A 72,089-nucleotide genomic window follows, 5' to 3' on the forward strand; every position below is an offset into this window, starting at 1 on the left:
TGGAAATGCACAAGACAAAAGACTTTTATTTAAGTACAGCGCTTGAGTAAATGGGCTTAGTTGCACACAGACACACAGGGACACACACTGCTCTTCTGCTTTTACTTGCAGAGGAGACAATAAAAAATGTTAGGTATTCAAAGTGATATCAGATTAAGCTAATTGAATTTGAGTAGAAATTGTTGCAGAACATTACAGGCAAACATATATATTGTGTCGACACATTAGCCGTATTATTTTGCTGCTATTTTACTTGTTCTCTTTTTTCCTATCTTCTGTTCCCTGTGCGCCCCAAATACTCATTTTAAAGTATTTAACTGCTTTCCGATGTTCCCAAACAAATAGACTAAATTCATATTTAACATCCAAAACCCTAGGGTCAAACTGGTCCTAAGGTCACTGACTTGGAAGCATTTCAAAATGTACATAACTCTGCATCCTTATGCACAAAATATATTTTTTTTATAACTCAATAAACTTGTTCTGAGGTAACGGCCCTTTTCCTGTAATTGAATAACTAAACAGGATGCTTCAGTGCTACTGCAACAATCTCCACCCAGCCGAGGGCAAGAGGCTCATTTTGATTGGCAGCAAGGGTACTCCCTATCTATTAGTTCAAGACGACCGCCAAGTGGAAAGCTTTGACCTACAAGCAGTAAGTATCAACACACAGGTAACAGTGTTGTAAAGAGCAGCAGTACACGAAGCTGAGAATGTGCACTGAGCTGCACGTCTGCCTCCCACGACCTTCACCTCTTCCCAGGTCTGAAGCTTCCCACAGCTGCAATTAATCAAACCGTAAGCTGTGTCGGGTTAAAAGCACTTGCAGCTATGATCACATCTGCTGCCATGCTTACAGCACGTGGCTGAAGCCCCTTGCATATGTTGTGTTTTGGGTCTGGGGCTGATTTTCATGATTCGGGCTGCAGAGCCCGTTGTGAGTTGATTCAAATCTAGATGCACTTTGGGGCAAACCTTTTTCTGCTTTAACATGACTTGTGCACAAAGCCCTCAATCCCGTCCAACACAATTGGGATGAGCTGGAACGTCGACTGAGGCCGGACTTATCTCCCAGCTCACCTCACTCATGCGCTTGTGGGAATATATGAATGTATGAATGAATGGGAGTAGATCCCCGCAACCACGTTCACAAATATGAAATAGGAAAGCCAGAAGACAATGAGACAAACAACCACATATTAATGCGATATTGGGTGAGACCGAATTGTGTACATACAATTAACTAAAACAGCATTTATAGTGTACAAGCAATGCTGCACACTAAGACTTTCCTGTAGTCTCTCAGCATTATAGTATCTCCTATTCAGCAGAAATAATACATCAGCACTAGAAGCAGCACACACTTTTTGTTTCTATCGCTTTCAGTGGTCATTTCATTTGTATTGACTTTAAACAATTTATATTTGCATTTCGCTCTTTAAACAGATGACTAAGAGACACAAAACTGCAATGTTCTTTTAACTACCTTGAGGAAAACCGGGATGTCTTTGATTTATCGTCCCTATTGCAAACAGGCCACATTTATTCACAGTTTGCCTGTGTGCAGTTTGCAAAGATAAACAGCCTCGGTGTTTAAAAACAAAACAAATTCCCAAACAGACCAGGCCTGCAATTCAAAAAGGCTTGATTAACACATAAGTGGGCTGAACATTTGCAATAACACTACTAATCTATGCAAACTTTCCCGAGCCTTGATGCAACTCTGAATGTCTGACCGGCCTTGCAAAGGCGTATTGTAAAATACACTCTGTAAAAATGTGACAAAGACTGACTTCTCTTCCGGCCTACAAAGGATTCCAAGTTTCGCCATCCTGCCCAGCTGCCTAGAATAGACGACACTGACTCTTTTGTCGGGGTGAGTCAATCTGTGTGGGTGTGAATGCATTAGCCCTTCACAACAGAATTATGCCCCTAGACACCCCCGCTTTGCTTTCAAATATTGTGTGATAGGTTCCCGCGGTCGTGTTTAGATCACTTCCGGGCAATGAATCGCCATAAGAGAAGATGAATGGTGCCCATTGAGATGCTGAATAATTATGCTTGGACCTGCAAGTTGGGGAACACATGACCCTCACAGGGCAACATGACAAACATGTTTTCCGGGGTCCCGGTGACAAAGAGCATGTTTTGATGTGACGGCCCATATTCCCCTGAATTGAGTCATGCGGGCCGGGTTATCGCTGTGGTGCGGGGGGCCTTCGGTCGCTCTGTTTGTCCGGAGCTGCACTTTGCTTTTCACTGTGTGACTAATCGACATACATGTGTGTGTGTGTGCCTGTGCGTGAGCGTGTGTATGTTTGTGTGGGAGTTAATAATGACATGCAAATGCTCATGTGTGGCAGTATAGAGGATGATTGTGTGTGTGTGTGTATGAGTGTGTCACTGCAGCTTGGGGGAGCGGGACGGACCCCAGCAGCAGACGAAGACTCACACAGTGGCAGACCTCTCTGAAGTCATCGTTTCCAACAGCAAGCAGACCACTGGCCATTATCACGCACATGCAGCATCTGTGCAAATGTGAGTTCTCATGAAGGTCCATTGAGTTCTAAACACAATTAATTCGCTGAGAACAGCCAGCAGGACCTAATGATCTGTTCTGTTGTCCAACACAGTCCAGAATCCCTTGGAATTACAGTTTTACTAAATGACTCCGCAGCACACAATTTATATCGATTTAAAAAGAATTCTTGTGTTTGACAACTTGAGCATTTCTATCGTGCTTCAGTTCAACACTTTAGTCATCGTTGTGTTGAAATACGGACTGCAAATGGAAAGATTTATTTTGACTGAGGTAAACAATGTAAAACTCTGCAACAAAATGTTCTCAAAACCTTTTCTCTGAGTCCAAAGTAAATACAGAAAGAAGTCCCGTTGAATTTCTTGAAGCTGCACCCCTTTGGAAAACTATACCGTGGTGCAGAGGTTCTCGCCCCAGTCAGCAACATTCTCGATTCTAGTGATTGAAATTGCATCGTGACCGACGCTCATAGTGGACACAACATGGGGACGTGTGTAGTAAAGTCAAAGTAAGGCAGAGTTGATCACATCACAGTCCTACAATTACCGTTGTCTTCTTCTAACCATAACCACCATCCACCATAAACAGGCTGCCGCTGATTGGTTGTGTGTGAGTAGATCATTTAGAAAACAGTTCTTTTTTTAGCAGCATCACTGAATCTATAGTTCTTAGCATTGACACTTTTAACTTTGATGTCTCGCTTACACACACGGAATGGCCATACTCACTATGCTGTGCACACATCTCTGCATCTCTGCTCATATAGTCTCTCTTAAAGTATAATTGAATTAAATTCATTTGATAATCAGCAGCCCACGATGGAAACTGCATACATTTCTAAACCAGCCCCTCCCCGGCTCAGATACAGACACACACGTCACGCACACATGTACTCTCCCTGCACACAAATGTAGACACACACTTCACAGCTTGGCCCATTAGCGGTGACATGTGACGTTTGGATGGGCCAAATGAAGCCCAACAATTGATGTCAGAGCCTTACAAATTAAACAAATGGGGGAGCGCCATGGTGTATTAGGCGCCCCAAACCCCCCGATGAACACAGCCGAGGCACACGCCAACAGGACAACATCGCCTCGCGCTCCTCTCCTCCCCTAAACCAGGCTCAGAGAACGAGGAGGGCACTGACACACACACACACACGCACACGCAGGCAGTCAATGGACAAAAACTAACCGCCCATTGATTGCCAATTGAGTCCTTTGACGAGCAAATAAACAGCACAGATTCTGGGGATCAATATGATTGACATGTCATGTGGTCTTTGACGCAGCATCTTGCCTTAAGTGAACGTATACAGACTGAGCGCTGCAGGTCAAAGAATAGATGTCAATGAGTGGGTATTGATGGCAGGTAACGGGCTCACCAGTGATACTTAGTCATACTGCTGGGAAACCCACTTTGTATTTGTTTCTTTACGATTTAAGAAATGTCGTTGCATGATTTGTAAAAATAATTAAGCAGGATTCATGAGACTCTTTGAAACTCTTTATGCGTGTGATTGGATTAAATATGCAGTGCCGTGTTGGTGAGGAGGTCACGGTGCTGGACAAACATGGAGATGATCTTGAATGACAAAACTAAAATATTCTATATTTTAGTAATAACAACAACGAGATCATGCAATATTATCAAGATCTTGTGAACAGCATTAATGGACCTCATGTTGAGATTGGACCTTGTGGCGAGATTGTTTACTCAACAATACAGGCAAGAAGTCCTTAAAAAAAGAAGAAATTAAATAATCAGCAATGAAATTTAATTTGGGAAAGTAATGTCATCATCTGAGAGGGTTTTCATCTCTTTATTACATTATATTTCATGTTGAGTCTCCACGGCTTCCTAAATGTTGACAAACCTTCAAACGTATATTAAAACGTTTATAAATAAAGCATTGTATGTACAAAAATATGAACTTTCTGTTGCTCAAATAATTGTGAGTGATGAATGAGGGTGAGGGTGTGTGTGTGTGTACGTGCGTTTGTGTCTGACCATTTGCTAATCCATAGGCAAACACATTGTCCTATCGACAGACCTTCTGAGGGGTGAAGCATCCTGGGAACAGAGGAGAGGAGCTGGGATGAGTCCCGATTAGGATCTCCACGATTCACAGCACCTGCACACACTACATGCCAGACACAATCAGATCAAATCTAGCTCAAGGCCCGCACACACACACACACACACAGATGAACAAAACAGAAAGTGTAAGAGGGGAAAAGGGTGCACAGAGAAGTACAATAAGACCCTTTGGACACACAACAAACAGATACAAGGCTGATAACACACTCCTGTAAAAAAAAAAAAAGTGAAATACAAAGGGGTTCCTGAAACACACAATCACACATGTACAGCGGTGTGGCAGGTGCATTTTGTTTTCACTAACCCCCACGAAGCCCTTCGCCCAATCCCCCGCAAATAGGACTGACGCTGCAGGTCAGATATAGGTGTACAATCTCATGTTTGGCTTTGTGAAAACATGGCGTAATGGCAGCGAGGAATTGTGTTGCGAATAAATGCATCACCTCTGTTTGGGAGAGATGCCGCTTCCTAAGCAATCAGCCTGTATACATGTTTGTGTGAGTGTGTGTGTGTGTGTGTGTTGTGTGTGTGCGCGCGGAGAGGAGGAGAGAGATGGAATATCTAAAAGGGGTTAAGTGCCAGGGTTACCCATCCAAGGCGCATTAAATGAAGGCTCTCACTTTGATGGACACCGGCACCGGGATCCCTGATGTCCCAAAATATTAGGTTTCTCTTCCAATAATGTTGGAAATATTGCCTACTGTCATGATTAATCTGGCTGGCTGCTGGGCCTGATTGCAGGTGACGCGGTCACAGCACAGTGCCCGTGTTAGTTTCCACACACCGTCAGCTTCGCTCCGCGCGGAGCCGCAGCCAGCAGCAGCGCTGATAGCAGCCGTCGCAGCTGCCGCTAATGCAATGTGACAGCGGAGAAGGAAACCTTTATTTTAATTCAAACAACAGACGCCAAACAGCCAAACTTATCTGCGTGCCCAACATTTTCCCTCCAACGGTTCTTTTCCTCTCTTTTCGTCCTCGGTCGTTACCCCTTTTTCATTTTCACCCCTTGTTTTCGTTGGGTGAGGTAAATCTTGATGTAAGCCTTGAGTTCTTGCTTAACAGTCTCTGGCACACGAAGAAAGAGAGGAAGAAGAAGAGGGCACGCGGAGAAGTGGAGGTATTTGCAGAATACGGAGGAAGGCACAAAAACATTTGTTAAATCAAAGGCTTGAATTATTGCACATAGTCGGGTCAGTTTCACATGCCACTTAGAGGTTTCATTGTCCTGATGTCGAACAAGACCCCCTTTATAGGACAGGCTTGAAAAACAACGTTGGACCTCCTCATAATCAAATCTGTAGCTCCCAACAGGCCAGCAGGCCCTGCCACTTGGAATTCTTTGCATTGGCCATGGTCAGGACGTGCCGTTTGGCCTCAACAATGGCAACATTGATCTAAGTGCCATGAGAATTTTGGTTGAGCTGTAAAAACTGGAACCGGAGGGGGGTGGGGGGGGGGACACACACCGATCTTTGCCTTTCCCAGGAGGGTGTGTGTGAAGCTGCGGGGGGAAGGTGAGTCACTCTTAGGCTCCGGGGCTGTGACCCCGTTGGAGCCCCGTCCTAATTTAATCAGTCCAAGCATCATTAGCCTACCATTATCGGACATTATCTCCTAAGCCAGGCGGGACAGTGATCCCGTGCCAGTGTTGAAAAAAAAAATTGCAACACACACACTTCCTGTCCTCACTTTGCTTCCTTTTACACGCCTGTGCGCCACAATTGGAGGCTGATTGTCTCGCCACAATCGGGCCTTGTTTACACGCATCATTTTGAGTGAAGCCGGTGTTTTGGGGAACTGATGTTGCATTGATGTCTCGTTGCTATGGGGCTCGGGCTAAGGCCATGGCACAAAGACGTGACCTTCCTGTTTAGCTGCATAATAACTTACTGAGTTGATACAAATTACTCCGCTTTTCAATGTACCAATTTAGCCGCTGCTTATTCCGCAGGGGTCAAACCGGGACTTTCATGTGGGTTGTCTTTTGAAGTGACTACTGGCTACTGTGAGACTTAAGCACCCAGCGTCTTGATGCAGGGGGAAGGAATGTGAAGGGATGAGAGTCCTGAACAATGGGCACCCTTAGAAAAGCCCCTAAATCTTGGTGGATAACTTCAAAAGAGCCGCTGGTGTCAAAGCCTGTGTTGTGGCTGGAGCTGGACACTCTGTTTCTCCGGATATAAATGTTTTATTAGAGGGCACACCTCCTCGGGCTCACCCTGTCACTGTCAGAGGTAGGAGGAACAAGGGGACACTGTGCGCCCCCGAGAGCGACATCAAACATAATGGGCTTTGCATGCATGGCCACAGCCAACAAAAAGTTATTCATCAAATTGTATTTTACGTTGACTTTTATTTTTTAAGGCTTTGTTCCTTGGCTGTGAGCACGCCCTGCACGGAGAAACTTTCTAAGAGTATCTTGCAGGATTGATGTGATTAAGATTTAAAGTATGTGGAAAATCTAATTTTCTTTATATATATATATATATTTCATTTTAATTTTTTTCACACGTTGAGCAAAATGCCCCCTCAAAAAAAAAAGCTCATTTGCCACATGCTCTCGCTGATGGTTTGGGTATGTCATGTGTTGCATCACGTTGCCAGACAAATATCACAATTTGCTAAAAGTATACATAATTCATCACCAATCAGTCTTGCCTCCCCGTGCCGACTCCTGTGTTATCCCAGAGAAGATAGATGTGGGAGCGAAGCCCTTTGAGATCCAGATGGTACATTCCCAACAATAAGGTTTGGGCTTCCATTGGAAAATGATCCTTTTTCCTGCAAGCGACTCTAATGTATCATCGTCAGCCAGTAATGAGATGACGCCCTCAAATGAAAATCTCAGAAATACATGTTCTTCCTGCCACCGGCATTTCTCAAATGTGTTTGCTCCAACATAATGAGCAGGGGGAAGAATGTGAGGTTTTTGATTATGATTTAAAAAATAATTGAAGTCCTGTCTGTTTGCTGCATTATTGGTTAGTTGATCCGCACCGTCCTTTTCGCCTAAGCTTTGCTAATGTTAATCTGAACCTCACTTGGCTTATTTTCTGCATCCAATCTGCACTTTTATCAATTTATATCACACACGGCCACTCCAAAAATCTCCCTACATACTGCACCTTCACCTACCATCAGCCGCAGTGAATTATGGCAGCCCTTCTACTCAGCAGAATTGTTTGGAAATTTAAGATGTTGCTCTCTTTCTGCGGGGCCTTTTGTGACCCCTATTATCCTTTCTGGACTTACCGTCAAAGATTGAGGAAGAGTTTTAATTTGTTGACGATTGCCACCAATCTCCTTTAAACGTATTTTAATTGATAACGGCAAGAGAGAGCGGTGAACTTTAAATAGACATTCTAATTATCGGCTTTAAGAAGCAGGGGCTTTTTGGGAAATGTTATGGCATTTGGAATGGGATTAATGGGCGAGTGAGGCGCTGGCCACCCCGCAGCTAAATGACATTAAAGAGGGAGATGAGTGGTGCTGCTGAAGGGAGCAAACCCACTAGTCACAGGAGCCAGGGCGCCCACTGCCTTGGGCACACACACCGTGGGGTAACGTGCGGGGGAGGAGGAGGAGGAGGAGGAGGAGGAAGAGGAGGAGGAGGAGGAGGGAGTATTACATTATCTAGTCCTCCTGGACTTCACCCCACACACACACACACAGAACCTCTGATACAGTTTGGCCATACTTTACTCGTGCAGATGAACCAAAGACCTTTGTGAATACAGTCGGACTTTTAATAAATAGAGTTCATGAGGTTTTGTTTTCACTACAAGCATTTTATCACTTGACTAAAAGGATACAAATGGCCATTTTCCAATCGTTAAAATGAAGATTTGGTTTGGGTGAGTGAAAGATTATAGCACCTTCGGACGCATCCACCCCCTCAAAAAGACATCTTACATCGATGTTGAGGCTGTAAAAAAAAGTCTACAATTGCTTTTTTTTAAATGTTCTATTCAGAATTGTATATAATTTTTATTAAATGTAGTTGCCATGCCAATGCTTTAAGTTTCCTGAATTTTACTATGTTTTTCTGTTTGTCATCTTATCCTCATCGTATTTGATCAGAGGACAGTTTGTAATATACTCAACAGAGAAACGCTTTATCAGCAGTCTAACTAGCTTAGTGACGATGCTGCAAAGTGCTGCCTAACCGCTCAGACTCAATAAGGTCTTCGTGCACACCTCAAACACAATAATAGCCCGAACTAATTCAGCGTGCCCGGCCCCTCAGCAGGTCTCGGAGGTATGCTGGGTGTTCCAGACGGAGATCCCAGTCTCCTGTGGTCTGTAGATGCTGGGTGCCAACCGGCGGCTCTGATGGATCAGCTGAGGGCTAACTGCAGGGGATCGAGCCACCGCCCCAGGGTTAGATATGTGAATATGTGGCGTGACGGTAGGATTGACAGTAAGCAATGCAGAATGATTGAGATGAGATCATATGTATATATAAAAGTGTATGTTGGACATTATTCATAGGCCTGCACGCACAGCTGCATGTGTCAATATGCTTAAATGCATTAATAGGAGTGAGTCAATGTGAGATCACTGAGAACAGCGTAGTATCACTTAGACAATTTATACACTAACTTTGTAAAAATATTCAAATAAAAAAATGTTCCATCATATTTAATACTTTAAATATTTAAAGTGGGACTGCTAAAGTCTGATTATCAAAAACAACAATAATAAACAAAATTGCTTTTGCTGAGAGTAAATGTTTGTCCATTGAACGGCATAGATGAAAATGTTTTCTTTCTTTTTTTAGAATTTGATATTCTAACAAAATGTGCCACACGTTTATGGTTTCTAACCAACTTGTCTTGAGGGTTTTGCAAATTCTTAAAGCCAATTATTTTAACCTAAGCACTGTGTATTTTTTTTTAATGTTCAGCTCATATGGATACTTTCATGGAAAATGTAAAGTGTGTATTAATTATCATTTTAGCAGTGTAATCACCCTGCGTGGAAAAAACAAATCAAATTTATATTAAAATACTGAAACTTACATTTTGGGGTTATTAGATAACAATAAAACAAATTTCCTGTGCGGGCATTTAATTTCATGTATTTTTACCATGCACATGCTATGCTATCTTAGATACTAAACGCAACAGATAATGGCACATTTACCGTCTAAAACTACTAGTGAAAAATATATCTGGGGAAGACGAACGTCTCTGAAAATCACACCCCAGATGCACAACAGCAGATTGAAAAAGCCTGACAGACTGATCTCTCCACACTCTGAAACGGAACCAACAGGGGTCATCTCGTCAAGTCAGAGTCACAGGCCAGACTCGGCCTGCGGACGTCACCTCGGCGGGCCCTGGGCTAGAGGATGAGGCCTGGGGAGAGTTGAGATGAGGCTGTCACACTTCCCATAGATCAGTCATTACCACTAATCCAGTCACAGCACTGGGATCAGCACCAGGCCCATTCATCTAGAACCGTCATTAAAGACCTAAATGAGAGCTGCCTCTGCTAATGAGGTAATGAGAATTTCTGTGCTAGTTTGTGTGTGTGTGTGTGTGTGTGTGTGTGTGTGTGTGTGTGTGTGTGTGTGTGTGTGTGTGTGTGTGTGTGCGTGTGTGCGTGTGTGTGTGTGTGTGTGTGTGTGTGTGTGAGAGAGAGAGACAGGGACAGAGAAGGGGAAAGACAGGACAGACAACGTGAAGGCAGAGAGAATTTTAAAATGACTGAAAGAGACCAGTTAAACAGACGCAGAGCAAAAAAGAGGCAGACATCTCTGAATCATCTTGCCGTGTGTGTGAATCAATTTGCAGCTCTCCCACCAGAGGGGCCGTATCACTCACCCGCCTCACCCGGCTCTGTTTACTGCTCTCCCCAGCCATGTAAACAAAAGCCAGGGTTATACTTGTTTGCGATCGCTCTTTAATTCAATGCAGCCTCGAATGCATGTACGCAGCTGTTTTCTTCTGCTAATTGCAATACCACCAGGGTAAACATTATTGTCCTCTCAGTCATACTCCCGCCCAAAACAAAGCACTGCGGAGGCTGTGTGAAGTGGGGATGCCGTGCTTTGCTGTGGGACATAAATCAATTATTTATGCTTATGAAGCTCCAAAATATTTATCTTGCCTGGTGGTATACGCCAGCCGAGGCCTCTGAAAACAAATAGACATTTATATCAAAGGCACGCGGGTGTAAACAGCGGAGTGCAAATACAATGTACGACCACCCGAGGAAGGTGATGAAGTTTGGAGAGAGAGGTTTTGGGAAAAGCCCATTCTTTATTACAAAATGCAAATCCAACGGAGAACACATTTCTGGCGCCGACATCACACAGAGGCAAAACAAACTAGAGTTTTCCTAATGATCATATCTGAAAACCCTTCCTCAGTGATGTGGATATACGATAAAAGTACATAAATTAAATACATTGACAAAATGTGGCCACGGGAGGTCAAAGATACGTGTGGCCACGTTAATGGAAAAGACGCCCTGTGGATTAGCATGTAAACAATGACAACGTGTTGCAAATATCAAGTCATGGAACATACAGGTGGGAGGGTTTATACATATATACATCTGCGTATATATGTATACATGTATTATAAAGAATCCTGGTTAATATTATACTAGTTGATAATGTATGATTATGGCCAAAACCAAGACACTCGGTAGTGTCAATAAAACGTTTGCTACATCAGAAGAAGACAATACTGAGACATGTGACACTACTTCTTGATTTACCTCAACCGTGTAGCGTCATTTGTGCACGATGAACAGCTAATATGAGGTTCACATCCTTGGAAAGCAGAGTTGCTATTCTATTTTATCTTAAACCACAACATTTAAACCGCAGTCACAAATAAACGGATGTCCTGTGAAAGTAATAAACAGAGCACACGTGAGACAAGCAAACGTTTGAAACCGTCGGTCGAAACCCTCAAATGAAACAAGGATTGAGCCTCCAACATCCCCGAGCTTCACTTCCACCTTGTTGAAACACGGAGCGGCACTCACACTCACTGACGCTCTCTGGGGTCTTCTGAGACATGATGCCCCTGGGAATACAAACATGGGCTGCTGCTGCTGGGCTGGTTTATAATTTGGTGTTGAAGTGAGTGGTGTAAGACAAGTGGAGGGTAAACAGAAGGAGTGCGATGATGACAGTGTCTTTCCCCGCGGATCAAAGCCACGCAGCATGATGGTCTCTCTCGGTTATCTCTCTGCAAAGGCCCGATGGGACACGTGGGCACGTACTCATGTCAATAGAGATATGCAAATATGCAATATGGAATACATTGAATACATTGAACACATTTATTTTCAACAGGAATGTTGTGACTTATGACCTGAGAGGAAATGTGGGTTTAAGGCATTTTGTGGGGGTCAGTCTTTGTGTGACACGGTGAAAGGACGGCGTTTTTAGTCAGAGAGTATTCTTTGTCCTTGATGTGAGACATTGTCTGAATTTTAAACTTTGTTACCCATTTAGCTGTAGATTATTTAGATTGTTGTGGCACTTTGAATAGAATAGCTTTAAATAAATCCTTGTTAATGTTGCCACACTACCTTCATGAAATCCTTGTCAAGGACACCATGTTTCTTCTGCAGATTTCTAGCTGTGCTCGTTGCAACTGCAAAGGTATATATTGTTATACAGTCAAAACACACATTATAGGAAATGAATGAAATGTATTACATTTTTCCTGTGAGACGTCAGGTAGCCACAGAACGTTTATGCTAACTTGGTTTCCTCAAGTAAACACGGTGAACGTCAACGACCATGAACCATCATCCCTTCACCTGCATCCCGTCATCACACAGCCGAGGCTGGAGGGGGGACGTGAGCCAGCGCCTCATCACCATGCTAAGTGTTTACAAATTGTTTTGGTCCTCTTCTGGTGGGGGTTGCCGGGAGGTAGCGGGCGGTTTAGGACGGGCCCGTCCCTGCTCAGGCTGTTGATCTCTGCGTGACGCGCCGCCCTTGCGGTGTTGCACATGGCCCTCCATTAGTAAACAAATGAAGGGCTCACCCTGGAGGTCAGGGGAGCTCAGCTGGCCCATTTTCCACCGCCGTCTCTCGGCTCACGCGATCCAAAATGGCCACCCGCCACCTCCGCCTGTCAGACGCCACCTAACCTTGTCTTTGGTGACGGGGAGGAGGGCAGGAGAGGGGAAAAGGGGAAGGGGGGGACGCACAAAAGCGGGGGGGCATGAGTCCCCCCCTTTGCTGATTAGTGTGAGTGACAAAGTGGAGCAGAGAGTCCACTCAGGCCTTCATAATAAATCTATCAGGGAGTAATAGAATTCCATCAATCCTCGCTCCTCAGCCTCCCTGCGCTCCCTCCTGCTCCCCGCCCCTCGGGGGTCACCATGTCGGGGTGTGTGTCTGTGTAGTGGTGGTGGGGGGGGGGGGGGGGGGGGGGGGGGCGTCGAATCCTCTGGGATTGTACAACTGTTATTATTCAATTACGCTCCCTTTTCTTCTCAGTTAAAAGACCATGATATCATTATCACTTAATGAATATATATAATTGGATCTTGGCTGCCGCTTCCCCCTGGTCTGATGAATACCGCTCACTATTCATTCGGCCCCTGCTCATCCTCCTTCACCCGACATCCATTACAGCAGGCTGTGGAGCTGGAGATGGTGACGCTGTCAAGATAGAGAATTTAAAAACATTTAGTTAAACTAAAAGTATGTTAGAAATAAAACTTCTGTTCTGATGCTAACAGTTTAGTATAGATCCATCAATAAACATTTGATAGAGAATGGATTTAGGCTTCTACAACCTACATTTCAATGCAGTTTCTATGTTTTGTTTAATAACCTCGTGGCAATTTACAGTGCAATTGTTTGTGGAAACTCATTAAGTCCACAGATTTTATTTCTTTTTGCTTGACGACTGCACACGAAGAAAATAAAATGCTTTGGAAAATCCTGAAGCATTAAGGCAAAATGAATGGAGGGTGCAGAGATTCCTGCTCCACCATCACATATTGTTCCTGTTTAAATGTGTCTCGTGGTCAGCACGAGCGTGGACAAACTCCCAGAGGACATTAAGAGAAGACGGGAAAAACCTTGATAGCTGCAATCATGACAATCACGGCCATCAATACCCTCTCAATCTGCCAAGAAACAATGAGAGAGGGGGGGATAAAGCTGGTGAGGAGCAACACTAAAAACATTGATTTAGCATTTGTCCACTTCATTTTAGTGAGACAAGGGGGCGACGGGGAAGGGAGGGTCGGGGGCTTTTCTAAGAGGCAAAACCGGGGAGTGTTTAGCCCCCCATTCAGATGTCGCCCTATTCTTGAAAACCAAAAGCAACCGTCCCTCCTCTCCACATTGTTGAGGGTAAATGTGGCATGGCGGGGGTTGATCATGTCTGTGTAAATCAGACACGGTGAGTGTGTGAGGCGGTGGGAGTGTGTGCATGTGTGAGTGAGGCCTGCACGCTCGTGGACGGGTTTGGGGTGTAAATCGTCATTAATCCTACTTAAAGAAGACAGTTGTTGGCAAAGTGGCAGCGCCCCCAATCCAGCTGCTTCCCCCCACAGAGACACTTCAGACACCCTGTCTGACCCCCCCTAACCGCCCCCCCCCCCCCCCCCCACACACACACACACACACACACACACAGCACACACCCTCCTGTCTCCCTACTCCCTTACCCCACCTCCTCACCCCTCCATCCCCATCAACTCAGCCCTCTCACGCCTCAGCCCCAAATTTCCCATCGCTTCCCCACCTCACGCCGCCCAGAACCCAGAACCCCGCTCTCATTCACTCACCCGACCCTGCCATACATCACTCCAAATTAAATTTACATTAGGCCCTCCTCTATCAAGGAAGCCAAAAAAGAGAGGCAGAGAGGGAATGAGATCGAGGGGCTGACATTATTACCCGGCAGCAGAGCACATGACCGTCATCTATTACACCCTTTTATACACATGTCTCAGGATTTTACCAAAGTTCATGCATACCTAAGTGCAAGTTTGTGTTAAAAATTAAAAGCTCTTTTAGGAGGACAAAGGAGTTTCTGAACTGTTGACTTTAAGAGGGGCTTTATTACCCCCAACCATGGATGTCTAGCATCGCTGTGGACAGCCCCCCCGTCCCTTCATCTCTCCCCTTGGTTTTTTCTTTTTCTCCCTACCTCTGGCTCCCGCTGCCTTTTCTCTCATCGTTCGGCAGCTTTGGGTCGACTGTCTGAGTAATAGACTGAATTTTATTAAAATGTTATCTGCTACTTTGCACTGGGGCTTCACTGTGTCGCGTACACCTGGCTGTCCATAATGGGACGGCGTGGCTTTTAATCAGGCCACTGCGCCGCGGTGCGCCATTTTTCTTCTCCGCGTTGCAGTGTTTTGAGTTCACCATTGGATGTATTCTGGAATGCCGTGTGCATATTTGATAATCTGAGATGGCATGAGAGGGCATAGACAATCTTGCTAAACTCATATGGAACTACAGCTCGCATCCTGTATGATTGTGATTGTGAGTTATTCCGAATATTCCATACAGTGAACATGGATTTTGTTCTGTACTGCACTTTTGCAAACTTTGCACCAATAGATGTGTTCCGTGGTACATCGGGCTGCGGCTCAGGGGATGGCGCGGGCCGTCCATTCATTAGAAGAAGGTTCAATCAGCGGCTCCTCCCATCCTCACGCCAAAGTGTCCTTGAGCGAGACACTGAACCTCAAGTCCATCCTGGGGTCTCTTTGCAGCCCCCACTGCTCCTAAATGGTTAAGATGGGTTAAATGCAGAGAGCATATTTCATATAAGCATGTGGTGATTAAAAATAAAGCTTTAAGTAATGCTTCGGCTGTTGGTTTTGTAGCAATGCCATCCCGACACAAAAATATTTTAAGGTAAAATAGATTTCCTTACCATTTGATTCAAAGGATAAGCCTGGCAATGTTTTTTATGATACTCTCTGAAAGAAATGGATTCACCAGCGTGGTGTGAGGCCGGGGATGTATTTCGGGCAGTTGGATGGACACAGATTGTGTCGTACCTGCTCACGTTGCATCATGCTGCAGCGTGTTGTGTTGTGCCCGCTCCTCTCAGTCTACATCGCTGATGCATTAGGACAGAGTGTTACCATCCCCTCACCGTTGGGGATATATTTGCATTGGAGCGTCTGAAAGCAGCTGGAGTGAACCAGCTCAGTAAAGGCACCTGAGTGCTGAGCGCTTACTCTTTAATTGCTTCATTATCGTCTGTGCTAATCCCTCTCCAATTTCGACACTCTCATTTTCCACACTAATTTGTCCCGGTCCCTCTCCGGCTTTCTCCTCTCACAGTCCGCAGCGCTACGGCACCTATTTGCTTTCCAAAGCAATGATAACAATTAATGCAGAAGTCAGCGGCGCTTGTTACATATAAACCTGTTTTAGCCGACTAAACAAGGGGCCGCCGATAAACAGATTCCGGAGCCAAGGCGCAGAGCTGCACAGCACCATTTGTCTCTCTAATTATGCTTTAATTACATTTGTGTATGCTAATACACTAAACATTTGCATAGAACATTCACACAAGTTTCTGATTTCTCTTTAGGAGTGTTGCAGAAGGAGGAGCGATCAATAGCCGCGGTGCTTATCGAAAGAGGCCTCCACTGTGTTAAATTACATATGGGAATTGTTTAGAATTAAAAATGCCACAGTTCCCTCTGACAAACTGTTTATTTTATACTGTTAGGTAACGGCAAACAAAGTCTGAGTGATTTTAGAATTAGTTCGCAATTTATTCCTTAACTGCAAAACATTGTGTTACATTTATAGAATAATGAAAGGGTTTATAAATGCCCATGAGAAAGAAAAGTGGTGATGTTTTCTTGAATTAACTTCACTGCAGAAGTCATGTTCCATCTTTAACATTTGCGAATTTGTTGTAACATCAGTGAACATCGTCTGGGCACACTAATGTACAATTTTCTCTACAAGACAACAGGCGCTTTGTACTTTGTAGTTTTTCAAAGATTTAATTGGACACTCTTACGTCCCTCGTCTCAAACATGTTGCCTCAAATCCTAACTCATTTATGTTCTGATTCAAGTGTACTGAGGTAAGTGTGCTGTTGTTTCCCCTTTGACTTAATAAAAGCCTCCCGATTTGTCTTCACAATCCCAAAACATTCTTCATCTTTTAAACATAAAGAAAAAAATTAAAATTGGCATTTCCATCATTAAAAAAACTTTAGAATCAAATTTGAAATTTGACCTTGGAAAAAGCAGTTGACAAAGTCATCTCACCTCAAGGTCCATTTAGCAGCTGCTCTGGAGCTTTTCATAATATCCATTGGCAGATGGAGTCTGCTCCGTTTTCATGGAAATACATTCATGTTCAAATTTCCGAGCACTTTTAAAATAGCAATCTACAAAATCCATTTGTTGGTTATGTTCGTTTAAGGTAATCAGAAATTTCAAAACTCCAAATGGACCTTGGGGTAAGATTGTTTTGTCAATCACTGTATATGTTATATATGTATATGGTTTTATATGGTCTTCCCTATGTTTTTTATTTCCCTTTGTTCTATTCTATACCTCTAACTGAACTGCCCCCCTGCTGCTCCATCGAGGCGCTCGGCTACACACCTAACTTAACTACATGTCATTGAGCCATTAACATACAAATGACCTGCAGTTATCCTGTGATCGGGGCCCTCAAATGCCACCAAATGCTAAGGAACCACCATTTACAGATAAGTAACCCAGCTAGCTCTGTTAAGTAATTCCTTGCCGCGCCATTTTGGCTGAAATCGAAGGCATCTAATTGGCCATTTTGAGATATGCCTTTGACACTTAAGGTTAGTGGTAGAGGTGATGATGATAGTTGTGGTTGAGGGGTGTAAAATGAGGGCGAACACACACGTATTGCCCCGCTGTGGTATAAATACGACACATAGCCCCCTCCTTTGTAATTGGGTGATGATCTGTGTCCATAGGATGAGCTCATGGCCGCCCCAACAACACAGTCACTGTTTCTGTGAGGAAGAACACTGTCCATACACATACATGACAGCTAAACAGCTCACTTACAGGAACTGTGTGATGATTTCATTTTTTCAGAAAATTCTTAAGATGTTCACTTTGTTGAAAATTCTGAGCACAGTTTTAAAATAAAACTAATTTGCTTGATTTTTTTTACAAAATGTACCTCTTCACAGCAATTTCAATAATCTTATTGTGTTGACCTTTTAGGTGTTTGCAAAGAAATCAGAAGAGATTTTAAAGGGGAATAATCAAGAGGTTTGATTGAAAGCTACCACATGAATACATAATATAGTTCAATGCATTAGGTGAGATTGTTTTGGCAACTGTTTGTAAGAATGAAATCTCTACTTTTCAAGACTTACATTTGTAATAACAGCACACACCAATTAAAAATGAATTATTTACATTTTGGTTATTGTAAAACATTCTGACATTCTAATTTGAAAAATACTCCCAAAAATATATATTTTTGATGCACGTTCTGCCATCGTCTTTATTTGTATTTTTTGTTCCTCACACACAAAACTCAATGGAACAACGTGTGTGACAGTTGGATCAATATACGGTAGATTTGGTGACCTAACCTCTCTGTCTGTCCAAGCAGGAAATCTAACAGTTATGAAGTATTTCATCTGGACTGAGCCGCAACCTTCGACCCCGAGTGCGGCTATTGCCTCTTGTCTTCCCCAGGCACGGCGCAAGTTGTTGCACACTTGTCACAATGTTGGAGGCAGTTGGCAGGTAGCTCTTTTTCTCTCTTGGTCCTTGCCATTTGCACTGTACACATCAGCTATTAAATGACGGTTGAGCTTCAAGCACGTAAACATTCTTGTTAGTTTGTAGCAGATTTAAGCGCAATCACAAGGACTTTTCCGCGCAGCCGACAGGCAATTTAATTGACTGAATGTTTTGGTCCAAAGTCTATGAGATACTGTATTTGTAAATTGAAGTCAACTAAATATAATCCATTTATTTGATTCACATTACAGCAAGTGAATATTTTAGTTGCCAAATGTGAAGCTAATCTACGTTGTTTAGCATATTGACAACTTGTGCAGCTGGCTGTTCAAACAAACAGTAACACTCAGATGGGGATACATAATCAGTCACCCTCTCATCCTGATTTGTAACTGTAAACTAATCATCCCGGAGCTGCAGCTGTACAGCAACAACACTTAAGTGGGTCCTCTGCTTTAGAGTCATCTTGCTATCCTGTCATCAACATTGAGATAGCAGCTGATAGGTAGACAAGACAGAATCAACAGGGAAAACAGAACAAATAATATTGCCCTCGCACATCATTTATCTGGCAGAAGGCAGCAAAAGGAGAAAGGGAAGAGAAAACAGGAAAAATCTTGGCCTGCCCGCCAATCTTTCATTCGCTCTGCGCTCATCCATCCTGAGTGCACCTCTTAATTTGGTCCTGCCACAGACTGGGCAACAAAGACCTTCAGCCATTGGAAACAAATGATTTGGCCAGGGAGGGGCAACAACTCATGGTCGGCGGTGCTGGGATTCACTGTGTATTAGAAGACAGGTTATAAAACATTTGGATATTTGGAAATTCTTGTTTTCAAGAGAACTTATCCAAGGCAGGTTTTCTGGGTAATTTTGTATTTCACTGATAGACGAATCCCAACGGAAAGTTGACCACTAAGCCGTCAATCATAATATCTTTGTTGAGAAAAGCATTCTGTCAATGAGCTTCAAAATGAACTGAATGTCTACCATCCCCACCCTCTTATTCAGTGTTTTTAATTCAAGCATAGCACATTTACACGTTTACAATCACCAATAACAAATGTGGTATAAAGCAGTCAAAGATCTTGGCAGACTTATCATTACATTACAATAAATGTCATTTCTAGATGCTGAATTGTCAGACTGTCATGACAGTCGTCACTGGCAGATACTACGAGCGTTAACTAGACAGCTAACTATGAAAACACCACATCTGGAGTTCTAATCTTTTTAAATGTCAAATATGTTCATCAAGTCTGCATACATGATGCCAGGCTGAAACAGGGCTAAAACTACACATGCTGGACAAAAGGTAGCAGTTTCATTACTGTTGTTTAGTCCAACTATGATCGTGCATTTTTCACTTTAATATAGCAATTAATGCGTGGCAATAAATCGCTTTTGATTCTGTGTCAGATCTGATGCTGATTATAAAGGGAAGTGTGAACGTTCCCATTAGTTAGGATGGGACCCAAATGAATTGCTGCAACAACACACATAAAGTGGTTACAACCCAGAGCATTTCTTCATAAAGACAAAGCGTATTGCTGAAGTGGGCTGGATGCCGGCATTCCACTGGGCTTGATTACCTGGTTCTTCTACAACCACATCAATTCAGGTGGAACTTACAAAGCGGGCGACTCAGCATCAGAGGTCTTTGACCGACATCCAGACATGACTTAAATCCTTTATCACAACAAACTAAATAATGAATGAAAGTCTTGCCCGGTGATACATGCTGACTGACAAGCTCACACAAAGGAGAGAAGACAAAGACCTCAGTCGAGGCTCTGTTCGTTTACAGTAAGTTCTGTGTATTGGGTTACAGTGCAGGGTGGCCACATGGTGACACTTGTGACTCCATTGATGTCAACCTAATTTTACAGTGAAACCAGAACCCTCGTGTCACCCTCATGTGAGAGTTGAGTAAGAGGCCTAGAATACACTGGGGAGACGATACCACACACACACACTCACTCGATGAGAAAAGAAAAATCAAAACACAGATGCTTGCATGGCGCAAACAGGAAAAGGCCATTTTACACAAGGTGCAGAAGAATAGCAACTACTCTGTGGCTGCAAACACACACATGGTGACCGGCGTTTCTCTTGGGATTACAGTGGCATAGATCGTGACATATACCAGACGGACACAAGCACAGGGGGAACTTTGTGACTCTGAGAGATCACGGGACAGATGCCAACTGAATGGACCATGTCACCGTGAGCAGTGTGAGGACACACGAGTCCCCAGTGGAATTCTTTCCTCGAGCGAACAGGACATTAGCGTTGATCCTTTCGGTGGGCCGCTCAAACATAAGTGAGGACATTAAGGATGATCTCTGTTTTTTTTCAAACTTTGGTCCGGACTGAAATATGTCAACAGGTCATGGATGGATTTCCAGATCGTCATGGTGCTCAGAGGATGAATACAACCGACTAATAATACTTATTTTTCCTCTAAAGCTACCATGGGGTTAAAACCACTTGAGGTGAAATGCCTCTTGTAATGTGCCCGGTTACCCGTGGGTAACACACACTTGATGTTTGGACCCTTGTCTTTATTAATATGGACAGAACAGATATAACAAGTCTTTTACCTCGGGACTCCTTATTCACCCTTCTCCGTAGTCCCACTACTGCTTTATAATAACTGGAGAGAATATGAAGCCCACACGATGCAGCCGAGGCCAATTACACCACCTCCCGGCACTGTTCCCTGAGCCACTCCCCGAATACGTCCCGTCTGCAGCAGAGCTGAACCACGGCCCGCCACCACACCTCTGCAAATATCAAGGGATGGCAGGGACAGCGTATCAACTTTTCCTTTAATTTTCATGCATGTTGTCTTTTCAAATTACAAGCTTTGGCATGTAAGTGACATGATAACATTAACTAATCCCTTCACTGGTGGCTGATGTGAAAAAGCGTCAATAATTACCTTTAGTTTGGCAGGGAACACAAACAGTTGTCTTCTTGATGAAAGCCTTGTTTGTTTGACCCATGTGTCTCTGATCTAACACATTCCCACTCAAATGTAGTCAAATACAAGTGAGAGCAGCCTGTCAAGATTTAGCTCAAAGAAACTGTATCTTCAACAGAGGAAAATGTAAAGTCCCTTTTAAAATCAAATTTCTATTTCCAGTTAAGATTAGCTACATAATCTGTTTTGGTCTGTGAATACAGAATAGAGAATACCTCTGAAGACTTGATCCGTCGTAACGGCTGTTGTTTGAAGTTGACCCTCAGCCGGTATAATGAGCTTTTGGCCAGTGATAAATAAGTTGGGTCTTAAATTCAATATATTATTGTAAAATTCCACTGCTCTGCAAACACAACATCATGTGAGATGATGATGGTCGGACTCGCGCGCTCAGATGTTTTATATTGTATTAGAGTTGTGTTTAGACTGTAGCAGCAGCACATAGATGACTACGATGTCAGATGACTTTGGTTTCAGACAAATACAATTTAAGGTAAGTGGAAGCGTCTTTGAAATAAATAAAATGTTTGCAGAAGGATTAATGTTCGAAATTGAGAGGCATCTCGATACAATAACCAGAGGTCATGGAAGTTCAGGCACACTGGGTCCACAGCAAACCACTGTACGTTTGTGAAGGAACCCACCATGTGGGTCAACACTGAAGTGTGAACATTTTCAATGAACTAGATCAATGAATAGCATTCAACTCTGACTTTGACCTTTAAGCTGTGTTATGTGTGTACAATCTTTATGAGGGTCTGTGCGCTACAGCATTCAATGTAACTGATTATCAGAGCACAAATTTCACATGTCTTTAAGAAGGTGTGAGATACATGGTCTCTGAGAGCTCAGTGCAGTGCAATAAAAATACTCAATTAAATAAAGAAGATTCCTTCATCCATTGTTACACATACTAACACACACACATCCTAACAGCATGTACTGCAGACATTAACAGAACCAAATGGGTTTGGAGTGGATTACCGTAGAAGAATTATTCAAATGCAGAAGAAGCGAAAAGTCATGAGTTGATATTTTTCAAAAGTTTTCAAAAATCTCTATTTATTAAAAATGCAAAATACAAATGTCAACATTTTACCTTGTTTGCAGTTGGAGATCATACCATTGTTTTCTTGATTTCAAGAGTATAGTTGTTATTGTTAATGCAAAAATCATCTTTCTGAAACAGAGAAAAAACACTGTCTGCTATCAAACTTTGTATACTGCTTTTAAAAAATAAAAGTCCCCTTGGGAGATACTCATGCAGGAAATACTTTAATGGATGATGGATTCATATAATCATATAATATAAAACATAAGAAGTCATATAATCCATTATCTATTAAAGTATTTCCTGCATGAGTATCTCCCAAGGGGACTTTTATTTTTTAAAAGCAATATACAAAGTTTGATAGCAGACAGTGTTTTTTCTCTGTTTCAGAAAGATGATTTTTGCATTAACAATAACAACTATACTCTTGAAATCACAAATATATAATACAATATAATATGTGTCAATAACATGGTCATGAAGCGATTAGCTTTGTAATCCATGCTGTGATTGTTCAGAGCTCGTTACAGAAAAGGAATACAAAATGTATTCATCAATAAAATCAGCACACAAGAGATATGTTCATGTACAGAACTGATGAATTATCCACAGGACAACCGGTTGCCTCGAATCTGAGTTTTTTCTTTTTATTATTCATTGTTAATTGTCTGCCGTGGATAGAGAGCTCTCTTAGTTTCCCTCTCTTTCTATTCAGTTGACATTCTTGGGTTCTTGGGGAAAATCCGGAATTCCTAATGAAGTGCAAAGCATTACATATGCAGGGAGACATTTTTGGATCGCTGATAGCTACAGTCTGGCCATGTTCCCGCTGCATGAATTTGCACCAAATCCAGTGCAAAAAGAGCAAGAAACAGCAATGACATATAGCTGCAAAGCTCAAAATGTATGTAACTTCCTCAATATTATCCTTGACTGGCTTGCTTTGTTTCAAATGTGTGTCCAAACCATGTACACAGATGAATGACCCAGCAAAGGAATTCCTTCTGCTGCTCAATGAAATGGCTTATACGGGGCAAATTTAATATGTGGTTTTGCACAGACAATACGGGGGTTTGAGCAGATCTGCTATGCCCTGGAGCTGGGTGATGTAGAAGAGCAACACAGAGGAGAATGGGGCCTTTGTGAGCCTCTGAAAGTTTGAAGGCCCCTTTGCAGGAAACATAAAGACCTGACCCAGTAGGACGATCCCCTTTAGAGGGAAATATACCATAACCATGACCATAACACAATTGCAACAAATACCCAATAACTAAGCAACAGTAAGTTTGACACTGCACCGTAATTGCACGTCAGCACATGAAACTGTGTGGGAAACTATGCAGGGTGAGGGAATCGCTCGAGTGGGGATGTGGTCGTTATTGCAGAATCCCCTGTTATCGGGGAGTCCCGGTGGTGTACAGTTTTATGGCGCTGGCCATATCACAAGGTCCCTTTTCATTCCCAGTGTTCCCTCTCCACCATCAGGTCAGGGTGCACTTGACGACAGTCTTGTAAAAGTGTATTCATACTATTAAAAAATGATAGGGAAAAATTTCCACTTGAGGTTACAGTCCCAGGAAAGAACATCCCATAAACATTTAGGCCTCCTTTGTTTCAGTGTTTGTTACCCCGCATCACCAGGGCAGGGAACACCGCGGAGTAACCATGATTCTCTGATTGCATTTTAGCACATTAAGCTCTTTTGTAAACATCTGATAACATTCAAAGAAGGTGTAAGACTGCTCCAAATAACATTACCCGTATTAGAGCCACTAACACTAGTCATCTGACAGGAATACCGCTAATTTCTAGTGTAGATTGTTTTGATGGAGAATTCTAACATGGTAATTGAATTTGCTGTTCCGGGTTGCTTTCTCAAGTCCAATCACATGGCCCCATTAGTCGTTTAGCCCTCGCTTTGGTTCTTGAGTCGTCGCATTACAGCCCAAGAAGAAGCAACTGAGTAACTATTAACTACAGCTCTTTGATGATTTTGGAAAATGTGTATGTGCTTGATCCTTCACAAGCTCCTTCGCTCAACCAGTTACTACATAAATGAAAGAAAGTTTTAAACCAACAATCATTTTTATAAACAAGACGCTGTAAAAACTTTAAAATATATGGTTTTTATATATCCTATACATATATCCTGCAGATGAGTGTGTCTTTTTTTGAATAGGTTTTTCACAACTAATCACTAGAGGTTCTGAAAAATTAAAATAAGCAAAATTATAATATATAAAGTTGAGATACTTTTACATTCTGTGTTGGTGTGTTCGGGTGCAGGTTTTATATTGTTTTTCACTACAAATGGGTTTACATTGGTGATAAAGAATTCAAATTGTCATATTTATTTATTCAAACCTTAGCAAAGTCTCCTGAAATAAGAAACACAGGAGTATACACATTCATAAAAAAACGTATGAAGATATCTAATGTGAGATCTACTTAATTTGTTTAGAAATAAGCTGATCCTCTGACACTAAAGAAAGCATTAACACAAGTCACAAGAGTGAGGGAGAGTTGATAGAAAAGAATAACAAAATAGTTTGGCCATCTGAATATTTGTCTGATAGCCTTTTAAGTCTTATTTTTACCTTTTTCACATCAATATCTTGCATCTGGAGGCACTATTTAGTCATGACAAAATGAATTCTAATGTGCAAAAGAAGTCTTTACCTTCTGTTTCTTTTTTTTTAAGTCTACCAATCATGTCCCACTATAAGGCAGGTTGGGAACATGCTCACATATCTGACACGGAAGACAGAAGATACTTTCTCCATGCGCTGGTCAAAAACCAGGCCAATTTGTGTTGCCGAAGGTACAGAAGAGGTCAAAAGAGGTGAGATACACACACAGCACACAGTGGATTTCCATTGAAGGGAGAAATCAGTCCAATTAGTTACGAGATGCTTGAACCTTTAAAGGGGAAATCCTCACTGAATTATCTACTGCCCGGAGTGCTGCACATCTCTGGGAGTGTGTGCAGTGTGCCAATGTTGAGTTGACCAAGTGACCAGCAGAATGATATTCAATGTGAGCACGCTGCCAGGTGTCATTACAGTTTGCCAATCAGTAGAGGAAAGCAGTCTCACATGCCGCCATCTGTTACCGGGACGCCCCTGCCAGCTCACCGTAATGTCCTTCACTTTATGCATAATTGAGGGAATGTCTTTTGTCAGATAATTCTTAACCAGGCTTTGAGAAATAACTTGGGACAAGTGAAATGCGGCGTCAGGGGGCCAAGATATCAGATGTTTATTTCCAAAGCTCTTTGTCCACATCTTAAGAATGTGAAAGAATGCAAACGTGCAAAAGGCTAAAAAGAGATGCGCATTACACATTGAATCCAATTCATTCTGAAGTATGAAAAGGCCTCGGATCACCATTCAAATCTGACAAGGCACAAGACATCACAGTTGCAGAGGGTACATTTTGACACTGACTCATATGCGAAGAACGGATGGATTTTATTTTAACATCTCACAACACTCTGGGCATTGTGGTCACTGTGAAACATATTGTAAACAGCCGCCTCCTTCTCTCGCCAGCTCTGAGTCATCCCGACTTCGACATCACAGAGCGTGTTTTGAAACGCTGTACCGCCTCCCCCTCACGCCCCTCACCCCTCGCGTTGGACGGGGGCCGGAGGTCCTCTCAGTCAAATCAAAAGCGCTTCCCCCGGCGGTGTGGCGGAGCCCGCTGCCTCCGGAGCCACTCGTTGCGACATGCGAGGGGGGGGAACTTGTGATCTTTTTAATTATTCTGCACTTCATTTCTATCCCACCATTCAAAACGCAACGTGAGAATTGATTGCCTCAAAGATTCATCTTTATAATCTCCCCGAGGCCCATAAATTATCCAACTTTTGGGGCAGGGTGGACGAGCTGCGAAGGCAGAGCAGAGCCCCGTCCCCGCAGACTGCTGGGGGAGCCACACTGAATGGGGCTGCTCTTTTCGCCGGCTGGAAGCGGGAGGGAAAAAAAGTACACTTGTTATCTTGTGAATCCTCAAACATGTAAGATAGGAATGTCTTGAATGTCAGCGACAGAAATGGAATTAACAAGAGATCTTTTTATTGTCACAGAAGGTCATTAGGCTGCCAATCGGGGTAATTATGGAAATGATCTCCCCAGCTCTTTGGAATGTTTTCCTGCTTCCATAAGGACTTGAAAGTGTTCAATCAGCCTCTCTCGTGGGAAAGTTCAGCCATAACTGCAAGTGTACCAGCAAAATCAAATTAAGCAAAGAGATTTCATTAGTATTTATAGCCCTGAGGCATTTGTAAAAGTATGGAGCAGTGGAGTAATGTGGGACTGTGGAGGGGAGAATTATTGCTTAATGACAAAGGCCATACCTAGAAGACATACACATGGATAATGAATAGGGGGACATGATTGCATCTTAAAGAGGATTCTTGAGGGAATGTAAAATATTGATGCTTGTGTGGATCTCTGTGGATTCCCGGCATGGGAGTGAGGGTGGTTACTTTGCTTGGGTGTTAACACTGTTTGGATGATAACTTTATTATCAAGACATGTTTAAGAGCGTCTTTCAAAGTATTAACAAACACCAAATTATTTTTGAAAATCACTTAAATTGTATGATATGGTAATGCAAGTTGGATTAATACAGCAACAACATAACATGCTGGATTAACTTTACCCAGGATCAGTCGGTTGATTAGACCCTGTGACGGTGTTAATCATTACATCATTTTGGGGTTATTTAGTGTGATAATTAATTGGAGGTAATTGTTCTCATATTAAGAATATTTCATACTGCATACCTCTGTTCCATTCAAATTCAGTTGAAGATATTTTACTTTTATGATATTTATCTGATTGATATAATTACTTGATGGGTCTCTAAGATTTTACATATAAAACTCATGTGAACTTATAAAAGATTGCTATCCAACCATAAATAAAATACCTAAAAGGATTCCTTGAGTAAATGATTAGTTAACTTGAATGAAATAAAAACAGATTAATATGTTTATTCCATTTTTATACAAAAATGTAAAACATTTTGTATACTTTGTATAAGAAGGATTTGCTTGTCTTTTTCATCTTAAATCACAGTAGACTGGATCATGTTGAGCTTTGATTAATGGTCAGATAATCCCAACTAATTCAGAATGCCACTTTTCTGTATAGGTGAATGTGATTTTTTCATTCATTTCTAGTAAATGGTGTTTGTTGCAGCCAGGCTGACTGTAGAATAGTTTTAAAATTAGCTGCACCCTAACTGCAACAAACTGATAAAACAGGTACCCTTTTTCCATGTTGAGATATTTTAAGTACATTTTCTAATTTAAACTTTCCTGAGAACATCTTCAATTTAGGACTTAATGAAGTCTTTTAAAAGTGGGCACTAAAAACTTCCTTTGGACTGTTGTTTGAATCCGGGGTTGAATTGAGTCGGATCAAGCAGAGTAAAGTTCCATTGATGTGTTTAGAATGATATAAATGTGTTATTTAGTAAACAATTATGGTTTAGGAGTCTAAACGTATTCCTGTGTATAATACATCACTTCACTGTTTGCTGGAGAGATTCAGGCCCAAATGAAATGAAGTCAGATAGCTATGTGCAGTAAATTGTAACACCAGATTTGAATCATTGGGTCTATTCAGTCCACTTAACCTCTGAGTAATTGACAATTTAAAGGTGCAGTCCTTAATTTCACGAGACAGCACAATGGCTTTGATTAGGATGGGAGGTATTCACTTCCCCAATGGATTACCAGACAAGGACACCTTTTCATAAAGCAAATAAGGGAATGGGCAATCTATGCATCAGAGGTGAAATATAGTTAATTTGCCTCAAGGTGATAGCATTAGGCCTTTGTGAGAATAAAGCATTTTGAACATCACCAGTGATATTCTGAAGCACTTCCGGATATAGGCACTTCTTAAGACAAACAGATTTAGTTCAATCAAAATCAAAACAGTGTGTCTAAAGCTGTATTTATCTCCTCCTCGTCTTCTACAAGTCATATAATTGGGTTCGAGAAAAGGTAAAGTGTCTTTGTGAAGAATTTGACAGATTATGTGAAGGAATATTATTATGGGCAGGCCAGGCGGGGATGGAGGTAATTTAGTGTGATGTTACACATATATATATATGCATCAGTAGGCAAGGGGGTATTGAGTCGGGGGTCACAGAGTGGGAGTTTATTTTTTATATCAATTATGTGAAAAGCTGCCTCTCGTGAAAACATCAAGATCAGACAAATGATATTGTTTCTCTTGTATAGAGCATCAGAGGACCACAAAATACATTACGGTTTCTTTATTTTTGAAGACCATTAAAACAAAAATAATGACCATATTCCGATTCATTCGCTTGTTTGAATCAACAATATATTAGTATGAATTTTAGATATTACTGGCAATCCCGGTTATATTTCTTTCCCGATCACGACAACCAATTTGACACCTACCGGCATGTATTAGCACATCGTTTACAACCGTTTTATGCGGACAATGATGAGGTGCAAAGCCGGGCTGCCTCGGTTTTGACACCGCGTTAAGCGCACTCTATCGAACCAATTTGCACTGTTTGCCGCCTGAATTGCCGCTCTCACACAACACCGCGACCATGTGCGGCTCTTCAGCCCCAATCTGAATGACAACAAAAAGAAAAAAGCCTACATACAGGGTGACATTGCACGTACTTAACAGATACACATTGGCATGGTAATCCGGCTGCATTTAGCGGGAGGTGTCACTTTCCCACCAGCACCAGCGAGTACTGACATGCGGCGTCCCCGGGGGCTCCTCTCCGGCGGGACGGCCGCCGGAGAGGAGCGATGGACCGCGGAGGGGGAAGCGTGTTTGTTAGTGCTTTGCAGAATCGAACACATAAAAGGGTCAATTTAAATAAATGAAATGTATGTTTCATTTTTTCTCTCTCCAAATAACGGTTTTAAAGATGGGGCGAGGTGGTTTGAGGCCATTCGCTGAGGAGAAACACAATTCGTTGCGATTTGTCATAACACGTAAAACGTTCTGTCAATATTTTACACATTTATTGGAGCCGGGATCGAGGGAGGGATTCGTTTTGCCGTTTGTATTTCCCAGTAAATAAATCCCCAGATGGGATGCTTTTCATTGAAAGCCCCCCTCTCAGTGATTTTCGACGCAACTCGAAGGCCAAAATACAACCCAGGTGATGACACCTAAGGCCGCACGAGCCAGATGTCTGATGACCACGTGAGAGTTGTGTACGGACCCTGACTAATTTATAGATTTTCTGAGATTTTTTTCTTCTACTTCTTTTAAGTATATCACAATCCACAATGTGAGCCATTATTCCGAACCTTATCATATCTCAGCCCAAAACTACATCAACAAGGCTCAAAGTTACGATATTATCCGTACATCACTTGCCGTAATCTGCTGTATGATGTCACACACGCGCGAACATACACGACTCACGCGCGTCGATCGTCTATTCGGGGCCCTTTGTGTCGAGGGATCTGCAGACCATGGCTCTGGTTGATCCTGCAGGTTAGAAATGGGCTTCATCATATTGTTTGACAGAAACTCGTATTTGATGAAGCGGATTCTTTGAGAAGAGCTGCAAATGGTGATTTCCACCAAGATTTTGCCCAGAATTCATATTGTCGATCATCTGCAATTATCTTACACTATTTTAATCATTCGATATTGATTTTGTTTGTTTATACGCATGCTAACAATGCCATTGCCTTATTGCCCCCCCCCCCCCTTGCCTAATTATATAAATAAAATAATTTCCCTTTCAATACGCTTGATTTACAAACAGCTTATTTTTATGCAGGAATCTGATATTTTGGCCTGTTAGCTTGATCACTTATCATATGTGCAGAATTATGATGTAAAATAGCACATTTGTAGGTTATCATCAGTTTTATTAGAAGAAACAAAGCAGAAAAGCCAACATTTATTTGTTGGTGTTTCACGAAGAACACGTTTTTCGTGAAATTACGCTAAAAATCCTGTCAGCGTCAGAAACAAGATTACATCTCTGGTAGTACTGCAACAAGTATTCAAAAGAAATTTAGCTCAAATACAAAAACCAACAAACATATTAAAATGCTTTCAAATCTTCACAAGTCAGTCCCATAATTGATCCTTCGTTCTAAAAAATGTGTGACTGCGAGAACCAAAGTTTTGAAGGTTTTCTTTGAAACATTAAGTGGTAGTAATTGCAAAGCAGTAATCAATGGCCAAATATCCCCAAGAAGTTGATTTAGGATGGAAACCCGTGAAATGACGCCACAGCCCCCCCCCCCCCCCCCCCACACACACACACACAATATAATGATCTAACAAAATCTAGCATTTAAAATCTGTCTCCCTCATTCGTCCACCGAAGGGTCCCTGAGCAAACACCATGTCCTCCTCTGCAGCTGACCCTGACCTCTGGTCCAATGTGAGACAGCCTGGAGGAGCCTATACGGGGACACATGAGAGACAAACAAAAAGTGTCCCTCTCGGGGGCATCAGCAGAGCATCACCTTATTATGATCACAATTATTTGTTCCGTGACCTTGCTGGTAGTTTGCAGCGTTCACATGTTGTGACTGTTCCCTCTCCATCACCTGTGCTGCTGCCTCATCTGTCTGCCCCCCCCCCCCCACCCCCCCCATAATGGTTTCATGCTGGAGCGAGTTGGCTTATTATACTAAAAGGTTTTGTCGCGCTAAGCCGTGCATGTGTGCTTAAAACGTACATTTCATTAACAAACCGCGGAGGTATAAAAGCGGATTTATGAGGCCTCAAAAGATCACAGGAAGGACGGGTTTGAAACCCCGCTGTTGCAGCCAGGTTGTATCAGCAGTTACGCCGCCTTTCACACAACACTGCGACCACGGTTAAAGAAAGAGAGGAGAGGCGGGCTGCACCTGTCCCCCTGCACACAAACACACACACACACACACACACGCAAAAACACCAAGATCCCTGGGTCAAAATCTGTAGGCTCTGCTGCATTTCTTAAAAGACTAACATGTGGCTCGTGACGATGTTGGATTTTTCAGCTAGAAAACATCCCATGATGAATTTTACAGAGGCGGCTTTGGCCGATGTCAATGTTGGAATGGAAAAATGCAAGAACTGCGTCGAATTGTCCACAAGAGGTTAACAACAGGATTTCAATTTTAGATTAAAAAACACATCTGAAAACCTGGAACAATAGTTGATTCTTCGAATTTGCGGGGCAGAATCCAAAGAGAAACATGAAGCCTCCCGATATAAACAGGTGCCTGGCGGATAAGCAGGGAAGTTGATGCACACCCTGGTTTCATCTGCTGAGTCCGTACTGACGGACCTCCAGATCACACAGGTCAGATGAACGCGAGGCGAGTGTAATCGGAGGACACGTTTCCCTCCTTCGACCCATACGAGTATTATTAATGACAGCGTTTGATTAATCCGATTTACACCCCGGCAGCGGAGGTGGCGCGTGAAGCAGCACCTCAGTGCGCCGCTGAAGGTAATTAAAGGATCACGTTTACTTCATCAGATGAAACAAAATAACGCGGACGGGATTTTAAAATCGGAGTTCAATGACAAATAAATGAATGTAAACGTGATATTTGCTAAGATGCATTCCGCTTTCTTCGTTTGAGTTAATAAATTCGTTATTAATTAGTTAATTAATTAATATGCGACATGTGTAATTACTAGAAATGTAGCAGTAGTCGCAATAAGAATATACATATATATATATAACAAATAGCGTTTCTTAAATAAAAATGCATTCCGCCTTATTCGATCCACAATTAATAAATATCCTTCAAAACGTATTTTTTTCGATTAATTGATGTGTTTATATTTTTGTATTCGTCTCAAATAACTGAGTGGCGTTTATTATACCTAATTTGCATTCACGTGCTATAAAAGACTTCCGATGAATCAATCGAAAAATCAATCGAAAGTTTTCGTCGAGTTTCAATTCCCATATTTTTTGATTTGACGGCGCATTTCTTCAGTTGCTTTGAACGTTGTACGAAATCCTCAACTGTTCCTTCGCAAATGTTCCCACGCAGCGGAGGAAAGCCCTTCCACGTCCCCTCCCGGAGCCCTGCCTACACCGCTCACCTTCATGCTTGTGAATATATGCTCTCTTTGCATTCACCCGCTGCCCGCATTTCCTACTTTTTTCAAATGTAAAACGGTGCACTGATTGGGGTCGTTAGCACCTCTTCAGAACTCTTAAGGAAATTCTTCATTCTCTCCATTCATAGTCGCTGATGCTGTTGGCCGCCGCCGATGCTGCTCAATATTCTCCCCACCTCCGGCTAATCCTGCGGGAATAAATAGACTTGAAGTCATGCTTTGCATTCGTAGTTGAGATTTACACGGCGGAATGGAAATATCAAGGCATGCGCCAGATAACGCGCCAATGTGGAATCCTTGCGCGCGGAAAACGTCTCCGATACGAAGAACATGCATGCGTTTAAAGTGAGAAAAAATACATGCATGCACAATAAATACAAAAAAAAACACACATGGGTTTAAATAAGTTAAAGGAAGATTACGTGAACTTAGCTGTTGTCGTTTTCATTCTGCAGCTTTCCGCAGTTTTGCCTGAGCAAAGTTAGAGGTTTGTATTCTTTTTTTTCTCGCCGCCACGTTAATGCGCATCAGATATTTCAATCATGCGGGCCAATTTTCTCCCCCCCCCCCCCCCCTCCTCCTCCTTCCTCCGCCACCGTTAAATGGTCTATGACGGACGAACACAGAAATCAGCGGAAAGCAGCATTGCTGATGTCCCATTGTTGACAAATCCATGAAACAACTCCAGTTTGCATGGTTTAACAGAGAGGAGAGGGAAGGCGGGGAGGGGAGGGGAGAGGGAGAGGGGGCGTCTGTCGTCACCAAACCACGTGTCCTGGGCCGATAGTATATCTTATACTGGGGAAAAGTCATCCATCAGACGGTCCTTTTAAAAGCCCCGGTCTTTAAAAGCGGCATGTGTCGCCTCGACTTGGTTCTCCAAATACCGCTCCTGTAGGAAATATACGCACCGACGGAGGGGGACGCCGGAGCGCACAACATCTGCCAACAACTCCGAGGCAAGAACCCGCAGCTCCCCGCGAGGCCTCCTCACCTACCGAGTGGAGAAGTATTCCTAGAAGTTGAGGTTTTTCTTTGACTTTCACTGGGGACGGTCCGATCTCTTGACAGGGGACACCCCCTACCCACCCACCCACCCCCCAAAAAAAGGTCCTGCACTCTGTGTGTGTGCACGCCTACCACCGACAACCGGTCTGCTGTTCTGGGGGGTTTCCCAGAAAATTAAAAACCAAAACAAAGAGGAAAGCATAAGTAAGCCGTGAGATGACCCTTTCTGGAGGCAGCGAAAGAGCCAGCGACATGTCCGGCCAAACTGTGCTCACGGCGGAGGACGTGGACATCGACGTCGTGGGTGAGGGAGACGAGGAGGGCATGGAGAGGGCGGACAGCGACTGCGACAGCCCGGTGGGAGGCATCCTGCGCGACCTCCGGGGGGAAGCGGCCGACGAGGAGGAGGCGGACGACGACATCGAGGTGGAGAAGGAGGAGACCGGGTCCGGCGGAGGGAGTCCGTGCTGCGAGAGCGCCGGGGAGGGAGAGGCGGGCACCGGGAAGGGAGAGGGTCAAGACCAGAGCGCGACGGGAGGCGGGATCCAGAAGCCCAAAAACAGCCTGGTGAAGCCGCCGTACTCGTACATCGCGCTCATCACCATGTCCATCCTGCAGAGTCCGCAGAAGAAGCTCACGCTCAGCGGCATCTGCGAGTTCATCAGCAGCCGCTTCCCGTACTACCGGGAGAAGTTCCCGGCGTGGCAGAACTCCATCCGCCACAACTTGTCCCTCAACGACTGCTTCGTGAAAATCCCGCGGGAACCCGGGAACCCCGGCAAGGGCAACTACTGGACCCTGGACCCGGCCTCGGAGGACATGTTCGACAACGGCAGCTTCCTCCGGAGGAGGAAACGGTTCAAGCGGGTCCAGCCGGACATGCTCCGGGACCAGACTGCGCTCATGATGCAGAGCTTCGGCGCGTACAGCCTCGGGGGCCCCTACGGGCGGCACTACGGGATCCACCCGGCCGCTTATTCCCATCCGGCGGCTTTGCAGTACCCCTACATCCCCCCCGTGGGACACATGCTGCCCCCGGGGGTCCCCCTCCTGTCCTCGGCGGAGCTGAACAGGAAAGCGTTCAACTCGCAGCTCAGTCCGAGTCTCCAACTTCAGCTCAGCAGCCTGAGCACGTCGCTGATCAAATCCGAGCCCTCGAACCGACCGTCGTTCAGTATAGAGAACATCATCGGGGTGTCCAGCGCCTCCTCGGTGTCACCGGGCGCTGCTTTCCTGCGGCCTCCGGTGACCGTTCAGTCGGCCCTGCTGAGCGCTCAGTCCCTCTCCCTGACCCGGAGCTCAGCGGCTATCGCCCCCATGCTCAGTGTGCCGTCAAGTATGATTTCTGGACACGTTTTACCTTCGTCGGCGGCGGCGGCTGTGTCCAAATGGCCGTCACATTGACTTTATACCATGAGAAAATGAACTGTTATTTTTATATAGAGACGTTATTATTATGGGGGCGGGGGTGGGGCACAAATCAATAGGCAACACTGGACTCTGTAGCCATGTAAATACATAGAGAAAAAAAGAAAAAAGGAGATATTTCTGTACAGGTAATATTTGTAAATATTTGTAAAAAAAAAAGAAAAAAAGAAAAGAAACAATTTTACCTGTCTTTTCTTCTCCTTTGGTTCCGCTTTGGGATCTGTGATCATTATTTTACATTTTCTTTTTTCTATTGAAATTTCAACTGGACACGTTTTTGCTTCTTTTTCATATGACACCCAAAAAGCTCTGAAAAGTAGTCTGTTTATAATAATAAAAATATATATGTAATCTATGTAGCTATATTGTGTTGTAAACTGAATTTATTTGTAAATAAATCTAAGAATTAAATCAATTTTCTTTATTTACATTTCTAACAAATTTATTGAGAAACCGGATCTTGCAAATGTATGTTCTGTTTATTTGAATTAAGATGTTGGCCTAGATATATTAAAATTGTCTGAGTAATACAAGGTTTAATAATTATTATAATCATGTACTATCCACAGTGTTCAAAATGTAGAATTTTAATTGGGATTTTTATGTTTAATTTTTAATTCCGGTTATTATAATTAGATGTATTTATACAACAGCAACCACGTTAACCATTTTTACTGCAATAAAATGTTTGCTTGCATTGCAACATTATTCAGGGCTTTAAATTTAAAAAAAAAAATTTGGAATAACTCTTTAACTGTTGCCAAAGTTTTTTGAAAAGGCTAACGAATTAATAAACATACATATATAAATAAAATTATATGGATACTAAATGTAAAGCAGCTGATGAAGGGGGGATTATGGTATAACATAAAACATGTTTATCCATTTATCCTGAAGTTCAAACCTTAATATTGCTTGTTGAACTTGCTAAATGTTGTTTTTTAAGCTGATGCAAATCTCATATTATATTTTAGCTGTGAAGACACACAAGTGTAAACCCCATTCAGGGGTGTATAATAATTGTTTTTAACTATATTTAGGGTGGGATCCTGATAATGCTCTTTGACTGGAGGTCACAGTTGAGACACCTTTTAATTCACCATTACATCACTGCTCGTGTCGTTTTACAGGGAATTCTTCGGCTCGGCTTCTATAAAGGTAACAGCTTCGCAGTTGTGTCTGGGTAATCACTTCTACGCAAACAGCAAATGGTGATTGGGTTGGTGTGTGATTGTGTGTGTGTGTGTGTGTGTGTGTGTGTGTGTGTGTGTGTGTGTGTGTGTGTGTGTGTGTGTGTTGTGAGGGGGTTACAAGCGCTATATTTATCTGATCCCCATGAGAAAGAGAAAGGAGCCTCTGCTTCAATTCACTTTCAGACACCAAAGAAGGTGCTGATGATGCAGAAGGCTTCTCCAATGTCACCGTAGCCTATTTTCTTCATCGTTGTTAGCATCACAGCATTAATATTAATTTTAGCATAGTTTTAGAATATGGTGTATTATTATTATTATTATTATTATTCTAAGTAGTATTTTAGAATTCGATGTTTTTTTATTGGTTTCCACGTTACGTTTTCCTCACGTAATAACATGTAATTTGATAGAAAAAATATAAATATGAAGAAATACGGCCTATGTAATGTTTTTTTGATTTTGGTCGTTAGGTTTTTCTCATATGGACTATGTCTGAAATGTTCACATCGCTCTGAGACGGTTCAAAGAGATTGTTGGAGACACGTCTGGCACCACCAGAGGTCACTTCCAGGAATCAGGAGCATTTATTACCAAAATATGTCAGACATACAAGGAATTTGACTTGGCGGTTGGTGCATAACATCAGAAAGGGCGCAGTCACTCAATATCGTGCATATTTAGGGAATATATGCAGGAAAGTAATACACGAGTTTGTCAAATGCATGTTGTATTTCTATGACGCGTATTTAAAAAATAAATGTCAGAAAGAAAATAGAAAGCATTCCAACAGCAAACTCACGCGACGTTAACACGCTTATCGTTAAAAGTATTTGGTTTTCTTCAGTCATAGCATGTGTCACGTCGTTACAGACACGGCTTGAGTCTTCCCAAATCAGGCTCCTTAAGCAAAACTCGTATTCTCCTACGCAGTAAAACCGCAGCGATGTGTCCGTTTGTGCAGGGGGGGGGGTTCAAGCCGCTAGGGGGCGATATGTGGCACGTGGCTCTACAGTAAGGATATCAAAAATCAAACAACTATGATTAACACATGGAGGCTATTCCTTCACAGACAATAAATCAATTCATTTTATTTAATCATATTGTACAATCAATTAATAATACATCTTCTCAAATCTAGAGTTGACTTTAAGGAAGACAAATTGAAATAAATTAAAATATGGCCCAATTGTTAACTTTCATTGCCAATAGTAAACATTTGTAATGTTGTGCGCCAATAATCACAGTATACCCACTGCTTTCATACCGAGTACAGGTTCAAATATCATGCATCTTTTACTAGATAAAATTAAATTGTTGATTTGAATTAATTCAGGGTTCCAGAGGCAGATGAAGGGAAGAAACAACCTTGAAAACTACCAGACGTCACGTGACTTCAATTGGCCAGAATAGATACATCTTGAACTGAAACAGTGTTGAAAATAATACACAATTCTGTTGCAAGCGCACTGCTGGACCGTGATCCCACCAGCCAGTCAAAATCAGTTGCAAGCCACAGTCTTTATAAATACAGTTTGCATTGTGTGTTGGATTGCTGACTTGTTTTGACCAATAACTGAACTGAGAGCAGAAATAAATTAAGAAACATTGGAAGTATGACTAATTCACCAATACTTTAATTAATTTTCAATTTTCGGATTTACAGTATAAGTTAAAACAGGAGAGTGAGTTTTTTTTATACGTTATTGCTCTGTAAATATACATGTACCTTTGTGCCGGCTTAAGTGGGAGAAGCATTGACCTTGTTAGATACATCGATAGGAGGATATGTTCACTCATCCTTGAAACACCTACTCAATTATCTTATGATTCTTAATGCTCGTCCTATTAATCCGATCCACAGGCATTTATGTTATAAAGAGCGTCCACAGTTCCTATTCCTTCAAGTACTGAGCATTTAGGGGAGTTTTGAATATCAAGAAAAAAAATTCAAATGTTTTGAGTAAATTTATGGGTGATCCAAAGGCAGAAAAATATATTGCTCTTGCTTATATCTCCATAAATTACAATTTTGTGGCCCACGTATGTCAGGAAAAATGCATATTGCTGAAAAGGTGCCCATTTCTCTCAGGATTATACCCACACCATGTTTGTCCATACACCAAATCAATAGACCCCGTAGTGCTTATGCCACCTGCAGTGTTGCGTCAAAGGGACTCCAGTGTCTCAATAACAAAGGTAAATCCAACTGAACATCAAGTTGGTCACAAGTGAGTCCTGATCATAACAGCTGGGGTTTGTAGATGATTGATGAGTTTCAATATTGATCTGTAAGGCAACATGGTTGAGGAGTTGTTTTTTAAGAAGAAAGTCAAGAATGAACTTTCACACTGATTTAAACTTTGTTTTTCTCAGTGTAGTTCCATTTTCATTCCCAATTAACCATATTAGTGGTCTGTTTATAACAATACGTTTGATAGATGCAGCATTGACATTTGTCAAAGCTATACAATTGAAGGGGATGAAAATGTATGCACCAGCTTTTATGCTGAAAATGAATCCCGATCGTAAACATCCAGGTGATAACATTTCTTTGACACAAACCATCAGACGCAAATACCCGTTAAAGCATTTTGTAATAGGATTTCTCAAACAATTCAATGATGATGATACAATAAGGTTACATTTTGATTTATGGATATACTATTATTTGTTCTCATGTTAAGTAACATTTGAAAAAATAGCAGAAAAAACTCTGTGTCTGACTTGCTTTACCAAACTTGTCAGTTTATATGATAGACTGCAATGACATTGACAAGCAAGGCCCAGGCCTCCATAATAACTAGGTCATCTTCCACCAGAAGCCATAGCCTTCTTCTGGGCGGAGATCACAGACAGTAAATGTAGGTACAGCGGTTACTGAATATTTAAAAAGGCATAGAGATGAAGCAATAAATGACAAAGTAAAGCTGGCGTGGCCAGGCATTAATAACTAATGGATACCAGTGAGTTATAGGCTGCTGCCGTTGTAATGAAAGTGTCATTGCAAATCAGCAGTTGTCCGAGGTTATTATTATTTATGCATAATTGATGCCGGAACCCCAAGGAACGTGTCTTACCCAACAAATCCCAACACCTTGAGAGCAAAGACGGTGGAGTCAACAGAAGTAAAGGTCACAGAGGAGAATATTCCCCCTGGGCTGAGACTTACATTGTATAACCACACATCTGTATACAGAGGTTACAACTATGACACACGGGAGAGCTGATCCACTGCTCCTCCACTCATGTATGATACCATAATGTTTATAATAGACAACATACTGAATTAAGTCAAAACAATCAGCTTTGAAAAAACAAGGATTTAAGTCCTTCTAATTATACACTCAATAGCATTAGTTTTCTTCGAACATGAAAGATTATAGTTACTTTTCCATGAGTCAACTGTGATTCATATTCGTTCCTTTGACTACATTCTTGTTGACTTCACAATATATTCTGTTATACTGACATTCAATATTAATCATGCAATATTCCCAATTTAAATACAAGAGTTGCCTGTACTTATATAGTAGTTATGGGTAATCTTTACTGTTGGGCCAATATTAATTGTCATGCAGAAATGGGACAACTTTAAGACCGTAGTATGGGGGAAAAAGGAGAAATTCTCTCATATTAAGTTATACAGTTTGTTCCACAGATTCTATTGTATCATTAACGTAGCTTGATATTATAGTATTTGATATTCTCATTTACTGTTTTATGAAAGACTCCTATTCAAAGGGTGACCTCTGAATTCAACCTGAGGAATACGTTTTTGAAATATTAGTGGACAAATAAACCCTATAACAATGCACAATCTTCATATTTTTGCCACATAGCTCATCTCAACAAATGTTGCATTCATAAAAGCTGGGAATCTGAAATGTTTCAAATCAAATGAGCAAATATTAACAAAAACCTAATTAAAGACACATGGGATGTAACTTTAACTTTAAATATTACAAGATACCATTCAAACAATCCTCCGTAGCGACGGCGACAAATTGTTTCATAAAAATATTCCATCTTACCACATGATTCAATAGCTTGGTTAAAGAAAAGTTACAACTTTCACTTGATGTTCTTGAACGCCACATTTCCATGGCTGGATACGTCACCGTGCAGTGCCCAATGAGAACGCGCGACGAATTATTGGATGACGTACAAGGAAATGTACACGGGATTCAGGAGCAGACCGATTGTTTAGCTTTTATTTAAGGTCATTTACCGGTAAAAGTCATGCAAACGTGGAGCCTCGTATCAATTTGTGTGTTGCTCGCTCTTGTTGTGAGATGGGGCGTTTCTTTAAATTCATATTCAGGTAGGAAGAGTGAGAAATTCAACGTTAACACGTTGCACACATGTCACAACAGTCCACTGTTCGGTATTTCCGTGTAACTCGTTTAACGTTAATGTGTTATAGAATATCGACACAACGTTTTTTTCCCCCCACAAATTATAGTGTTGCTGTTTCTTGTGTGCGCGTGTGTATACGTGTTAAGTGCTGGCAAGCATTGGATTAGTTTCCCATTCATCAGACTGAGTGATGTTTCTCCAGGGGCGGGAAAACCTCCCATGTTCGGGGACTATGAAGCTCAAAGGCACTGGCAAGAAGTGACCTACAACCTCCCTCTCCAGGAATGGTCAGTCCCAAGTCTGTTTACTCAGGGGACTGAGGTCGAGAAAGTTTGGGCACCTGAAAGGAGTATGAGCCCTTTTCTGGGGGAAATTATTTTGTAATGATGAGATGCAAAAAACACTGATATAAATTTGGAATGGAATAACAAAGATATCCAGAAAATCACCTGAAAAGTTCTTTAAAAAAGAAGCTGAAACTGCCTGTATATAATAGTAATGTACAGTTGCGCAGTTTCCTCCACAGTTCCAGATATGAATGCAGATTTTGTTTTCATACTCACCCAGGTACTTCAACACTACTGAGAATGACTTGATGTACTGGGGTCTTGACTACCCCCCTTTGACTGCCTACCACAGCCTGATCTGTGCCTACGTGTAAGTCAATTATTTATTCAGAAAGTACATGTTAAAGGACATAACTACTGCAGAGCATGAATGTATGAATGTTACGAGTTTCCATATGATGTTTCTACTTGTTTCTGTATTTGGTTCTACTGTCTCTAAGCAAAAGAGCTTGCATGTCATTTTAGGCTTTCATTTTTTTAGGGATGCTATAATATCTTTCTACTATATATATATATTCCTGCAGGGCCAAGTCGATAAACCCTGAATGGGTAGAGCTTCACAAATCCAGAGGTTATGAAAGTCCAAAGCACAAGTTATTCATGAGAGCTACAGGTAAAGTAACCATGAGAAGATAAATGTAAAAGCTTGACAAAGGATGATATACGGGATAGATGGATGTAAACTTAATGTTAAATTGTCCAACATCTTCAATGTGAGGTTAGCGGCAACTGTAAGACAAATGCAAAGGCGAAAGCACCCATGTCTAACACGGCCGGAAAATTCTTCAGAAATGTTTGGAATTTTAAAATGTAAAATGTGTTTGAACCCTCTTGCTTACTAATGTAATTCAGTTGTTTGGTCTTTTTCAGTCTTGGTGGCAGATTTGATTTTATTCATCCCTGCTGTGGTTTTATACTGTTTATATCTGACTGATGGATCCTCCAGAAAGAAGGTGACACACTTGCCTTACATGACTTGACATCTAAAGTTTTTTCAACAAAAAACCCAGTTGAGCCTCATTTTCCTCTTAGCGTTGCCCTCATTTGAAATTATTACAGTCCTGGCCATCCAGAAGAAGAAATTCATCATTGAAAATATACCATATTACATTTTCCAGGAAGTTATGGATGCATGCAAACATTTTCAATACAATCAGTTAAGAGGTATCGTCACATTTTATTTGTCTTCAATTCTCACTTATAAGATGAAACAGACAGATACCAGGTTTGTCTATAAAGAGGCATCAGGCTATCGCACTACGCATTGCCCTTTTCTCATCGCACCGTTGGACAGGTTTACACAACACTGAACAAAGAAAACGGCTTACTTTATTTTAGAGTTGTCATGCAATAAAGTCTGTTTTACCTTCCAACACTAACAAATACATGCTCTTTTTCTCTAGGTGTCTACTTTGTTCTGCTTCCTTCTTTACCCCGGCCTAATTCTCATTGACTACGGACATTTCCAGTATCTTTTTATGTACAAATATATTTACAATATTTATTTACTGTAATATGAGATATCATTATTGTTATTTGTTCTGACGACTGACGTGAAATATAGACCTTCAAAGTAGCAAAGCGTGGCTTTGATAGAGTTATAAAACAATTACAAAAAGCCCCATCAAACACAAAAATAATAATCTGAACTAACTGACACTGGATCAGCTACTTGTCCCACACCAGCACACTAAGCTGTTTACACGACATTGACCTTGACCCATTCAGGTACAATGGAGTGAGTCTGGGCCTTGCCCTGTGGGGGGTTCTGGCTCTGGGTCTGGGCTGGGATGCATTGGGCTCCTTGGCCTTCTGTCTGGCTCTCAACTACAAACAGATGGAGCTGTACCACGCGCTGCCCTTCTTCTGCTACCTGCTGGGGAAGAGTGTCCAACTGGGCCTGATGGGGCGAGGGTGAGTCGGTTTGTTTTTTTTTTTTTTTTTTTTTCAATCACTTGAAGAGGCAGAAACTGCATGTTTCCACTGTATATCTTATTGTTGTCCCCCTGCTGTTTTAGAAAATGGTTGGTTTTTGTGATTGCTACCATAAAATCAGCATGTCTATTTGCTCAGATGACGTGAGACGCTCCTCAAGCTTTCCAGCCAGCTGTTTAACTGCAGAGGAAAAATGTCAAAGTTTAAGCCACAGTTCATTGACATTAAAGTGCGACCAAAGAGTTAATCATGTGAGAACTGACAGGTCAGGAAAAAGGAGCAGTGCAGCAAAACGGGTTTCCATCTACTGCCCTCTTCAAAGAAAAGAAAGTGAGATACAGTCAAACGTTTATTCATAATAAACAAAATTATTTAGTTGTTGTGTCATTATACGGTTTTGTCACTCAGCAAGTGTCGTGTGAGCTCTCCATGCAGATACGTAATGTCAGTCTATAAGCGAGCCGTGTCCTCAGGGGAGCCACAGAATGACTGAGGTAATCAGATTGGATGCGGTTACCAGTGTGTCCAGTGTCTGTTTATCTAGTAACAATGTACCAAGGGCATTTAGTAGCAAATGGAGAGCTGGATTAGACGGGCCGGGGAGATATGTCCAGATGACACTCTCGCTATGCCCAAACTTCTCAGCTATGCTGCGTGTGCAACTTAACCAGCAGCTTCACGGCTACAGCTGACGAGACGGCCTGACCCACACCGAAGACTTCCAGCTGAGGCATTGCTTTCACTGCATTCCTCTACGCAAGGGTCAACTCCCAATTTTAGAACCTACAGACAGAATGTAGACATTTCCGAGTACATAAAGATATATTTAATATACTGGAAATATATAAAGATAAATGTATGTTCATATGAATTTAAGCTACTGGCTAATGCCAATGTTTTGTATTTTCTTTTTAAATATATTTATCTATTTGTTTATTATTGAGGGTATATCTGTACCTCCTGCACTTTGTGACCGTCTTCATGTAGGCTTTTCCTGTTGGTGAGAATTGCTTCAACAGTGCTGGGGACCTTTGCCCTCTGCTGGCTGCCCTTCCTGTCCGACCCCGATCACGCCATGCAGGTGGTCAGGAGGATCTTTCCCGTGGCTCGCGGCTTGTTTGAGGTACAGTAGAGTTCCTTTAATTGGAAGTTGGCCTGTGAACCACATCACAATCCCAATGTGCCATTTGAATTCAATATTTGGCCCATTAATGTAACACCACTACGGACTGGAGATCAGATGATGCACACGAAATGTCCTGTGTCCGTTTTCTCTGATGGTGACAGTGTGTATCCCAACTGTCAGGTGTTTGATAGTAATTAAAGTCCAAAATAAGATCAACAAGTCAGATATTTGGCTTCAAAGATAAAATGTGTATGTGCTGTCATCTTTAAACTTTTACTCTCACGTCAAAGTAAGGGACTGCACAAAAATCATTAGAGGGGGGAGGAGAGTCTGAAAATGTCACGGGTTGTGTGTGTTTTTTTCCTGGAGAGCAGATGGGGGTATTTAATTTTTCTCTCAATGTGGCACTCGTCGTGTCGTACACGCTGCTCCGTGTTCTCTCGGCATGAACTCCCTCCGCCCTGCACTGCTTAAACGGTGGTAAATGGATACCCTGCAGGATCAAAGAAAACAGTGGAATAAAATGGTGAAAGGTCAGGAGATCAGTTTCACTCTATCTCCGGGAGGTGTTGGGGTTCGGGAGGTACAGTGATCTCAATAATTTATGGCTGGGGTGTTTTCAGCACTACATTGCAACGCCATGTTCTAGCCTTATGGACTGAAGAGGGGGGCTAACGCTACATCTGAAGGGGTATCAGGGCACATACGACAACTGTTGCCAAAGCCGGCCATATCTTTGGAAAATAAATAATTATGATAGGCAGTTTTTTTTAGCCCGCACACATATATTATATCTATTATTATTATTATTATTATTATTATTATATATATATATATAATTATATATACATATGCGCCATGGTCAATCAGTCATTGTCTCTTAAAGAAAGGGCACTAATATTTATTGAAAAAGAAAGCGATGGTGGACATCGAAAGGCTTCGTCTGGCCGTGTGAAGAGCTGTCATAGCAGCAGCAGTGGTAAAGTAACGTTGTATATTTCTGTCCTTGCATGTGTGTCTGACGGCTCAAGAGGCCAAAGTTTGCAGCTCTCCTTTCTGGAACCCCGTATCCGTCCCCTTGCTCCGGTCCCTCCAGGTGGCACCCATCGCAAGGTGTCACGGATGTGAGAAGTAATTGAAAATTCTACCAGGGGGAGCAGATGGCACCCTGTGCGGTGGCAGTATTTGTTCAGTGAAATGATGCAAACATAATACACAGGGTGTGAGAGACACTATACCCCCCAGCGGTGAGAGCACGAGAGTCATCCCGGACTAATTGTGCACGTAAGCAGGAGCTTTGGACAAGGGGTGAGGCGGGGCGGCGGGGACGAAGTGGGCCGCTGGCTGGTGGTCGCTGGTTGTAAGTTTACCCACCGAGACGCATTCTGCCGTCTCGCGTTGCCGCCGGCTCACAAAAATGGCACCAAATGCTTCCCCATGTGAAATTCCAGGCCAGCCTGTAGGTGAAGGACCCCCCCCCCCCCTCGCTCACCGTTCATGTGTGGCCCTCAGGCGGCATTCAAGGAACATTCCCGCGGCGGTTATTTGGAGCAGGGTGGCAAAGAGGAAAGGGTCCGGGATGGGGCCGAGACAACACCACACTGGACGGCCCGGTGCTGCTGACCAGGCTGCCTTAAGAGCCACACAGCTGTGCTGCGAGCAGCTGTAGCGCAGAGGGAGAAGGCCAGAAATACTTTTTCTAGCCAGGGCCACACACTCAAACCATTCAGAGTGGAATCGTGAAGCTGATCCACGCACGCGGCCTCTGTGACGTGTGATATCATGGCTCTCAGTTTGCGGCTCGGGCCCCAGTATCATCTGATCCCTGCACAACTGTTAAGCGCTTAAATCAACTGAATCGCTCAGCAACGCCCTCCTCGTCTCCTAAGAAACCACGTTAAGGCTTTAAAGTGCCTTCCATGTTATTCACAGCTGATTTAATGTTTATTTAAACAAATATGTATCTCTGTTTTCAGCTTCTCAAATGTGATGATTTCCTGCTTCGGTTTGGACTGTTGACCTGACAAAACTTTCAGCAATTTACTGTACTCAAATGTTAAAATGAGAAACTAACCAGGTTAAATTACGTAGAGTATGTCTAACATGTTGACATCATATATTTTCCAGTAGTCGTCTTTGGTTGGTTTCTATCTGCTGGTTTATGCAGAAACCTCTCAGGTTTGACACTTGACCTTGAGTTCCACAGTTTGCAAATAAGTCCCATGCTTTTATCTGACAGGGAGTCAATTTATGGTGCAAGGTTACACACAAATGTCCCTCTGGAATGCTGTGTGGAATTTTTTCTTTCCACTTTCGATGGGGAAATAATTATTTTCAGCAATGCCAATCATGTGTTTGTTTTTAAATGGAACCAATTATTTTTTATAGACCGGCATCTAGACGTGTTGACTTTAAAAATGTTTTTGAGTTCCATAATTTCTCCTTCAACCAAGGTGTGTGTGTGTGTGTGTGTGTGTGTGTGTGTGTGTGTGTGTGTGTGTGTGTGAACAGGATAAGGTGGCCAACACATGGTGCAGCTTAAACGTCCTGGTAAAGGTCAGATACATTCTGTCCAGTGACTCCCAGATCTACCTCAGGTAATCCCTCGATCCATCTAACAAACTTGCCCGTCTTTCTCCATCTTTCCTTCTTTCTTTTGCTTGACGGTTTTGTATCTTTTGTTCCTCAGCCTTCTCGTTTTTTGCTCCGTGCGCCCTAGAGGAATGAAAATTGTTATCCAGCCGGGTGGAAATTAAATCATCCTTTAAAAAATCCCATTGAGAGGGACTTCTGAACAAATGTGACGATAAGAAGAGATGGAAACTAGATTTTTTCTGCGTGTTTGGATTAGTTATTTTTCCTAAAAGCTGAAAGCCTGTTTGTTTATGACGAGAAAACAGTTGTGTCATGGTGGAGCCTGCTTGAATAACCCAGCACGCTAAATTTAGGAGTCCTAATGTTTGCGGCACGGACACGTTTCGGCCAGACTGCTGAGTCTGGGGATCAACTTGGACTTCTTTGACTACAGTCAAGTGCGAAACTCTTGTCTTTTGGGCTCGAGGAGCGGATTGGCTAAATGCTCTGCTGTGAGCATCTGTGCAAATAAAATCAATCAGCTATGGAAGAAAAAGTGATCAATGTCCTTCTGGACTGCAAAACCCTGCTGAAACATAACACACACACACACACACACACACACACACACACAGACAATCTCTTGTCATTCGCACTAAATCCCCACTTACTTGAACTGTAGTGCTATATATGCACCACTAGCCCTACTGCTGTCTATCTACAGCTATCAGGATCCCTGTCCATATGTACGTGTTGTGGTACAGACACATCGTTGCCCTCACGCCTTGAACTAACTCGCTGCTCCGCCTACTCAGCACATTCCCACTGACACGTAGTCACTCTCTTCCGCTGCCTCCACCCCCCCCAGCAGGTGACAATTGAAGGGTTAAACTAATGCCTGTAACCCTAAGAAGGGGCCAGTATTTGGTCGCTTCCCACATAGCAGAGGTCTTGGTTTGCGAAGCAGGCCGTGCCTAAAAAAAAAATCAACACGGGAAGATGGATCCACAGTTATATTTTGACTTTTATTTGTCGTTTTACATCAATATACTAATTATCGATCGCAGTGACTGAAGAGCAATGTTGTGTCATATAATTATGTCTTCATCTCTCCCTGAGGACGCATATAAGTGGGCTGATGTGAGATGATCTTCGTTGCTGTTTGTATTGTTTTTCAGTCTTGCCTGCACTCTCCTGGCAGTGCTACCATCCTGCGTTAGACTTTTGACAAAGCCCACCTTCTGGCAGTTTAAACTGGCCTTGGTGAGTAGCATCTAACTGATGCCAAAACAATAACAAGCTGAACGTATGAACCGCACTATGTTATCCAGTATTATTGTTCAACAATTGCTTTTGTCACTTTTAGGCAAATTCGTCTTTGGCGTTTTTCCTCTTCTCCTATCAAGTCCACGAGAAGTCCATCCTCTTGGTTGCCTTGTAAGTACAGAGGTAATACTTCTCAAGCTTTTGTCTCACACTGCAATTTCTCGTCCCGCGACAGTAACAAACACTACTTTTACCTTATCTGTCTTGTAGCGATGCCTCAAACATTGATGAGTGTAAATGTGATTACTGCTCAGAAATGAGCCATTTGATCGTCCCCCCCACTTCAGAACACAGTTCATGCCCTGCAGATTGTTAATGAGTTGAATATGTGAGACTTTGTAAAAGTGACATCATCCTCCTGCTGAGTTCCTCCCTCTGCAGAGGAACCATCTATTTAAGTACAGACCAGCTAACCTCTGCCATCATACAGGCATAAAGGCAGCAGTACCAGCTTCCTGTGTCACCATTTCACTAAATGTCTGCAAACAAATCTGATATATATATTTAAATATATTAGTATATTAGGGCTCATCTATTCATCTAGATTAGGTTTAGATTGTTGCTTTATTAACTATTGAGTGATATCTCCCACTTGTGCGCCGGAATCAATCAGTTATGCTTGTGCAGGGATTAGAAAAGCATGGCAGGCGGCAGCTCTGGGCATTGTTTGCACACGATCAATTATTGGGCCGTAACAGGATCGTACTGGCTGTAGTTATGGGCTCGGGGACCAGTGGAAAGTGTCCTCCTCAGAGCAGTGTACAGCTATCCAGCGCTAGCTATGATGCAGCCAACTAGGGTCAGTTAACAACGTGCCTCCACTAGATAGAAACACACACACACACACACACACACACACACACATACATGCCATTAAGGCATCATTTTATCATCCTGGCAAAAATATTTCACACCTTGAATGATGAATTTGAATACTAGGTTTAAATGTTGGATTCATATCTTGGATTGGATTCAATGCCAGGGCAGTTGCAGTAAAAATCTGTAAGATAATGTGGTTTTAAAAAAACAAGTCAATAATTGATGGGGGGCCTATCGGGTCAGTCGCTTCAATATTATGCACGCATGATGTAGGTTGACATGCAGCTGTGACCTAACGTGGCCTCACTGTCTTAAAGCAACAGGAAATTCAGAGGTGCTTACAGCTGACTGTGTGTTTAACAGTACGTCCAACTCTGATCTTTTCCAGGCCTGTCTGCCTCCTGCTGAATGACCTCCCCCTGGTGGCTATTTGGTTCCTGCATGCGTCTACATTCAGGTGAGACTGTGGGGAAGAAAGCCCACTGTTACTAAACACAGGTAGAAGACGGATACGAGCTGGGTCCTTATTATTTTTCATCAGAGGTAATTCACTGTAGCTTTTCTGTGCATAATCTAAATGGTTTTGGGGTTTGGGATTCAGGCCCCTACGAATGTTTTTGTTGTCGTCATGTGGGGAACACATTGCATTCAGTTAGAGCCATTACCGCTGATGGTTTCTTTCGCTAGCAGTTAGTTAGTTAGTTAGTTAGTTAGTTGAGCATAAAGATGAGTAAACGGGGGGAAACCTGCCTTTTAAAGGTCACTTATTAATAAATGATATCTTAATCCTTTCAAAATCCCAAATATAAAAAAAGCATGGGTTGGTTTTTATGGAGGGTTTTATACCAAATTCTTTCTCTGTTGCCAATAAGCTACATAATGTTACGGATTTTAGTGAGTTAGTTCACTGAATCTAAATATTTTCTACTTGTACTATTATTAAAATTAGTTGAAATAATTGACCCTTATTCCATAACTTGTCATTTGTGGCCACAGTGTTCAGGGTCTTTCTTTAAGACATCCCCTGTGGGACGTCCTGGGAGCTTAGCTGGCACGTACCACATGACTGCACCTCTTTTCATTTCTCACCACTGTTAACTATCAAATGAGGCACTAAAAACATAAAAGGATCTTCGATGTGAGTTGAGCTGAGGACCGTGAATGGCAAAGACAAGTAGTGCCGTCTAACTTTCACCAGCTGTTGTTAAATTCTTCCGGCAGCACTAATTGTTGTGCGTGTGGTTTAGTATAAGGATATCTGGGGATTACGCAGCATAGCCTGCATGCCTTCTGTCTAAGTGCGCGTTGTATAGGGACAGGAGGTCATTCTGTAGCTGCTTCACAGTACAGTCTGACTTGGGTTTTCACATTATCTGCATCCTCACCGACTCCCCCTTAAAGAAATACATCTTTTGTCTGCACAATTGGTTGAACGGATGCGCAACCATAGCAATTTTAAGAGGACAGAATGCAGCCAGTCTGTTTAAATTGACAAAGTATGTATTTCCAAATTGTTAAACATTTGTCTGCCTAATGGGTTTTTTTCATTTTGTTTTTTTCCCCGTAAGAGTAACTATGCGAATGAGTGGTCTCTTTGTGAGCGGATGGGTTTTTACAAGCTGGGGTGAGGTGCGATTTGCTATGAGTCAACTGTTGTTCTTGTCCATGTCCCTCTGCTAAACTAAGATAAGCTGGGCATGAATGTCAGAGCCATCTCTCCCCAGGGGACTGACTGCTTGTGCAGGCTGGTTCGAAGCTATGTGGTTCACTGTTGCCCTCAGCAAACACGACACTGAAGATATGAAGGTATATCATCTGTTGCAGAAGTGTGTTTTCACAGCTGCAGCTCCGTAGTCCGTACTCGCTCTGCTTGGAGTCACTCAACATGAGTCAGGTTATTGTACGTCACGTCAAACCTCATTTTTTAATCATGAAATGCATTACTGCTCTTGTCCTTGTCCCTCTGTGCAGCATGATGCCTCTGTTTCTGAGGGACGGTCTGCTGGTGCCTTACGTTGTGACCTCGCTGGCCTTCCTGTACTTCAGCATCTATTTACTGTCTCCACTGGAGCATTGTTCAGAGGATACCTTGAGACTGGGAGTCTACCGCAAGCTGCTTTTCTTCCTCCCCAAACTGGACCTGGCCTGGATCGTGAGATGGAAGGTTAGTGAGGTCCGAGCCCCGGTACGACGACTCACACACGGCGGCACAAATGTTTCAACAACCAGGCTACGTTCATGTTAGATTGAAGCCTTCCAGTAGCATTTTTTAATCTGCTTTTGATGTATAAATGCCTTTTTTGTGATTTATATCAGTTACATTTTGTTGGTCAACCTGCAGAGCTTTTGGGGATGTAGAATCCCACAGATTTGTGAAGGAGGCAGACATTTATATCAGAGTGGTTGCAGCTCTAATTGGCTGCCAATACATCCAATACGTCATGCAGATTACCTATTAACACAGAGAGGTAAGGCAGTCTTGTAGGTCTTCCTCTTTTTTCCCCCAACAATGTGGCAGAAGTAACTTTTAGCATCTTTCAAATTATGTTTTTAGAGACAATCCCACTAAAAGCTGGTGTAATGTCCGCCTTCAGCCCATTCACAGCATTGTTGGCAGGTCAGTTGGCGTGATTTCTTTTTTTGACATTACCGCAAGTAGTCGCCAGAACCGAAAATGTTCTAATCCGACACACATGGTCTGTAAGTCTAAAGCGTGGTTTCCTTTTACTTCTGGCTCAGGCTCAGTGAACTAAGTGGAGATGTAGCTGCTTGATTCTGTTATTAGTTCCTGTCGGGCTCTTGTACATGGGTGGAGGAGGATGCACAGCTGATGCGTTTGTAATACGACGGGGGCTGTATTTAAGGTCCCGGGTGGCCTGTACTTTGAAAGAGGCACAAGACCTAAATTGCAATCGCGTGAAGAGATATACCCAACTGTATAAATAAATATCATGTGCCGCAGTAAGTTGTGTAAGCCGTCCGGGGATGAAAGAGGAATAATTTCTCACTTATTTAAGTTTCCACAGCGTCTGAAGTGGCTGTGCTGCCTGCCCCTTAGCGACAGGGGCTCCGGTAGGGTGTCAGAGATTAAGAGGAGGTGTCTTTTTATAGCGCGCGTCATTAACACAGGTTTGCCTAGATATATTTATTTACACAAGCAGTGTAAATAGCTAGCCCCAATGTTGGCGATAAGGTTTCATGGGTTCGGGGGCCTGAGTTGCTCCTGCATCTCACTCACCGACTTATCTCTGGCTCATAAAGCCAAGATAGACACATGAACGAGCTCCCTCTCGCTGGCAGTTTTGTTTGCAACTCTTTTAAAAAGGCAAAAAGTCGTTTTGGAGGCCTCGATTCAAATTTGCTACTCTGCAGTGTGACTTTTTATAGCAACGCTGGCCAATTTCATGTAATTCATCCAGTGATGAATATGCAATGTCATTTGAGAGCTCTGTCAAATGAATCAATTAGCTGGTTAGATAACATAGTTAGACTTAAAATGAGGGGAAAGCTAACAGTTTGTTCTTGGCCTCAGGTGACTGGTCCTTTTCGTTTAAAATGAACAGTTTCTGGTTTGACAATCAATTCAGTCATCACAAAATAAGCAATTCAGCAAAGAGCTGTTGCAGGGGCATCGCTGTACTTTAATGAGGCTGGAATATCCTAAATTCTAATCCATGAAAAGGTCAAATTTAAAGGATTCTGGGTTCTTTGCTTGATTTGCAATGCAATTTTTATTAAACTGTCACTGGACCTCCACATCTTTAAAAGTCCAGGGCTCAATTTGCAATGCAGGGTTTCTGTCAGCTTCAAACTATTGAAGTCTTCTACCACAACCATGCATGGCATCATCCTATGGTTTTTTGACGCCATCTTGTTGGTAAGAGCTGATTAATTATGTGCAGCTATATGCGCAGTAAGTTCGAGCATTTTAAGACAACTTGCAGAGAAACAAAAGTTGTGCTGCACTACAGAGGCGATATGTTAATACGGTCTTGACAAAACGCTAATATACGATTGAGGAGTAAAGGTCTCACTTGACCTTTTTACATTATTTGATCCACATTCAACCACTTTGTCGTGGAGATGGTTCACTTGACAGACATGGGTTTCAATCTCCCGTTAACATAAAACCTCCTGTTATCACGTGACCGAGGTGCCATGTCTAGGTCACATCATGACAACTGAGGCCTCTCCACAAAAACCCAGCGAACCCAATCATCAATGAAGACACTGACATGTGGTTGGGAGCTCAACAGAAAAGCTAGTCGAGATATTTTTGTCGTGCAGACATTTAGTCTCTTTAAAGTGGCACCTGACCCCCAGTCTGGGTTTGTGAAGACCCATTATGAGCTCATCCCAGTGCATCTTGTGCTCTTTGAATCAGTTGATGACTCCGCTTCCTGTCTGTGTCACAGTTCTACATCAGCGTCGCGGCCACGGCGGGTCTGAGCTTTGTGACTGTCGCTCTGGTTCCTCCATCACATCTGCCTGACCTGTTCCCTCTGTTGGTGACTTCTACCGCTTTCCTGCAGTTTTTGGGAACATTTATATATTTGAATATTGTCCAGTTCAGCAAGCCACCAAGCAGGAAGAGCAACAAGAAGAAGAAGTGATGGAGCCAACGGCGGTAATATGCACAGCACATTTCTGTTTAAGCTCGTATTCCTTCAGGGAGGCCAGTGATGCACCGTTGTTTACATCTGCTAGCTGTGTTCATAAAGGCTTTCCATCGAGACATCTCCATCAAAAATCAAATTAATTGGGGAAAATCAATCATTTAAGTCAATTTGGATGAATAAATGACAGAAGTTGATACTGAGCATTGTGCTGCTCCTCCTGCATCATAGTAGATTGGACATCTTAAAAAGATTATTTGACTTCACCTTGTTACACCTTGTTACAGACATGGGTATTGACTAAATGATTAGCTGATTTGCATATTAATAAATAATATGTACATACAACCCTACATGTATGCTTCATAATGAGATATTTTGAGATCCTCCTGCCCCAAAAAATGATTATATATACGTAAATTGCGCACATAACAGATTGAGAATTTTTTTTTTTTTTACCAGATCTCATTCTGAATTTTGGCTTGGACCAATGATACTTAACCCTTCAACCCGCACTGTAGCTGGCTAATGGAACAAGTACAAACATTGTGTGGCCTTCACACATGAACGCTGACAGCTCTGTGTCTGTACACTGCAGCTACGAGGGGCGGCCACATTAATATAATAAGAACACCTGTTGAGAGGTTTACTCCTGGTTATTACTAAGGTGGGGACTTTCATTTTGTGGTAACTTTTAACGCCATAGTTTGTGGTGGGGCCAAACGTATTGATATTGAAGGGTGTTCTGCTGTTGCTATTGTCCGACATACCCATTCCGGATGTGACTGGTCCCAGGTCAAGAGGTAACTGTTGATCATAATTCATGTGAATATTTTTTTTACCGTTTTCTACAGTCATTTATTTTTAATCCAAAGTTGAATTTCTTTTGTACAAACCTAGTTTTTGTGAAAATAAATAAAATTCCTCAATGACTTTTAAGTGAACACCAGTTTTATTGCCACATTGTTAAAATGATTTAATTTTGAGCAGCTTCATATAAACTGTCTACATTTACCAAGTAGTCCGCTAAATCACCCGTAACAGCCGGGCAGAGACAGAGCCAATAATTGGACAGAAATTATATCTTTCAAAGCTTTTACTCAACATCATTAAATATTCATTACTAGTCCTGGATACTACAAGGGCCCTGCACAAAAAAACCTGTTCATTTAAAACAAAACCAGCGACAGGACAGGCCTTAAAAAGAGATGATGGAAGGTGACATATCTGAACATAATGCCATAAAGTTGAAATACCACAGAAAAAAAAGGTACAAGCAATTTTTTTCTCCAATCTCTGAGCGAGTTAATGACGGGCATAAAAAAATCCATTACAACTATAAATGTTATCGGGTCGGTGAGGGTGGCCTGTGCATCGAGGCTCCAGGCCGGCTGCCAATAATGAGACACGGGGACAAATAGGAGCCCAAGATCTCAGTTAACTGTTACTACAACAGGACGTGGACGCAAGGGGGCAATTAGAGGTGGTGCAAATGTGTTGGCATGCCCTTAAACTACGTGTGTTTGTATAAAGTCATGCCAGTTCATTTAGGAAGATGTGAGGAAAATGGGAACTCACCTACCAACCTCTGTGAAAAGGGTCAAAGAAAATCAATACTATTACTAGTAAGTTATTAGTCCAATACAGCCAGATGACTAATGCATGCATTCAAAACAATAACTTCTGGTCTACCTCAACAACTGGGAAACTCATCTGCAGAAGGAAGATTGTTTGATACAATCAAAAGCAGCAGATAAACAACAATTTGGATAAATCATTTAAATTAAGTATTTAGTAAAAAGCTTCTCGAATGTGATGTTTTTGTGCTTAATTGTACATTTGGGTCATTGAAATGTTTTGGAAATATCTGTTTGAATAGAAATGGAAATTTGAAGACAGCTTTTTGAAATTTTTATTTTTCACAATTCTGAAATAAACAAATGAATTCAGTCTGACAACGTGTTGCAGTCTGACAACACGCTCACAGCCACAGAACAGAATTATTAAAGCTACAAAACATAATACTCATTGAAGCGAGCTGTCTTATCAGCCGTGCGTCAACACTGCTCGGTTGCAACTGTTATGAGACAGATTGGGTTTGCAATTGAAGTACTCGTATATAAAAGTGTCTCATTCAGCAACTTCAGCCTGATAAAATATCCAGTTCCATCTTTTTCATTGTCAGGTTATGAGCGTGATAGCTTTGTCCTTCACGTGGCCTCTAAGGGCGATAAAGTGAGAGTTACACGATCCACCTTGAGCAGAAATAGGAAATGTTGCTGTGAACACCAGCTGTTGCTTAGGTCGACACGGGCAGCGAGAGGCCTCGGCCTTCCCAGGCACTGCCAAATAAAGAGACTACTGTCTTGTGCAAGACAGCCCCCCCCCCACTCCCCTCGCCCCCCCGCCCTCACCTTTACTTTTCAAAGGTGGTAAACCGCAAAGGTGGGAAGGATTGCATGGTTTCAGCCGCAGAGGGGGATGTGTGTGTTGCCATCTGGAAGAACATTGTTTGCACAGCGTCGTGGTTAATGTAGAGTCAACATTCGTCAGCTGCCGCGCCGAGGCTCCGGCGGGCGGACGGGGGTCTGACATGCCAGAGGGTCTCGCCTCTCACCGTTTCAGGCGCTTCTCTCGCAGATGAATGGCGGCTTCTGAGACATCTCAGCCTCTCAACTGACAGCACGGGGTGCGCATTCGTTTCCCGCCTCATCTCCGTGGGATCATAAGCACAGGAGGTGAAGAGCAATTCCATTAGCTGTCAACAGCCCGAAATAAAAACCAGGGGAATACGGAAGAGGAAAACATGATTGTAACCCCACTGGCACCCTGTGATGTTACACACACACACAAACACACACACACACACACACACACAGTCACTGTCAGCACTGTTCATGAAGATGAGGGTAAACCGGAGGCATATTTTGCCACATAGCGAGATGCCCCCTGTCTCGCCAATTCCTGAAAAATGAGAAAGTATTAAATGGGTCTACATTGCCGTCTTAAAATTGTATTCTTTGATAAAGCTAATCAGTCTTTTTATTTAACTGTTATTTGGTTATAAAACAAGCCCCTTTCTTTGCTTGCCGTGTTAATATTTCAAAGAAACATGCAAGAATATGTTTTGCACCCTGTCTCCCAGAAATCCTGCGAGCCACGTCGTCGATCGAAGGCCCGGCGGCTTCACTTGGACCAAACCGTCTAATATACAACTCCCCCCCCCCCACCAACCCCCCCCCTTCCTCTTTTACTGTTAACCGTGTGTTCAATCAGAAAGCATAAAACTCCCGGTGGCATCAGTCGGTAAGGCCCGCTAGGATTGATGTGTGTCATGTGATGATTCTGGGAGCGGCCCGCAACGCAGCCACATCACTTTTATGACTTCTTAAGGAATCTTCTTTTTTAATACAGCCCATTACTGCCCACATACAAATCTTGCCCAACACGACCCGTTCTGTGGGATGATCAATTTTTACACTGCTGAGCCGTCCCCTTTCTCCTCATTTTGTCATATCAAAATTCATATTATATTGGATTTTCTTATGGGAAAACTGCAATAAAAATACGTTAGGACCCTGAAGATGTGCACAAGTCAGGTCTTGGCTTTTGCTTAAAAGCTTTGGAGGAAATAAAATTTGTTTCTGCAGTAAGCAGAACTGTTTAAATGTTATTTATTTTTATGTTCCTAAGAAAATATATTGTGAGGTGCAGCATTGATTCCGAACATAACCATGTCTCGATACGGGTTGGAGGAGCTGAATTTATGAATCCTTTGCACAACTCCTTTAATTGAATTTTCCAAATCTCTCACCGCACACAAATAATCAATACCCACAGCCGAGGGAAACTTGCCTCAGAATTATTAGGGTCTTTCTTTTTCAATTTTGTAGTCATCAGCACATACAGGTGCTGCGGGTGTTTGTAATGACGCAACTGTACCCGGAGGATTTATGCTCCACGCGAGCCTGATTGCTCACCGAGAGAGACTTCTTTAGATTGCTTACTGAAACTTTTGTTAAGCTTAAAAGACGGTCGTAAGCGCTTCTCAACCCTGCGCGCTCAACGTGGGGGAAGAAGAAGGAGGCTGGTTTAAACGACTATCAAACCTTAAGACGGAAAAGGTCGGGGTCAGAATGTGACGGGGAAGAAGGCATCGAAAGGGAAGCGAGATTGGAGGATTGACCTCCAAGGTTTGGATGTCCTCATGGATTTACTCAGCTGCCAGGGTGGAGGTTTGGGGCGGGGGGGCGACTTGGCACCTAAGAGACGGGAGAGCCTGGTGTACGGGGTCCGAACATGCAGAAAGGGCTCTTCCTGGTGGGTGGTAGCTGCCATGGAAGGTGTTTTTACCACTAGTAAGTTCAGACCAGCAGCCGGTTGTGGTCTTGATTCTAAGGTGCAAACCAGTCCAGTCTCTGCATCTCTACACGACTCGGGTAAAGATAACTTGAAATCCTATTGCAGTGTCTGAAACATGGTTCAATGTTGCTCTGTAAGGGTGATTAATGGAGTTGTGCTCCAACACCAAAATGTATGAAAGGACATGGGTTCCGTTTTATAAGAATAAGAAACACCACCGATTACTCCTCTGTCCTCATGAAGCCCTTTTTAAAAGAGCATCTTACACATTCCTCCCTTGTATTCAGCACATGAACCCAGAACCCAAAGGCCATGGCAGTGAATCCAAACTAACATTTTACACTCCAGCATGCTTTAAGATACAAGCATTATCCGTCTGGATCCCCCCCCCCCCTCCCCCCTGAGGCTGTAGGCCGGAACTCAGCAGCTTTGAATAACAGTTTGTTTACTTAAGCTGTGTGTCTCAATGCACATAGAGGGCCAATTCTCCCCTACATCTATCTGCCCTGACGTTGTGAAGTCTGTTGTTGGAAGGAGACTGATGCAAAACTGATTAATTTCACAGATCCACCATGTGACAAAAATGTGACATTCCTGGGGTGTGGATCCACAATGCATCGTGTATGTTCTGCTCCCTCACTAGAACTAATTAAAATAATTTCTGACAACCTTATCGGAAAACAAGCTTGCCTTCCGACAATACCCCCTATTCATTTTCTACAAGTCCCCATTGTATGATTGGATCACAAGAATCGCTTTGCTGTAGGCATAATATGTGCCTACAATAATCAAATTAATTCAATCCGTAGGAAATCCACTCATTGACTTGTTTGTGTAACCATAACAAAATGTTGTTTTTTTGCAAAGGTCGCAGAGAACACGATTGTCTGTACAACAAACAAGTATTCATTGATGCTGTTTATGTGAAATAGGGAAGAAAAAAGAAAATCAAATAGTGAAGGTTTTAGCAGATGGGGAAGTCCTTGGGAATGAAACTGCCTTGTGACTACATTTGTTTTCCTGCCCATCTTGAAATCAACCAAACAAAGATGTTGTCGTACAGCTCTTTAAAGTCAATCAATCAATTAAAGTAAGATAACGTGAATAAAAACATTCCTGATACAAGCAAACGTCGGGATAAAAGCCGTTTATACTCCTCATTACTTCCACTATGACGCTCCCAAACTTTTGAACCTTGCAAGTTGTCCAGGAGTTAAAAAATAATTTGACATTTACAGATAAGTGTATAAATTTGGAATCAATTTGACCAAACACGTGTGTCAGCGTTATTTTTCAGTCACTCCTGTGATATTGATCAACTCTCCGCTCTGCTTAGCACGGGGCCGTTGAACAGTGAGGTAATGTGAAGTGGGCGCGGGTACCTCTATGATGTAGAAACCTAATAGCATATCAATATTAAACAATAAAAGATTGTTTACTCTAACACTGTGTTGGGTTTATTACCAGATACATGACCTTGACTGCGATGCTTAATCCTCCTTCAAAGATCTGGGTGCTGAAAACACACAAACGCCAACAGTATTTTAAAAGTCGGAACAAATAGAGAGCCTAGTGCACAATTTGGTCTTAAATGAATGCCAACAGAACAAAAATCACAATTCGTTGTTATGTATCTCTACATCCAGTTGAGTAAGGGACAAATGCAGCTCATTCTGGATCCGTTTTTCTGTCATACTCCACATAATCTCTATTTCTCTTTAGCTCAGCAGACGTCCAGTGAGGAAACGTCCTTGTTCACTGCTGCCATCTGCTGACTAATTAAACATACAGGAGCAATCAAATGGAAGGAAAACCACACAACCCCTCAAACAGGGGTATTCAATTCCTATGCAACGAGGTCCAGTGTCCTCACGCAAAGGTCTCGATTAACCAATAATGATTTTGGAACATAAAAATTGAATTTGTATTAACATCTCTTTGAAGTCGACAACTGACTGTTGTATTTTAATTATAAATACATGTTGTTCTCTGATTTCATTTACAATGAGGACTGGAACAAAGAATTCAAAAAATGTTTATCTTAACATAAAGTACTTTATTTAAGAAACATGAATTTAACTGAACTCTCTTGCGACTTTAAATGGAATTAATTCAAGTGCAGTGATGTCACCCATATATTATTGTATATTACTCTCATCTTCTAATGATAATTAAAACCACTTTTTAGCTGATCCTCTCTAATAACACTATTTTCTGGGAGTGATTTCATGAGTTGGGATTATTTTCTGTGTCTCAGTTTCAGATTTGAGTGAGTTGGTACGTTTGCTCGAATTGTCTGTGCTTTGCGTCGTAGTGGTGGATCACATTTCAATGATATCCAACAAACGTATGAGACATCCTAGTTTTGATTCGGTATTTGATTTGCTGAGTAGCAGCACGTGATATGGTTTAAAGCGCATGTGATTGGTCGGTGTGTTTCCGAGTCCGCTGAACGAGTGCCGTCAAGGCTAAAAAAGCCTCTTAATGAAATAGAAGCACGTGGGCAAACTTGAAAAAGTCCCAATTATCTATCTGTTCTAAGTCCAGGGTCCGGATAAGGAAAGGGACAGCTGGAAATGGATGAACAGGAAAAAACCCACAGCTGTATTGAGAAAGGAAAAGTCATGTCAGACTTCAGTATGTGATAAAACACCACCATCTCTCAATCTGAAGATATGATGGAGACGGAGACATTTCCGCCTATTGCAAAGATTTAAGACCAAAGAAGAAGTCTTGCACTGAAATATTCCCAGCTCCTCACTGGCCTTGATGGATGCATCCACTGACTGCTCCAGTTTGGTTCTGAGGGAGTGCAGTCTGGTCAACGTGAAGGGAGTGTCGGCCCATTGGGACGATGACTGGGAATGGTTGGTATTGTAATTATGACAGTGGAATCTTTTAAATATATAATTGGCTGTATGATTGAAAATCTAAAATATACCTCTAGAAAGACTACACACAACCACCAACATTGGCGGGAGCCTGAATGAGTGTTAAAGGGGGTTTGAAAATCACAAGATGCAAATAAAACAATAAAAAAAACACATTCCGTCTATCCTGAAAAATTGTTTATGACTAAAGCATTGCTCATCTTAAGCAACTCAAAAAGGATCATTCTTAATAATGCATTTCATTATATATCTCTGTTTTATTTTATACTCGCATTCCATTGGTGTGCAGGTTCCACTATTCATTCCCAATACAAATACAACTTACTTAGCTAAATTAAAACACTGCTCGTCCCCAAATGACCCTAATTTGACATGACCAAGTGAGGATTATGAATGTACTGTCAATTGAGCTCATGTAACGTATTAGTGAAAGCACTATAACATTAAAAACTAATGCTGGACTTGATCAATGCGCCAGACACCAACTGTCTGCCTTGACTAAGGAAATGGTTCTTGTGTTAAGTGACTCTTATACAACTATTTTTAGTGCTGTGTGATCATTTTGCCAGTGATAGATCTCCTTCATTCGGTGTCTCCTGTCATTAAATTCTGATATGTCACCATGAGCATCAGGAAAGTGTGGCAATTGAAACATAGCATCTCGTCAAAAGGAGTTCTCTGTAACCCTTCAACTTGATGCTCGACTTATTATACTATCTATCTATCTAACTATCAGTAAATCGACAATTAGCAGTAAAAACAATTGTTTGCTGCCTACAATATAACTCATTGATATAATAATAATAATATAATAACACGATCTAAAGTATATTTGTATATTTACTTAAGTTTATTTAAGTTGCCTTTGCTTGGTGGACTTTTATGGGGACAGTAATTTCTCTATTTGTGGCTTAAATCAAAAGTCCTTGTACAAATTGCCCTAAAGAATGTCCCTTTCAGGATGAGCAACAACCCCAGTTCTGTAATCCACGGTGCAGTTGCAGAATATACAGGTTATGTCCAAATGCGGACAGAGAATGGAGCTTGTGGATTGAATACAATACAATAATTTTAACAGCAAAAGCGCTTGATGGGGAAAATACGGGACCATCAAATCTATTATGATAAGTTCATGTTTCTTCAAAATAATCATTGCATTGGAAAAAGATGATTGAGAACCAACACATTTTACAGTAACTCTCTGCCTCACAGCTACATATCATTATTTTAGCTGTTAAATTCGGTGTATAGTCAGTAAAGACGTTAAGTTAAGTCATTGTGTCTATAAGTCTCATTCTTTTAAAAAATTGTGTGGGGTGTCAAGTAATTGCAGTATTTCAGTCCAATCTAATTTCTTGGTTTTTGAAATCGAAACTGGACTTGAGCAGTGTTACGGCAACATTAACATGAGCTCATAAAAGCCTAATGTATCAAACAATTGCAATACGTAAGTAAAGGAATATTGTGTTTGAACGTACAGAAGCAGGAATCAACATTATGCAACAAAATATAATTTGGGGTATTTTTCTCTGTCTCATATTATAATTATAATACATGACGGTCACTGCATTTTCCAATTCAATGACACAAAAATAAAGTAATTGTTTATTTAATTTTTATTTATATAATTGTTTTATGGGACCATTGCAGGCCAAGACATTAAAAAAAGGTATGAGGCCACAACAAACAATAATTTGCAACAAAACTCTGTTTTCCATATCGGTTAATATAAGAGCCACATTGATGGTTAGACCAACTCAGACCAAAGTCAAAGCGAATACTCCGTGTTAATTATTACATACTGTGATGTAAATCTGTGACAGGGAAGACTCTATTGACGATACGCAGAAAGTTATCATTTACCTGGTGATAGATGTGACCACATAATAGATGATAAAACAAATTTAAGATGGTTTTAGCGAAGATTGATCGTCACAAATGTATAAATCTGTCGCCTTTGCTACATCCAAACCGTAGGAGTAAAACATAAATGCTCCTGTTTATAGTTCCACATGTCGCAGTAATGGAAAGACAACTGGAACACGAAACAAACTGTTTGACTAAAGAATAAACCCGTGAATTTAATTTAAAGACGGTTTATTTATGTTAAGACTTCAAATTACTTAATTTGGCATTTACTTTTCTTTTTTGCAGGAACGGAAAGAATTGACGTTGTTTCTTCCGTGGGGTTTTTGGTGAACACTAGTGAGTTTTTGTTTACCTAGCAACAGAAGGCAAGTTAGCAACGGTGTTTGGAGAGTGTCCATGCTAACGCGAAGCTGGTTCAATATGATGCATCTTGAATGCTATTTGGCGATTGCTACCGTGTAATTAAAAAGTGAAGATAATAGCAGTTAGCTGCCATATTTGCCTGCCGTCCGCGTTTATAAACTGAACAGTGCTAAATTAGCTAACGTTAGCTATTAGGATCATTAACGGTTAGCTATAACCACGTCCATCGCTCACTCCTAAAATGTCTTTTCAAGAGTCACCTCGTCCTTCTGATGAAGAGGAGGCGTTCTATGTGCACTGTAGAGCCGCATACCTGTCTCTGTTCAAATCTAGTTTGGCAAATATTACTTCGAAACAGCAGCTATGTCGTGGTAAGCTCATTTTATCTGATTAATAAAAACCGCTTGCTTGTTATAGAACTGTTAACCCAGTAAAACGCATGTATGTGCCAATTCATTTTAATGCTATAACTACAACCTAACGTCAGTTATATGATTGGCATGTTAATATGACAGTGACATAATTATGTCATCTGGAAACAGATTTACACACTCTAGGAGTTATGAGGATGTTACATGGAGATGGCCATTTTTAAAGATTGAAGGTTTTGCCGTTTTACAGTATTTAAAAATAATTGATGTGATTTTCCCAGAAACTGTAATGAATCCACAGCTGAGCACTAATTAGGGACCCCTCTACAAAAGGTATTAGCTGATGACGCCTCATATTGATCTAATTTCAAGCTCCGAGAGACAGACATCGACCTACATGTTCAAAATGTTTTAGGAAGAGGGACATTTTCTAAACTCTTTAGTTGAGATGAGATAAGAAAAGTAGCTCACTGTGGGACAGTTTAAATAATGTAAATGTAATTTAAAAAGCACAGCAAAAAGATGTCCTTATGCTAATATCATTGGTTGTCATCAGCTGTTGCTGATGGTGGTTTCAATGTTCTTTCCCATTTATCCTTTTAAGCTCTACAGCAGGCTGGTAGAAATCCAGCCCACGCAACTCTAAATAAATACTGGACCCCAAGAACATCCAAGCTGAACTTCGATGACTTCTGTGAGATTCTCAAAAATGAGAAGAAAACTGATGAAACTGAGCTAATGAGAGCCTTCAAAAAGATGGATTTGAACAGTGACGGCTACATCTCACACAGTGAACTGCAGAAGGCCCTTACCACGGTGAGTAACCCTTAAACAGTTTGTTTATAGGATATCTATAACAAATCGACTGCTTATTTTTAAGATTCATGCTAAGGTTTTCAATACATGTGAGTAAGTGAATAAGCTATACATTCTGATGTTGTATACAGATAAACATGAACTGATTTTCTTTACTACTAAAGAACATCTGTCTTTTACATCTATCTTATAGAGAGGGGAGAAGATGACTATTGAAGAGGTGAACTCCATTTTTTCTTTGGCTGACATCAACAAAGACGGAAAACTGGACTATGCAGAAGTAAGTTAAGATAAGTAAGGAGGGACAGGGGGACTGATGTGGTGATTAGACTTGTGGTGATAAATCTTATACACCTAACCTACTGTATGTGTCTAGGCTTATGAAAATGTGTATTTTAAATGCATTTATTCAATCTTTGCTTATAGGTTATTTAAATGTTATATTTAATAGCGTTCACTCTTAACTACTTAACTTTTTAAGTTTGCTCAACATGTTTCTTTTGTTGTAAATTGACATAACATACAGAAGACTCAGCAATGCTAAGCAGCACAGAAAATTCAATAGTGCAAAACAAAACAATTCCATCACCTCCTAAAATTCGCTCCAATATCGTCTAATTAATTGTCATATGTTTACCTCCATCCAATGAAAACATCTTTATCTCTTAAAACTTCCTCATGTATCATGCTCTCACCGCTGGTTTCCTCTTGCTGTCAGTTCTGCAGATTGCTGCTGTCTACAGTAGAGCAGTGTGAGACGGCTGCTTTGGAGAGACTCGAGGCAAATGCCAAGCTGAAGCGACAGAACTTTGGCAGTCGGTCATACAGCCCTCCAAAGAGCTCAGTATCATCGGCATCATCGGCAGCATCAGCAGCATCAGCACAAGCGGCAGCGACTGTGCCTCAAACTCCAGAAACACTCCAAGCAGAATCAGACACCACACTCAAGAAAGGTACAACACGCAGGGATATGATACTGTAACCTGAAATTGACTGTCTGAATTTGATCAGTCTGGGTATGCGTATGCGTGGGATTTCTTTTTGCAACAGATTTGTATTAAAGACCCAAAGAGTGATTCCACATGGATAACTTTTTCTCTGTCATTTTGTCCGCTCAAAAGCATTCTTCTTCTCACACAAAACATAGTCCAACCTCTTTAAAAAGGAATTTAGAAACATTACACCACCACAGAAAGGAAGCAAAATGCAAAGATTATAACCTCTCAAAGTTACTTTGTTCCAGAATGCTCTACTATACTGTTTGCATTAGCCAGCCAATATATTCAGCAGTTCTGTTTTTTGCATGGAAATGCTAAACTCTTATAAGTGTATAACTCCATAACGTAATAGCAATTTGCACGGCACAATTTACAATCTACAGGTACAAAGTAGCAGCCATTGGCGACTGCACATTATGTATACTTCAGATTCCAATTTATAGTTGCGCACCGATAGACATGTCTTGCCTCAATACGCCTCGCCGATTAGTTTTGATGAATAAATAATAGCTCTGTTATTGATCAATTTTTCACTCCCCCCGTGACAAATCACCTCATTAAGACGGTCTATTCCTCATAATAGCCACACAATTAGGGCTGCTTGTTTGCAGGGAGGAGACTGTAAAGCGTTGTGATTTGGGTAATCACTTCTGCCATTAAGAGATTGACAAAAGCTCCATCTCTGCTGCCGTTCAACTGTGCCTGTGGAGTTGGCCGTCTCTTGCTAAAGAAACAGGTTTTCATTGCTTAAACAAACAAGGACTGGCATTACGTCCAGTTTCATCCCTCTGCAACTGTAAATGATGAAGTGTATGTGTGCAAAAAAAGACCCCCCCTTTACCCGGTTGTAGGTGGATGTAAAAGTCCTCTTTTTGCACCTTAAAAGCTGCATTCCGAGGAATAAGAAGAACAGAGACCCTGGATGAGCGAGCTGGGGACAGGACCACGGTGGGAAGATAGATGGGGTTGATTTAGGTGGTCAGTCCATGTTCATGTTATTGATTTGGAGGATTCCACCACTTCTCACAAGGGAGATGATGAGGGATTAGACGGTGGTCGAGAGGAGGGCCCAGTCGACCACCACTGCAAAAACAAATGAGCTCGCACATAGTTGTCGGGATTATCACATTATCGTGCCTCTCCCTGCTATTGATTTATACCCGCTACGTTTGAACAAGGCTCTAACACAAGACACGATGAGATTGCACATGTTGAATGGGTTATTCTTTGAGCTCAAAAACAGTTTTGACTGCTCATTTGCTCCTGAATTTGTCAGTGTGTACCAGTGCTACACTGAGAAATATGTGTTAACTGTATGGAAGATGCAGTGTTTTTTTCCCTACCGTTATATCAGGGGTGCATATGTCCGTGTATGGCGCTTGCACCAGCGGACAGACTACCCCCCCCCCTACTCCCTCCTGCTTAAGTTGGAACCCTCGGGGGAACACGGAGACGGGTCACTTTGGCTAACTGTTTTACATCTAATTGATGCGACACAGACCAATCACACATCAGCATTGTGCGTCGAACATATTTTGGCAAACAGTCAAAAAGATTGATGAATTGTCCCCGTGCTTTTCTGATAATTGGTCTGTTTAGTTCAGTTTGTGCGGTTATCCACTACTAGTTCAGAAACAATACCGGCTATAAACTCACACTGAAGCTTTTGTTTCGCCATGTTTCAGTGCTTCTTTGTCCACCTCCACACAACAGCTGCAATTTGAGCCTCTAGATTAAAATACTGCCATCAATACAAAATAGATCCATCACAAATACCATGACAGTTGGTCTATTTATTTCTCCGCTACGGTAATTTGCTTGTAAGCCCTTCACATTACTTCTCATCTGGATAGTTATAGATCCTCATTAGTGAATTGATATTTTCAGGCTTCAATTAGAGTTCAAGGGGAGAAGTTGTGCGAGATAATGGATTTGAGGGGGTGCTGTTATGCCATTTGTGATTTAAAATGCCTCCATAATTAATTAAAAGGTAGTCGAGCTCGAGAACACACATTCGCAGAACCCAAATGCAAAGTAGCCATCTTCGCTTGACCTTGCACGAACTTCTGTGAAGACTGATTACTTTGTCAATTGTGTTGTTTGCCTCATCTCTCTCTCAAAAGTGTGTTTACTGTTCGGCGGGAGGAGGGCTGTACTTCATCTGTCACTCGGTCAAGTGAGCGTTCTGTTCGTGCTGCAGCAACGTGATTGATCTATAATAACTTTGGATGGATGTTTGGTGATAGTGTTTAGCGATGTAACTTTTTATCTGTGTGTGTGTGTGTGTATGTGTGAAATATGTGTGTGTGTGTGTGTGTGTGTGTGTGTGTGTGTGTGTGTGTGTGTGTGTGTGTGTGTGCCTCAGACAGCAGATCATCCTCCCGTCCTTCTTCTGCGCGCAGCAGACGGTCATCCCTGTCCAACTCCATCACTATGACTTCCAGCAGCACTAGGGCCAGCAAAATAACAGAGCCTTCAGGCCTACAGGTAACCCCCCCCCCCCACCTACACACACACACACACACACACACACACAGTCACTACGACCCTACAGCGGCGATTCATCTCATCACCATTGTGATTAATCCTTCATCTATGGAATGAAATGTCCGAGATATGACAAAGTATGTTCAGAGAGCCCATGGATATTTCTGAAATCATGGGTGTCAGTCACCCATGAAGGTCCGTGTTTGAAGACTTTGTTGTAACAAACAAAGTAATAACTTAACCAGACATGTAAAGCCGTAACTCTCTCTTTTAGTCCCAGTTAACGGCAGTGGATTTAATTTAATACAGTACTGTATAGTATTAACTCATCCATTTCATGATTTTTTCTATGTATTCTTATTATATTCTATACGCAACATGCTAGCTATGTTATGAATCTGAAAGATTCATCGTTTGTCACTCCACTGACAAAACCTGTAAATCTCTGTATGTGGGCTCCAGCGAGCGACTCGATACGATAGCAAAGGACTCTGCAGGCGCGCTGCTCTGCCACAGTCAGTGTTACCAATGTTTCTTTTGATGGGAGAATTTAGCCCAGGGTGGAAAATATACACTGTATTGATCCCACACTCTTTATTTTCACACTTTTTGGCTTAACCTCGGCTGGTTTGCTTTGCAGCATGAAAAATAAATAAATAAATAGAAATAACAGCCCGGCGCTCCGTCTCTCAGGCCCAGGCACTGTGCTGAGATTGGAAAGGGCCAAACATCATCGTGGTAAAAGAATGTGTGTCCAGAGATTCCCTCTGAGGGAAGTTCTGCTTGCTATATTGGCTGCTGTACTGCCATAGGCAGATAATTGGGAGTTGGCGGATGGAGGGTAGGCTGTGTGTGTGTGTGTGTGTGTGTGTGTGTGTGTGTGTGTGTGTGTGTGTGTGTGTGTGTGTGTGTGTGTGTGTGTGTGTGTGTGTGTGTGTGTGTGTGCGTGCGTGCGTGCACCTTTTGGGTGAAATCTGTTGTCATGACTACACACATCACAAGTAAACAATATTTCATCTCAGGATTTGTTTTTTAGGAATAGATTAGTTAAAATGTAAAGGTTGTGCTTTAAAAGGATGTTTGCGTGTGTGTGTGTGTGTGTGTGTGTGTGTGTGTGTGTGTGTGTGTGTGTGTGACTGGTTCGGTATCATTCGCCCCTTCTGTGTCGCAGTCAATCAAACCTGTGGCCGAAGCCGGTGACAGCGCCTTTATTAGTCTGCAGGCTGACCCTCTCTCTATGGGGGCATTCGTTCTGATGTCTTTAGGCAGTTGATGGGGGCCCGTGGCAGTTTACCTCATTTAATATTGTCCGGACAAGCCACCGAAATGTTATGGTTTGATCTTTTATGCCTCACACAGCCCAAGATAAATACTTTGAGGAAATGGCTTTTCTCTAAATGAGTTAGACGTGCTCTGTCTTTATGGTTCTTTCTTTGTTTAACTTGATGATTTATTTGTCCACTAAAAGGATACATGGCCTATTGTAGACTTGCACGGTCCTCAGTGTCCTCTTACTGTGTACCCACACCAACTGTGTTTTCATTTTATGTGTCTCCAATGAGCGGAAGAAAAACTTCCTTTTTTTTTAACGTGGCTGTTCAATTTCAAATTATGACCTAATTTCAGTTGTGCTGTCAGACAAAGGAACAACAGTATTGCAAAAAGAGAGAAATATAAGCATCCATAAATATTGCCAGAGTTGCCTCTTGATAGTTGTGAATGGCCGCTGGCCCGAAAATGAAAAGGTTGTATTTATCAAAGTTAAATGGACTCCAATTTGCCGTATCAGGTCTGAGACGGAGATTGACTTCAGCCTTTACTAGAAAACCCAGTGTGGCACTTCTGCCCTCCTCTGGAGCAGCAGGAGCATAACAAGTGTTTACACGCGGCAAACTGTGTATTAATGAAAATGCCCCGTAATTGTTGGAGCGGTGATAATCACAGAGGCAGTGTCTGTTAATCAAGTGAGCATCCCCACTGTTGTGATTGACTGTGATTTCATTTATCTTTTTCATTCCAAAATACACTTCCCCCGTCACAAGATCAATCCCCCTTTCTAATAAACTGCAAATTAGCTTTGTTTTCTATTGAATGAATAAATGCATTCCGTTGTCAGGCAGTAAAACATTTGTTGGGATTGTGTCAGGATCTAAAGAGAGACCACACATAACAAAATATGTTCGACTGCGAGTATCATTATACACCGTTTGAATGATGCGAAGAGCTTGAAATAAGAAACAGCTGGATCTAAATCTGATAAAGCTGAGGACATATTATTTTTTTTGCTTTATTGGCCAAACTAAATCCGTTTAATGGATGTGGTGGCGCTGTCGTTAGAATTGTTATCCATTTTCCCCAGGAGTGGCATCACGGTTCTATGAAGGGCTGTTTCTTCTTGGAGGAAGACGGCAGTATCAGCTCTCTGCAGTACGAGCTCCACGTTCCCCAGACAACCAACGTCTACCTAACCATCCAACCACTCAGCCTCAGCCACGGAGCCGGTACTGGCCCTGTTTTATGCTACGCACCACATCTTTCAAATGAGATTACCCCATAATAAGGTTACATGTTGGCTTGCCACCCTGATTAGGCAGGTCCAAATGTTCCTACATGGTAGTTTTTGTTTATTTTGTCCACAAAATGAACAACCTTTGACTTAATAACCTATACAGCAGCTTGGCATATTGTGTTCTTTCAGACAAGCCTTCTTCATGGATGACGGTGGACACGGCTCTCTTTGTGATGGCAGCTGGTGAAACCAAGGAGGAGTCCACGTTAGTGGGGTTCACCGAGTCAAAGGACAAAGACGTATGTGTTGTTTGTGCTGAGAGATCTGCGTGCACTTGAGAATTTGCTCATGTTCAATATTCCCATTGATGCTCACGTTAGGAGTTTGTGTGTTGGTAGAAACACGTCTTTATCAAACTGTAACCCCTGATGAAAGTGTTCTCTATCCACTGACATCCCGGCCTAAAGGTCGCAGCATAGCTGAAACTATGAAGCTGAAGCTTGATTGTGCTACCGGCCAGGAGGCACTCGTGGTTTTTAACGTAGTAGGATGTTACTCCATCTTTGTTCCCGCAGAAATATGTTTGGAAAGGAGAATTGCATGCTGGGACTTATTACCTGCTGCCCTTCACGAGTGGATGCAAACTAAAGAAGAAGAGCAAAAAGAGCCCTTCAAATAAACCCGTAGAGCTCATCTACAGGACTGACTGTGGAGAACTAGACCTCACCAGGGAGCTGAGGTCTGTCTGTGTTTGTGTGTCTGTGCGTGTGTGTGTGTGTGTCCGGGTCTGCGTCCTTGCACATACATGTATGTGCGCTATCAGTTGAAAACAAAAACCCACAACACTTAGTGAAGTATTGTCAAATGTTACCAGCAATAAGCTGGTGTTTCTGAATGTGTAAAGTATTCATGTCAGCGTAGAAAAAAGAAAAAGGAGGACGCCTGGACGGCTTCGCTATCACAGCAGTGAGACGCAGGGGTACGAGGGAGGAAAGATGGACGGGTGCTGCCTGTATCTCATGTCTGTGTGTTGCTCCCTCTGTGCCACAGGGAGGCGCTGTCCGACGTCTTTGAGGTGATCGACCTGGATGGAAATGGTTTGCTCAGTCTGGAGGAGTACAACTTCTTTGAGCTGAGGACCAGTGGAGAGAAATGTGACAAAGACGCCTGGGCTGTCTGCAAAGGTAATCATTGTCATTATGGCAGTGATAAATGTCCAAAAATCAAAAAAAATGAAGAATGTCTTTTGTTGCAGAGAACTTTGATATGAGGAAGAACCAGTTGACGCGGCAGGGCTTCGTGGAGCTCAACCTGATGGAGGCCACAGAGAAGGATGGAGACCCCGCAGACTTGTGGGTCATCCTGGAAGCTATGGGCTTCAACCGACTGCTGGAGCTAGTCGACGTCAGTTTACACTTCTGCGCTCACTTAAAACAACCACATGCAATTGCAAATATTTCAATCTGTTTTAAGATGCCATGACATCAAGTCACTTTAATTTGTTTTTTGATAAGAAAAAAGATTGGCTACTCTGCACAACTAGCTAGTGAATTGAGTTTAAATGTTTCTTTCACTTGATTTTCATAACCAAAGCCTCTCAGGGCAAAAGCACTGGTTCTAATACACAGAGAAACACACCCAAGCTTTCTAAACCGCACACAAAGTCCACTAACTTCATTAACATGAACTCCTCGGCCCAGGCCTGTCCATTCCAGATAGAAGTGCACTGTGAAGGCACTCAGCCATCCATCCAGCCACTCACTATGGACTCAGGGCCCAAGCTTCAGAACCAGGCCCTCCAGAAGTCCATCACCGCCAGGACGGGGGCCAAAGCACTGAGAGGACAAGACAACGTCTTTATCTACACCTACCGAGGAGAACACAGGATCTCCTCCCTCATAGCTAACAAGGTAGACAACTAATGGAAATCAGTATTACACAAAGCACAGAGAATCGGAGTGTTTGTGTGTTGTCAAACGGTAAGCTTTCTGTATTTAACAACCCTGTCCTGTTTAAGACACCGTCTGACGTCAGTGTATTGTTGCAAAGGCCCTTGACACTGTGTGTTGGTAATTGATATGCAGCCATCGTTTAGATTCTCATAGCAACAGGAGCTACTCAGCAGGAATGACCCAGTGATACAAAGGAACCACTGAACACGGGAAGTGTTTACATTTCCACT

The 72,089-nt window shown here is 42.2% G+C and overlaps 3 protein-coding genes across 3 annotated transcripts in view; all 3 read left to right on the plus strand.

The window, feature by feature from the left end:
* The first annotated feature begins 32,277 nt into the window (after nt 1-32,277).
* On the plus strand, nt 32,278-35,370 carry foxd3 (forkhead box D3). Its single transcript, XM_040185240.2, has one exon. The coding sequence runs from the start codon at nt 33,738-33,740 to the stop codon at nt 34,923-34,925; it is 1,188 nt and encodes a 395-aa protein (XP_040041174.1). The 5' UTR covers nt 32,278-33,737; the 3' UTR covers nt 34,926-35,370.
* Nucleotides 35,371-40,283: 4,913 nt separating this feature from the next.
* Nucleotides 40,284-54,177, plus strand: alg6 (ALG6 alpha-1,3-glucosyltransferase). The gene is made up of 14 exons (XM_040184857.2): nt 40,284-40,463; nt 40,701-40,785; nt 41,066-41,155; nt 41,370-41,458; nt 41,716-41,798; nt 42,249-42,313; nt 42,574-42,759; nt 43,768-43,903; nt 46,418-46,503; nt 47,659-47,743; nt 47,847-47,917; nt 49,014-49,082; nt 50,597-50,789; nt 53,041-54,177. The coding sequence occupies exons 1-14, from the start codon at nt 40,382-40,384 to the stop codon at nt 53,236-53,238; spliced, it is 1,518 nt and encodes a 505-aa protein (XP_040040791.2). The 5' UTR covers nt 40,284-40,381; the 3' UTR covers nt 53,239-54,177.
* Nucleotides 54,178-62,673: 8,496 nt separating this feature from the next.
* The window catches only part of efcab7 (EF-hand calcium binding domain 7), an 11,126-nt gene continuing 1,710 nt past the window's right edge, over nt 62,674-72,089 (plus strand). Inside the window, exons 1-11 of the mRNA XM_040184205.2 lie at nt 62,674-63,097; nt 63,702-63,913; nt 64,107-64,193; nt 64,632-64,866; nt 67,277-67,398; nt 69,758-69,899; nt 70,097-70,206; nt 70,483-70,646; nt 70,958-71,091; nt 71,163-71,311; nt 71,608-71,817. Coding sequence (XP_040040139.2) covers nt 62,968-63,097; nt 63,702-63,913; nt 64,107-64,193; nt 64,632-64,866; nt 67,277-67,398; nt 69,758-69,899; nt 70,097-70,206; nt 70,483-70,646; nt 70,958-71,091; nt 71,163-71,311; nt 71,608-71,817 — 1,695 coding nt within the window. The 5' untranslated portion in view covers nt 62,674-62,967. The remainder of the gene's footprint in view (nt 63,098-63,701; nt 63,914-64,106; nt 64,194-64,631; nt 64,867-67,276; nt 67,399-69,757; nt 69,900-70,096; nt 70,207-70,482; nt 70,647-70,957; nt 71,092-71,162; nt 71,312-71,607; nt 71,818-72,089) is intronic.

This window comes from Gasterosteus aculeatus, chromosome 8 (assembly GCF_964276395.1).
Source record: "Gasterosteus aculeatus chromosome 8, fGasAcu3.hap1.1, whole genome shotgun sequence".
In the NCBI taxonomy this organism is placed as follows: domain Eukaryota; kingdom Metazoa; phylum Chordata; class Actinopteri; order Perciformes; family Gasterosteidae; genus Gasterosteus; species Gasterosteus aculeatus.

Excerpts from the sequence above, each read along its gene's own strand:
- foxd3 (XM_040185240.2), top strand. The coding sequence starts at position 33,738 with ATGACCCTTTCTGGAGGCAGCGAAAGAGCCAGCGACATGTCCGGCCAA.
- alg6 (XM_040184857.2), top strand. The coding sequence starts at position 40,382 with ATGCAAACGTGGAGCCTCGTATCAATTTGTGTGTTGCTCGCTCTTGTT. Across the intron at positions 40,786-41,065 it reads AACCTCCCTCTCCAGGAATG|GTACTTCAACACTACTGAGA; the intron begins GTCAGTCCCAAG and ends ATACTCACCCAG. Across the intron at positions 47,744-47,846 it reads GGCAGTTTAAACTGGCCTTG|GCAAATTCGTCTTTGGCGTT; the intron begins GTGAGTAGCATC and ends TGTCACTTTTAG.